The following is a 71,837-nucleotide window of genomic DNA, read 5'->3' as shown; positions in this document are numbered from 1 at the left end:
TCTTCTTTATCCATTCATCTGTTGATGGATACTTATGTTGCTTCATATCTTGCCAATTGTAAACAATGCTGCTATGCACATTGGGGTGCATGTATCTTTTTGAATTATTGTTTTCATGGTTTTTTTCCCGAATAAATACCCAGGAGTGGAATTGCTGGGTCATATGGTAGTTCTATTTTTAGTTTTCTGAGAAACCTCCATACTGTTTTTCATAGTGGCTGCACCAGTTTACACTCCCACCAACAGTGTACAAGGGTTCCGTTTCAGCACATCCTTGCCAACATTTGTTATTTGTGTTCTTTGTGATGATAGCCATTCTGACCCGTGTGAGGTGATATCTCTTTGAGGTTTTAATTTGCATTTCTCTGATGATTAATGACGTTGAGCATCCTTTCACATGCCTGTTGGCCATCTGTGTCTTCATTGGAAAAATGTCTTTTCAAGTCTTCTGCTCATTTTTTAAATGGGTTGTTTGGAGTATTTTGTTTTTGTTTTCTTTTTTTGACTGCACTGTGTGGCTTGTGGGATCTTAGTTCCCTGACCAGGGATCAAACCCATACCTTCTGCAGTGGAAGCATGGGGTCTTAACCAGGGGACGCCAGGGAGGTCTAGGTTTTTTTTTTTTTTTTTTTTTGCGGTACGTGGGCCTCTCACTGTTGTGGCCTCTCCCGTTGCGGAGCACAGGCTCCGGACGCACAGGCTCAGCGGCCATGGCTCACGGGCCCAGCCACTCCGCGGCATGTGGGATCTTCCCGGACCGGGGCATGAACCCGTGTCCCCTGCATCGGCAGGCGGACTCTCAACCACTGCGCCACCAGGGAAGCCCGGTTGTTTGGTTTTTGATGTTGAGTTGTATAAGCTGTTTATATATTTTGAATATTAACACCTCATCTGTTATATCATTTGTAAATGCTTTCTCCAATTCAGTAAGGTGTTTTTTGTTTTGTTGATGGTTTCTTTTGCTGTGCAAAAGCTTTTAAGTTTAATTATGTCCCATTTGTTTGTTTATGCTTTTATTTCCTTTGCTTTAGGAGACAGATCCAAAAAAATATTGCTACAATTTATGTCAAAGAGTATTCCATCTATGTTTTCTCCTGGGAGTTTTATGGTTTCTGGTCTTACATTTAGGTCTTTAATCCATTTTGAGTTTATATTTGTATATGGTGTTAGAGAATGTTCTAATTTTATTCTTTTACGTGTAGCTGTCCAGTTTTCCCAGCACTACTTATTGAAGAGACTGTCTTTTCCCCATTGTATATTCTCGCCTCCTGTGTCATAAAATAATTGACCGTAAGTCTGTGGGTTTATTTCTAGGCTCTCTATTCTGTTCCATTGATCTATGTGCCTTTTTGTGCCAGTACCATACTCCTTTGATTACTGTAGCTTTGTTGTATAGTCTGAAGTCAGGAAACATGATTCCTTCTGTTCTTTTTCAAGATTGTTTTGGCTATTCAAGATCTTTTGTTTTTCCATACAAATTTTAGAATTACGTGTTTTAGTCCATGAAAAATGGCATCATATTTTTTTCATTTTTTAATTAAAGTATAGGTGATTTAAAATGTGTTAATTACTGCTGTACAGCAAAGTGATTCAGTTATATGTATATATACATTCTTAATATTCTTTTCCATTATGCTTTATCATAGGATATCAAATATAGTTCTCTGTGCTATATAGTAGGACCTTGTTGTTTATCCATTCTATATATAAAAGCTTACATCTGCTAATCCCAAATTCCCAATCCATCCCTATCCCCCCACTTGGCAACTACCAGTCTGTTCTCTGTGTCATTGATTCTGTTTCATACATAGGTTCATTTGTGTCATATTTTAGATTCCACATATAAGTGAATTCATATGGTATTTGTCTTTCTCTTTCTCACTTACTTCACTTAGTTTGATAATCTCTAGTTGCATCCATGTTGCTGCAAATGGCATTATTTCATTCTTTTTTATGGCTCAGTAGTATTCCATTGCATATATGTACTACATCTTCTTTATCCATTCATCTGTCAATGGACATTTAGGTTGTTTCCCTGTCTTGGCTATTGTGAATAGTGCTGCTATGAACATAGGGATGCATGTATCTTTTTGAATTATAGTTTTGTCTGGACATATGTCCAGAAGTGGGATTGCTGGATCATATGGTAGTTCTATTTTTAGTTTTCTGAGGAACCTCCATACTGTTTTCCACAGTGGCTGCACCAACTTACATTCCCACCAACAGAGTAGGAGGGTTCCCTTTTCTCCACACCTTCTTCAGCAGTAGACTTTTGATGATGGCCATTCTGACCAGTGTGGGGAGGTAGCTCATTGTGGTTTCATTTTGCATTCTCTAATAATTAGCGATGTTGAGCATCTTTTCATGTGCCTATTGGTCATCTGTATTTCTTCTTCAGAGAAATGTCTCTTTAGGTCTTCTGCCCATTTTTCAATTGGGTTGTTTGTTTTTGTTGCTGTATGAGCTGTTTGTATGTTTTGGAAACTAAGCTCTTGTCTGTCACATCATTTGCAAATATTTTCTCCCATTCTGTAGGTTGTCTTTTCATTTTTTTTTTTTTAGCAACTTTATTTATTTATTTTTGGCTGTGTTGGGTCTTTGTTGCTGCGTGTGGGCTTTTCTCTAGTTGTGGTGAGTGGGGGCTACTCTATTGCGGTGTGTGGGCTTCTTATTGAGGTGGCTTCTCTTGTTGCAGAGCATGGGCTCTAGGCGCATGGGCTCAGTAGTTGTGGCTCGCAGGCTCTAGAGTGCAGGCTCAGTAGTTGTGGCGCGTGGGCATAGCTGCTCTGCGGCATGTGGGATCTTCCCAGACCAGGGCTCAAAACCCGTGTCCCCTGCATTGGCAGGCGGATTCTCAACCACTGCGCCACCAGGGAAGCCCTGTCTTTTCATTTTGTTTATGGTTTCCTTTGCTGTGCAAAAGCTTGTAAGTTTGATTAGGTCCCATTTGTTTATTTTTGTTTTTATTTCTATTGCCTTGGGACACTGACCTAAGAAAACATTGGTACAATCTATGTCAGAGAATGTTTTGCCTATGTTTTCTGCTAGGAGTTTTATGGTGTCATGTCTTATGTTTAAGTCTTTAAGCCATTTTGAGCTTATTTTTGTGTATAGTGAGAGGCTGTGTTTTAAATTTCTTGATTTAACGTGCGGCTGTCCAACTTTCCCAACACCACTTGCTGAAGAGACCATCCTTTTCCCATTGTATATTCTTGCCTCCTTTGTCGAAGGTTAATGTTGAAGGTTAATTAACCGTAGGTGTTTAGGTTTATTTCTGGACTCTATTCTGTTCCATTGATCCATATGTCTGGTTTTGTGCCAATACTATGCTTTTTTTGGTTACTGTAGCTTTGTAATATTGTCTGAAGTCTGGGATGGTTATGCCTTCTGCTTTGTTCTTTTGCTTCAGGATTGCTTTGGGAATTCTGGGTCCTTTATGATTCCATATGAATTTTAGGATTATTTGTTCTAGTTCTGTGAAAAATGTCATGGGTAATTTGATACGGACTGCATTTAATCTGTAGATCGCTTTGGGTAGTATGGCCATTTTAACAATATTCTTCCAATCCTAGAGCATGGAATATCTTTCTCATTTCTTTGAATGATCTTGAATTTCCTTTATTGGTGTTTTATAGTTCTCAGCATATGTCTTCCTCCTTGGTGAGGTTTATTCCTAAATAATTTATTTCTGGAGTTGCAATTTTATTTATTTATTTGTTTGTTTTTTGAGGTATGCGGGCCTCTCACTGTTGTGGCCTCTCCCGTTGCGGGGCACAGGCTCCAGACGCGCAGGCTCAGCGGCCATGCCTCACGGGCCCAGCCTCTCCATGGCATATGGGATCTTCCTGGACCGGGGCACGAACCCGTGTCCCCTGCATCGGCAGGCGGACTCTCAACCACTGCACCACCAGGGAAGCCCCTGGAGTTGCAATTTTAAAAGATATTGCTTTTTTACATTCCTTTTCTGATATTTCATTATTGGTGTAAAGAAATGCAACCGATTTCCACATGTTAATCTTGTATCCTGTTACCTTGCTGAATTCGTTTATCAGTCCTAGTAGTTTTTGTGTGGAGTCTTTAGGGTTTTGTATATATGGTATCATATCATCTACATATGACAGTTTTACCTCTTCCCTTCCAATCTGGATACCTTTTGTTTCTTTTTCCTGTATGATTGATGTAGCTACGACTTCCAATACTATGTTGAATAGAAGAGGTGACAGTGGGCATCCTTGTCTTCTTCCAGATTTTGGTGGGAAGGCTTTCAGCTTTTCACCATTTATACTGGCTGTGGATTTGTCATGAATAGCATTTTTGTTTTGTTTGGTTTTGGTACGTGGGCCTCTCGCTGCTGTGGCCTCTCCTGTTGCGGAGCACAGGCTCCGGGCGCGCAGGCTCAGCGGCCATGGCTCACGGGCCCAGCCGCTCCGCGACATGTGGGATCTTCCCGGACTGGGGCACGAACCCGTGTCCCCTGCATTGGCAGGCGGGCTGTCAACCACTGCGCCACCAGCGAAGCCCATGAATAGCTTTCACTATCTTGAGATATGTTCCTTTTATACCCACTTTGGTAAGAGTTTTTATCTTGAGTGGATGTTGGGTTTTTTTTTTTTTTTTTTTTTTTTTTTGCGGTACGCGGGCCTCTCACTGCTGTGGCCCCTCCCGTTGCGGAGCACAGGCTGCAGACGTGCAGGCTCAGCGGCCATGGCTCACGGACCCAGCCGCTCCGCGGCATGTGGGATCTTCCCAGACCAGGGCATGAACCCGTGTCCCCTGCATCAGCAGGCGGACTCTCAACCACTGCGCCACCAGGGAAGCCCCTGATGTTGGGTTTTGTCGAATGCTTTTTCTGCATCTATTGAGATGAGCATGTGTTTTTCGCCTTTTCTTTTGTTTATGTGGCGTATCATGTTGATTGATTTGCGTATGTTGAACCATCCTTGTGAACTTGGGATGAATCCCACTTGGTCATGGTATTTGATCTTTTTTATGTGTGCTTGGATTCGGTTTGCTAATATTTTGTTGAGAATTTTTGCATCTATATTCTTCAAGGATATTGACCTGTAATTTTCTGTTTTGCTGGTATCTTTGTCTGGTTTTGGTGTCCCAGGGTGATGGTGGCTTCATAGAATATCCTTGGGAGTGTTCCCTCCTCTTCAGTTTTCTTGGAAGAGTTTGAGAAGGATTGGTATAAGTTCTTCTTTGTATGTTTGCTAGGATTCACCTGTGAAGCCATCTGGTCCTGGACTTTTGTTTGTAGGGAGTTTTAAAATTACAGATTGTGTTTACTTCTAGTGATTGGTCTCTTCAAATTATCTGTTTCTTCTTGATTAAATTTTGGTGGGCTGTATGTTTCTAGAAATTTGTTCATTTCTTCTGGGTTGTTGAATTTGTTGGCATATAACTGTTCATATGGTTTTTTGTATTTATGGTTTTTTGTATGTCTTTGCTATCAGTTGTTATTTCTCTTTTTCTTATTTTGTTTATTTGGGTTCTCTATCTTTTCTTCTTGGTGAGCCTGGCCAGAGGTTTGTCAATCTTGTTTATCCTTTCAAAGAACCAGCTCTTGGTTTTATTTTTTTTTTAATCTCTTTTATTTCCTCTCTGATCTTTATTCTTTCCTTCCTTCTGCTGACTTTAGGTTTTGTTTGCTTTTGTTTTTAAAATTCTTTTAAGTGGTAGGTTAGGTTGTTTATTTTAGATTTTTCTTGTTTTTTGAGAAAGGCCTGTATGTATCACTATGAACTTCCCTCTAAGAACTGCTTTTGCTGCATCCCATAGATTTTTGTATGGTTGTATTTTCATTGTCATTTGTCTCAAGGTATTTTAAAATTTCCTCTTTGATTTCATTGTTGACCCATTGGTTGTTTAGTGCCATGTTGTTTAGTCTCCATGTAATCATTTATTTTTTCTCATTTCTTTTTCTGTGGTTAATTTCTAGTTTCATGCCATTGTGGTCAGAAGAGATGCTTGAGATAATTTCTATACTCTTAAATTTGTTGAGGCTTGTTTCGAGCCCTAGTATGTGGTCAGCCCTAGAGAATGTTCCATGTGCACTTGAAAAGAATGTGTATTCTGGTTTTCTTGGAGGTAATGTCCTGAAAATATCAATTAAGTCTAACTGTTCTATTGTATCATTTAGGATCTCTGTTGCCTTATTGATTCTCTGTCTGGAAGACCTGTCCATTGATGTGAGTGGGGTGTTAAAGTCTCCTACTATTATTGTATTCCTGTCAGTTTCTCCCATTATGTCCGTTAGTATTTGTTTTATGCATTTGGGTGCTCCTATATTAGGTGCGTATATGTTGACAAGTGTAAAATCCTCTTCTTGTATTGATCCTTTTATTACTATGTAGTGTCCTTCTTTATCTTTCTTTATAGCCTTTGCTTTAAAGTCTATTTAGCCTCATGAGTATTGTGATCCCCACCTTTTCATGATACATCTTCTTCCACCCCCTCACTTAGAATCTATGTGTGTCCTTTGCCCTAAAGTGCATCTCTTGTAGGCAGCATATTTTAGGCTTTTATGTTTTTATCCAGTCTGCCACTCTGTGTCTTTTGATTGGAGCATTTAGTCCATTGACATTTGAGGTAATTATTGATAGATATGTATTTATTGCCTTTTTTTTTTTTTTTTTTGTGGTATGCGGGCCTCCCACTGTTGTGGCCTCTCTCTTTGTGGAGCACAGGCTCCGGACGCGCAGGCTCAGTGGCCATGCCTCACGGGCCCAGCCGCTCTGTGGCATGTGGGATCTTCCTGGACCGGGGCACGAACCCGTGTCCCCTGCGTCGGCAGGCGGACTCTCAACCACTGCGCCACCAGGGAAGCCCTATTGCCATTTTTAAACCTTGTTTTCCCATTGATTTTATGTATTATCTTTGTCCCTTTCTTTTTGTTTTTCCTTTTGGGGTTTGATGACCTTTTCTTTGCTCTTATACTTACGTTCTCTTCTTTTTGGCTTTTGTGAATCTATTGTATGTTTTTGATGTGTGGTTACCCTGTTTTTCAAGTATGTTAACCTATTCCTATGTCTACTTGCCTTAGACCGGTAGTCATATAGGCTCAAACACATACTAGGAAAAAAAAAATCTACATTTTCTTACTCCCCTCCCCCACATTTTATGGTTTTGATGTCCTCTTTTACACCTTCATTCTCATCCTTTTGCTGTTCATTGTTGTTATCATCACTTTCACAGAAACTTTTTAAATCTGTGTGCTGGCTTATTTAAGTGATTTATTTTCCAACTGTGATTTTTTTCTTTCCTATAGGTTCTTACTTTTTTTCTACTTAGAGAAGACCTTTCAATATATCCTTTAGGATAGGTTTAGTATTGCTGTATTCTGTTAGATTTTGCTTGTCTGAGAAATTATTTGTCTCTCCTTCTATTCTAAATGATAATGTTGCTTGGTAGAGTATCCTAGGTGGCAGATTTTTCCCTTTTAGTATTTTGAATATATCTTGCCACTCCCTTCTGGCCTGCAGTGTTTCTGTAGAGAAATCAGCTGATAGCCTTATGGGCATTACCTTGTAATTAACTCTGTTTTTTCTTGCTGCCTTTAGAATCCTCTCTTTATCTTTAACTTTTGCCATTTTTGTTATGTCTTGGTGTAGGTCTGTTTGGGTTTATCTTGTTTGGGACCCTCTGTGCTTCCTGTACCTAGATATGTTTCCTTCTTTATGTTTGGGAAGTTTTCAGCCATAACTCTTCAAATACATTTTCAATCCCCTTTTCTCTTTCTTCTCCTTCTGGAATCCCTATTATATGTATGTTTTATATTATCCCATAGGTCTCTTATATTGCTTTCATTGTTTTTTTTTTTATTTGGCTTTCTGTCTGATATCCTGATTGGGTGATTTCCATTATCCTGTCTTCCAGGTCACTTATTTGTTTTTCTGCATTATTCATTCTGCTATCTATGCTATTCTGCTATTCTATGCCTTCAGCTCAGCTTTTGTCTCTGCAAATGAATTTTTTTTTTTTTTTCTTTTTTGGCCATGCTGTGTGGCTTGTGGGATCCCAGTTCCCACAGGGATTGAACCAGCCCTCAGCAGTGAAAGTGCCAAGCCCTAACCACTGGACTGCCAGGGAATTCCCTGCAAATGAGTTATATATTTTTTGGTTCCTCTTTATAGTTTCTAGTTCCTTTTTACAGTACTCTGCATTTCCATTGACAGTGTTTCTTAATTCCTTCAGTATTTTCATTATCTCCTTTTTGAAATCAGTGTCTACTAGTCTGGAGAGGTCTGCTTCACTGCATGTTCTTTCAGGGGAATGCTGTTGGTCTTTTACCTGGGAGTGGTTCCTCAGCTTCATTTTACTTCTAGTTCTCTTACTCTGAGTTTAGGAGAAACGATTATCTGGTGTGGTCTTGGAAGGCTACTTATATGTGGGGGTGTCCCTGTGTAACTTGTGTGGATTTTAATATATTTGGTGCCAGGGCTGTTTTTAGTATGGATGCCTGTTGCCTCTTTCCTCAGTGTGTGTTGGTTATTCTCCCCTTGATAAGGGGTGTGCAGATGTTGTGGCTGGTGCCCGGCCCTGGGGTTCTTGGCAGTGGTGGCGTCTCAGGTGCACCCCCAGAGCACATGATAGGGACAGAGGTGGTGGCTCATGACCACTCCTGGGGTCCAGGAGGGAGGCGGCAGTGGCTCCCAACCACTCCTGGAGTCTGCAAGGGGGTGGTGGTGGCTCACGAGTGCTCCTGCAGCCTGGGCAGGCAGTGTCCTGCCCTCTGTGAGAACGTGCACAGGGTAAAAGGCTACAGTCTGGGTCCCGCGCCTCCCCTCATGCACTCCCCAAACAATGGCAACTGGTCTCTAAGTTGGCCCAAACTTCCTCCGCGTACGCCCCCAGCCATGGTTGCACTGGATTCCAGCGCCCCCCCCCCCCCCCCCCCCCCCGCCAGGCCATCTTCACACGGCCAACCCCAGTCCTCTCCCCGGTTCCGATCTCTGAAGCCCAGGTTCCAGCACCCAGCCCCCGCCCGTACTGGCGGATGCCTGTCTCAGGCTGGGGAGTGCAGGGCAGTGCAAGGCGGCAGCACTGACCATCTGTGCAGTTCTCCCTGTGCTCTGGCTGCTGCAAACCAGCAGCACTCCCCTACGAGGCTCTGAAGCTCCCTTTCTGTCCCAGCAGATCTCCCCACTGGTGAGGGGGCTTCCCAGGGCGCAGGGACCTCTCCTCTTGCACAGCTCCCTCCCAGGAGCACAGGTGCTGTCGTGAGACCTTTCTCGCTTTCTATTTTTTCTGTTTCCTACCTGGTTACATGGAGATTTTCTTGCCCTTTCAGTAGCCTGAAGTATTCTGCCAGCATTCAGTAGACATTCTGTGAGAATCGTTCCACAGGTAGATGTATTTTTGACGTATTTGTGGGAGAAGGTGAGCTTCGTATCCTGCTACTCTGCCATCTTCATCCCATGCTCTGCCACTGGTATTCTGATAGGGATTGCATTGAATCTGTAGATTGCCTTGTGTAGTATGGTCGTTTTTAACAATAATAATTCTCCCAATCCATGACCATGGAATACCTTTTTTTTTTTAAGACATTCACTTTAAAAAAAATTTTGTTTATTTATTTATTTTTGGTTGCGTTGGGTCTTCGTTGCTGTGTGTGCACTTTCGCTAGTTGCAGTGAGCGGGGGCTACTCTTCGTTGCAGTGCACGGGCTTCTCATTGCGATGGCTTCTCTTGTTGCAGAGCATAGGCTCTAGGCATGCAGGCTTCAATAGTTATGGCACATGGGCTCAGTAGTTGTGGCTTATGGGCTCTAGAGCTCAGGCTCAGTAGTTGTGGCACATGGGCTTAGTTACTCTGTGGCATGTGGGATCTTCCTGGACCATGGCTCGAACCCGTGTCCCCTGCATTGGCAGGCAGATTCTTAACCACTGCGCCACCAGGGAAGCCCCAACCATGGTATATCTGTATGTTTGTATCATCTTCAGTCTTTTCAATCAGTGTCCTGTGGTTTTCCGAGTACAGGTCTTTTACCTCCTTAGGTACGTTTATTCCTAGATATTTTATTCTTTTTCATGCAGTGCTAAATGGGATTGTTTCCTTAACTTCTCTTTCTGGTAGTTTGTTGTTAGTGTATAGAAATGCAACAGATTTCTGTATTTTAATTTTGTATGCTGCAACTTTACTGAGTTCATTGATGAGCTCTAGTAGTTTTTTGGTGGCATCTTTAGGATGCTCTATGTATAGTATCATGTCAGCTGCAAGCAGTGACAGTTTTACTTCTTCTTTCCCAATTTGGATTCCTTTTATTTCTTGTCTCATTGCTGTCGCTAGAACTTCAATACTATGTTGGATAAGAGTGGCAGGAGTTGGTATCCTTGTCTTCTTCCTAACCTTAGTGTAAATGCTTTCAGATTCTCACCACTGAGTATGATGTTAGCTGTGGACTTGTCATATATGGGCTTTATTATGTTGAAGTATGTTCCCTCTCTGCCCTCTTTCTGGAGAGTTTTTATTGTAAACGATATTGAATTTTGTCAAAAGCTTTTTCTGAATCTGTTGAGATGATCATATGGTTTTTATTCTTCAATTTGTTAATATGGTATAACACATTGATTTTGCAGATACTGAAAAATCCTTGCATCCCTGGGATAAATCCCACTTGATCATGGTGTATGATTTTTTTAAAAGAGTTGTTGGATTTGGTTTGTTAATATTTTGTTGAGGATTTTTGTGTCTATGTTAATCGGTGATATTGGCCTGTAACTTTCTTTTGTGTGATATCTTTGTCTGGTTTTGCTATCAGGGTGATGCTGGCCTTGTAGAGTGAGTTCAGAAGCATTCCTTCCTTTGTAATATTTTGGAATAGTTTGAGTATAGGTGTTAACTTTTCTTTAAATGCTTGGTACAATTCACCTGTGAAGCCATCTGGTCCTGGACTTTTGTTTGTTGGGAGTTTTTTTTTTTCTTAAGTTACTGATTCAATTTCATTACTGGCAATTGGTCTGTTCATATTTTCTATTCCTGGTTCAGTCTTGGGAGATGGTACATTTCTAGGAATTTGTCCATTTTTTCTAGATTATCCATTTTATTGGCATATAGTTCTCAGTATTCCCTTATGATCCTTTGTATCTCTGTTGTGTTGGTTGTAATTTCTTTTTCATTTCTGATTGTATTGATTTGGCCTCTCTCTGTCTTTTTTGATGAGTCTGGCTAAAGGTTTATTAGTTTTGTTTATCTTTTCAAAGAGCCAGCTCTAAGTTTCATTGATCTTTTCTGTTCTTTTAGTCTCTATTTCACTTATTTCTGCACTAACCTTTATGATTTCTTTCCTTCTACTAACTTCAGATTTTGTTTGTTCTTTTTCTTCTTTTTTTTTTTTTTTTTTTTTTTTTGCGGTACGTGGTCCTCTCACTGTTGTGGCCTCTCCCGTCGCAGAGCACAGGCTCCAGACGCGCAGGCTCAGCGGCCATGGATCACGGGCCCAGCTGCTCCGCGGCATGCGGGATCTTCCCGAACCGGGGCACGAACTCGCGTCCCCTGCATCGGCAGGTGGACTCTCAACCACTGCGCCACCAGGGAAGCCCTGTTTGTTCTTTTTTTAGCTCCCTGAGGTATAAGGTTAGGTTTTTTATTTGAGATTTTTCTTGTTTCCTGAGGTAAGCTTGTATTGCTATAAACATCTCTCTTAGTACTGTTTTTGCTGTGTCCCATAGATTTTGGATCATTGTGTTTTTGTTTTCATTTGTCTCCAGGTATTTTGGATTTCCTCTTTGATTTCTTTGGCGATCCATTTGTTGTGTAGTAGCATATTGTTTAGCCTCCAAGTGTTTGTGTTTTTTGCAGTTTTTTTCTTGTAGTTGATTTCTAGTCTCATAGCATTGTGGGAAAAGATGCTTGATATGATTTCAGTCTTCTTAAATTTACTGAAGTTTGTTTTGTGGCCTCACATGTGATCTGTCCTGGAGAATGTTCCATGTGTACTTGAAAAGTATGTATTCTTCTGCTTTTGGATGGAATGCTCTATATATATCAAGTCCACCTGGTTTAATATGTCATTTAATGCCAGTGTTTTCTTATTGGTTTTCTGTCTGGATGACCTGTCCATTGATGTAAGTGGGGTGTTAAAAGTCCCCTACTCTTATTGTGCTGTTCTCAGTTTCTCCCTTTATGTCTTTTAATATTTGCTTTATGTGTTTATGTGCTCCTGTGTTGGGTGTATATATATTTACAATTGTTATATTTTCTTGGATTGATTCCTTGATCATTAGGTAATGTCCTTCTTTGTCTCTTATAACAGTCTTTATTTTAAAGTCTATTTTGTCCGATATAAGTATTGCTACCTTGGCTTTCTTTTGCTTTCCATTTGCATGGAATACCTTTTTCCATCCCCTCACTTTCATCCTGTGTGTGTCTCTAGATTTGAAGTGAGTGTCTTGTAGGCAGCATATATAGGGGTCTTTTTTTGTTTCCATTCAGCCACTCTATGTCTTGATTGGAGCATTTGTTCCATTTACATTTAAAGTAATTATTGATATTGTGTTCTTATTGCCACTTTGTTAATTGGGGATTGTATTTTAGGTCATTTTGTTCATTTCTTCTTTTGTTCTCGTGATTTGAAGACTCTTTAGTATTATGTTTGGATTCCTTTTTCTTTTTTGTGTGTGTATCTAATTTAGATTTTTGTTTTGTGGTTACTGTGAGGTTTATATATAGCAAGCTATATATATATGTGTGTGTGTGTGTGATTGTTTTAAGTTGCTGATCTCTTAACAAATGTGTTTTAACAACCCTGTGTTTGTACTCTCCTCCCCTCATGGTTAGTGTTTTGGATACCATGTTTTACATTTAATTGTTCTTAACTGCTTATGGTTGATATAAGTAATTTTACTACTTTTGTCTTTTAACCTTCCTACTAGTTTTGTGTGTGGATGATTTCCTACTTTTACTATATGTTTGTCTTGTTTTTCTCTTTAATAGATCTTTATTGGAGTATAATTGCTTCAGAATACTGTGAGTTTCTGTTTGCACAACAAAGCGAATCAGCCATATCCCCTCCCTCTTGAGCCTCCCTCCCATCCTCCCTATCCCGCCCTCTAGGTCATCACAAAGCACTGAGCCAATCTCCCTGTGCTGGGCTGCTGCTTCCCACCAGCCAACTATTTTACATTCAGTACTGTATATATCGTCAGTGCTACTCTCACTTCGCTCCAGCTTCGCCCTCCCACCCCATGTCCTCAAGTCCATTCTCTATGTCTACCTCTTTATTCCTGCCCTGCAACTAGGTTCATCAGTACCATTTTTTTTAGATTCCATATGTGTGCGTTAGCATATGGTATTTGTTTCTCTCTTTCTGACTTACTTCACTCTGTATGACAGACTCTAGGTCCATCCACCTCACTACAAATAACTCAGTTTCATTCCTTTTTATGGCTGAGTGATATTCCATTGTATACATGTGCCAGATCTTCTTTATCCATTCATCTGTCGATGGACACTTAGGTTGCTCCCATGTCCTGGCTACTGTAAATAGGGCTGCAGTGAACATTGTGTGGTACATGACTCTTTTTGAATTACGGTTTTCTCAGGGTATATGCCCAGTAGTCAGATTGCTGGGTCATATGGTAGTTCTATTTGTAGTTTTTTTAAGGAACCTCCATACTGTTCTCCATAGTGGCTGTATCAGTTTACATTCCCACCAACAGTGCAGGAGGGTTCCCTTTTCACCACACCTTTCCAGCATTTATTGTTTCTAGATTTTTCGATAATGGCCATTCTGACCGGTGTGAGGTGATAACGGCATTGTAGTTTTGATTTGCATTTCTCTAATAATTAGTGAAGTTGAGCATCTTTTCATGTATATGTTGGTCTTTACTGATGAGATTTTTTTTTTTCCTTTCATGATTTTCATGTTGCTAATTGTGTCCTTTTCATTTTTGCTCAGGGCAGTTCCTTTAACATTTCTTGTAAAGCTGGATTGGAGGTGCTGAACTCTTTTAAAAGCTTTGGCTTGTCTGTAAAGCTTTTGATCCCCCCATGAAATCTGAGTGAGAGTCTTTCTGGGTAGAGTGCTCTTGGTTGTAGGTTTTTCCGTTTCATCACTTTATATTGTGCCACACCTTCTGGTCTGCAGAGTTCCTGCTGAAAAGTCAGCTGATAGCCTTATGGGAGTTCCCTTGTACATAACATGTTGCTTTTCCGTTGCTGCTTTTAATATTCTCTCATTATCTTTAATTTTTGCTGTATTCCCCTTTGAGTTGATCCTGTCTGGGACTCTCTGTACCTCCTGGACGTGGATGTATGTTTCCTTTCCTAGGTTAGGGAAGTTTTCAATTAGTATGCCTTCAATTATGTTCTCAGCCCCTTTCTCTCTCCCTTCTCCTTCTGGGACCCCTATAATGCAAATATGGTGTGTTTGATATTTTCCCAGAGGTCTCTTAAACGGTCCTCATTTTTTTTCATGCTTTTTTCTTTTTTCTGTCCAGCATCAGTGATTTCCTCTACTGTCTTCCAGCTCGCCGATCCATTCCTCTGTATCATTTAGTCTATTGTTGGTTCTTCTAGTGTATTTTTTATTTGTTATTGTATTCTTCATGTCTGTTTGGTTGTTCTTTAGATTTTCTAACTCCTTGTTAAAAGCTTCTGACTTCTCATTCTGTGCATCCATTCTTCCGAGTTCTTTGATCATCTTTATGACCATTACCTTGAACTCACTCTCAGGTAGATTGCCTATGTCCACTTCACTTAGTTCTTTTTCTGGGGTTTTATCTTGATTCTTCATTTGGAACATGTTATTCTGCCGCCTCATTTTGCCTAAGTTGCTGGGGTTTTTTTTTATGTGTCTGGTAGGTTGGTTACATTTCCCAGCCTTGAAGAATAAGCCTTTTGTAGACAACCTATGTGTCTCAGGATAATACTTCCCTTTCATCACCAGAGCTGTATGCTCTAGGGCTTCCCCCACAAGGGCTGCGTGGATCTTTCTGTTGTGGTGGGCCGACTATGTGGACAGTCTGGTAAGCTTGGTTGGCCCTTGGTCTGTTTGGTTGCCAGTTCCTGCCTTGTGCAGAGGCTGTTGGCTGCTTGTTCGTGGGACTGGGTCATGAGGTGGCTGACTGCAGAACTCCAGGGGACTATACTAGTGCTGGGTTACTGGTGGGTTGAGTCAGGGTCCAGGAGACCCCGGGGGCTGTTGCTCACCCACTGGTGGGTGAAGTCAGGTCCTGGGGCTAGTACTGGCCTACTGGTAGGCAGAGCTGGGTCCTGGGGTCTGGTTGCAGAGCCCAAGGGTCCCAGAGCATGTGTCAGACCACTGGTGGATGGGGCCAGTTCCTGACACAATTGGCTGCAGGACCTGAGGTGTCTGGAAGCTTGTGTTGGCCTGCTAGCGGGCGGGTCCTGGGCACAACTGGTCCGAGGGCAGGGTCTGGGCAGCTAGTGAGTGGGGAGGTCTGCAGACTGCAAGACTGTGGTTTTCTTGCAACTGCTGTCTGCCCGCTGGTGGGGGGGCTAGAGCAGGCTCACTGGTGGGTGGGGCTGGTGCCCTGGGGATTCTGATGCTGGTTCCTGACCACTGCTGGGTGGAGCTGGGCCCCAGGGTCTCCGGCTGGAGGGTCCTGGTGGTCTTGGTTCTACTGCCTGTGTACCGGTGCATGGAACCGGGCCCTGGGTCCTCTGGTGGGCAGGGCTGTGTTCAGAGGCAGCTGTGGATCAAAGGGTCTTAAAGCAGCCTCTCTGTTGGTGGGTGAGGATGTGTCCATGCCCTGTTAGTTGCTTGGCCTGAGGTGTCCCAGCACTGGTGCCCCAAGTGGGGCTGGGGCCTGGGACTAATAAGCTAGAGGGAGGATTCCAAAATGGTGCTTTGCCAGTACCAGTGTCCACATGGTAGAAAGAGCTCCCCAAAATGGCTTTTGCCAGTGTCTGTGTCCCCAGGGTGAGCTGCAGTTGCCTCCTGCCTCTCCAGGAGACTCGCTAGGAATAGCAGGTAGGTTTGACCCAGCCTCCGGTCAAATTACTGCTTCTGCCCTGGGTTCCAGAGGATGTGAGATTTTATATCTGTCCTTTCAGTGTGAAGTCTCTATTTCCCCCCAGCCCTCTTGGACTCTCAGAAGTAACCCCACTGAACTTCAAAGCCAGATGTTCTGGGGGCTCATCTTCCTGGTGCAGGACCCCTGGGCTGGGAGCCTGACATGCGGCTCGGACCTCTCACTCCTTTGGGAGAACCTGTGCGGTCATAATTATTCTGCTGTTTGTGGATTGCCCAGCCAGGGATATGGGACCTGACTGTATGGCAGCTCTGCCCCTCCTACCTGCCTCTGTGTGCTTCTTTTTTTATATCTTTAGTTGTATAAGAAATTTTCTGGCATGTTCCAGTCATTTTTATCAATGGTCGTTCTGCAAATAGTTGTGATTTTGGTGTTCCATAGGAGGAGGTGAGCTCAGGGCCTTTCTAGTCTGCCATCTTGCACAGTCTCCCTTGTATAAATGTTAATTCTACATATATTTTAGACCCCACAAGATAATAATGTTTGGTTCAGTCAATATACATTTATATTTACCCACATATTAAAACTTTCTGTTGCTCTCATTTTGTTTTAGTTTGGGATCATTTTTCTTCTACCTAAAAGAATCTTCAGTACTTATTTTAGTGCAGCTATGCTGGCCACAATGTCTCTCAGTTTTTGTTTACCTGGAAATGTATTCTGCCTTTACGTAATACTTCAGTGAAGTTTTTTTTTCCGTACAGTAACATTCAGAGATTTTCTGTGTAAAAGTCGATGACTTTTGACAAATCATATGTATATATATGTGTATGTGTATGCATAATATACATACATACACATGTTATATATGCATATACCACACATACACATGTGATATGCATATATACACATATTTATGCATAGTGATACATATATTCACATGTGACATATATATGTATGTATAATATATATACACACACACATATATATATATATATATATATATATGACACTGCAAGATAAAGAACATTTCTACCACCCCAGCAATATGCAGTCAATTTCTCCTTTGCTCCTATCCCCCTACCCAGGAAACCACTGCTCTGATCTAGATCAGATTTCTAGAATCCTATGAATGGAATCATATACTACATGATTTTTTGAGTCTTCTTTCTCTCAGCATAACATCTTTGATACTCATTCATGTCATATTAGTATTTCATTCATATTTATTTTAAAAGTTATTTTAAATAATTTTTGGCTGCGTTGGGTCTTCGTTGCTGTGTGCGGGCTTTCTCTAGTTGCGGCGAGCGGGGGCTACTCTTCCTTGCGGTGCGCGGGCTTCTCATTGCGGTGGCTTCTCTTGTTGCGGAGCACGGGCTCTAGGCATGCGGTCTTCAGTAGTTGTGCCTCGCAGGCTCAGTAGTTGTGGCACACAGGCTTAGTTGCTCCGCGGCACGTGGGATCTTCCCGGACCAGGGCTCAAACCCGTGTCCCCTGCATTGGCAGGCAGATTCTTAACCACTGTGCCACCAGGGATGCCCTAAGAGTGTTTTCAAAGAAACCTTTCTCTCTTACTTTTCTTTTTGACTTTTCAGATTCCAGAAAGAAATTGGAAATTGAAGATTTAAGGAGAGAATGTTTTAAAATATTCTCACTTTCTTCAAAGAACACGTGACAAAAACTTAAAAAGGTATTATTAACCAGTAATTTAAATATACATTTAACATTATCAACTGGTATCCCTTAAGGGAACTAATTTTCTAAAGCTATGGATCCTTAAGTGGGTCATAGAATTGACGACAATAGAAAAAGCTGTATTAGAGTCAAATCAATCAGCATACTTTTAGTGCAATAGTAGCTAATCACTCATTTTCATCCCTTTAAATTCCATTTGGTAAGAATCTCTTGCCTTTGTGTTGTTTACTTTTTTAAATTTATTTATTTTTGGCTGCGTTGGGTCTTCGTTGCTGCACGCAGGCTTTTCTCTAGTTGTGGCGAGCGGGGGCTACTATCCGTTGTGGTGCGCGGGCTTCTTGTTACGGTGGTTTCTCCTGTTGTGGAGCACGGACTCTAGGCGTTCAGGCTTCAGTAGTTGTGGCACACGGGCTCAGTAGTTGCGGCATGTGGGCCCTGGAGCACGTAGGCTTTAGTAATTGTGGTGCATGGGCTCAGTAGTTGTGGCTTGCAGGCTCTAGAGCACGGGCTCAGTAGTTGTGGTGCACGGGCTTAGTTGCTCCGCGGCATGTGGGATCTTCCCGGACCAGGACTCAAACCCACGTCCCCTGCGTTGGCAGGCGGATTCTTAACCACCGCGCCACCAGGGAAGTCCCTTTCTGTTGTTTAGAATGTTAGAATGTACTGTCTTTTGCTCAATCAGTCAGGTTATGAAAGGAAGGTTTACTGTGTGGGGTCCCACTGAGAATCTGTATAAGGCTTGCATTTGGCAACTTGATAGGTAAAAGAAGAAAAAATGCAGGTGTGTCAAAGATCAGAGACTAGTATGTGACTTTGTGGAAAAAATGTGAGAACCACTAGACCTGAATGTTAACATATGTGGGCTCATGAAACATACATGTTTAGAGGTCTATGAATTTTTTTTTGAGCTCTATAAAAAACATTTAAAACTCTCCCTCCAGAGTGTGTGCGTTTTAGACAAAGGACTAAGTGGCCAGTTCAAGGCCTTTGTACTTCCAAGCGTGTGATCCATTTATATCCACAGGATGACTGGAGAATTAAGTGGCTGAGAGATCTTACTCTAAAAGAAAGAAATCAGTGCAGTTCTGGGGTAGTGCAGATAAACTCAAGGTATTTTTTTTAATACCCAAATAAAAGAGCTTGGGCCCCTGTCCCTACCGAGGCAGGAAGTTCAGCACATGCATGAGGTTCTCAGGGATTTCCAGGGAGACGTTGTCTCCTGGTCATCCATTCCTTGGAACTGTCACCTCTCCCTCTCGCCTTCCTTCTGTCCTGCTTCACTCCATAATGGCCATTACTGCTCCTTCATTCCCTAAGGTGCTTGTATGTACCCAACTTGGCTGGAGATATAAGGAGAGCTGGGGCAGGGGTGTGGGGAGAGCTACAGCACAGCCCAGCACAGGCAGTGATGACTGACACATCACTGTTCCCAGGTTCCTGGGCTCTGACTATCACAGGAGACTTCATGCCGGCTTGCTCTCTCCTCAGGCCGTTTTGTGCTCAGACCCTCTCTCCCACCAACCTCATAGCTCCTCTGCTCCCAAGTCTGGGTGCTGTCCCCTCATAGGGCATGTGGAAACTTCCAATTCCAGTCACCTAATTTGGAAAATATACCTTTGCACCCCTATCCCAATCTAGGACTGAGGCACACTAAAAAAAATAATAATAATTAAGAAGTTTTGTTAAACAATAGTGTTGTCTACCTCTGGTCATCTACCCTAGTGGTGTAACCCACAAGCAGCAGCAATTAAATTATGATTTTTACTTTACTGCGTCTCAGATCAAATATCGTAAGCACGACTCCTTCCTGTTCTAGAGAAATTCCAGGACGGGAGAAAGGGGGGGGGATCTTTCCCATGGCTTTGGTTTTGTTGGTGACTTCCTCTGTCTCTTCAGGGTTTGCACCGAGAGGCTGTGGCTGTGGATCCTGTTCGCCCTTCTGCCAGGAAGGCACACGCGGCCAAAGATGAATTTGGGAAAAGCGGTCACTTGCTCCTGTAACCATGGAAAAGCAGGGCCGCAGTGAGATGGAAATAATCCGGTCAGAGTCGCACTCCTACATCAGATTGTTGAAGGTCAACCGGGAGCATCTGGTCACTCACGTCCGCAACACTCAGTGTCTGCTGGACAACTTGTTGCAGAATGAGTACTTCTCCGCCGAAGACGTGGAGATCGTGTGTGCCTGCCCCACGCAGCCCGACAAGGTGCCGGTGACAGGGATGCCAGCCTTGGTGGCCAGACGGGGCTTCTCCCCATTGACCTGGGTGAAGAGCTTTGGGAGTGCAGTACATTGGGTGGAATTTCCTGTCGGGGCTTATCTACCGCACAGAAAGGCTTGAGTTACCAGCTCATTCCACAGTTACGTATTTCACTTCTGTGTTCCTGAAACACAGCAAACTCTTCTGACCTCTCCATTCTCCTTGCTGTGCGTATTGGTTCTCAAACAACTTGTTTTCCAGTTCACTTTAAATGAGTGAATTCTTTAAAAAGAAAACGAGCAGGAAACACTAGCAGTGCTGCCCAGTCCGTGCCCTTCGACTCTGGAGAGCTGCTCACTGCTGGGAACGGCTCTGAGAATTCCTCTGGTTGAGGAATGGCTGCATCCCAGCCTGGGTCCGTGGTAAAGAATCTTCCACACTCCACTGTGGGAAGTCTTCACAGCCCTTAGTTTCACTTTAGCTTTGTGTCATCTTCTGAAAAATAGAAGGGCAAGAGGAAAACCTCCTTCTTGGGGAGAGGAGTGACACATGGTCCTGTTGGGCTCAGAAGAGACCAGAAGGGTTTCTGGGAAAAGCACAGTAGAACACTGTTGTGGTTTTTTTTCCCTGAATTTTTAATAAGACAAAAAGCTTTTGTAAGGTACACCTTACACAGGGGTCTGCTGTCCCCTGGCTGTGTGGCCCAGCACCCATCTCATTATGCCTAACGGGTGACTTTCTCCCCCTCAGCACTCATTCCCAGAGAGCAAAAGTGTTAGCTTAAGAGGGAAAAGGAGAAAAGGAGGGAAAGGGAAATTCCAGGGGGGCGCTCGGCTCTAGCTGTGAGTCTGACCTTTCTATTTTTAGGCTCCTGGAAGCCTCTGGTTTCCTAGAGCTGTGCGGTTTGTTTCTTGCTCAGGTGGTCGGTCCATTTTACAGATCCTGGGCATTTGGCGTGTAGCATCTCATACCAGCTGGGTGGACGGTCAAGCTCGAGGCTGTAGTAAGAGCTCAGAGCCCCGCATGGGAGCCTCTCCAGGGGGCAGACACCCCTAGTGCCGGCTCACACCTTACTGCTTGTGCCGCACTAGGTCCGCAGAATTCTGGACCTGGTGCAGAGCAAGGGCGAGGAGGTGTCCGAGTTCTTCCTCTATGTGCTACAGCGACTCACAGACGCTTACGTGGACCTCAGGCCTTGGCTGTCGGAGATCAGCTTCTCCCCTTCCCAGCTCATTCAGAGCAAAGCTGTTGTCAACACCGATCCAGGTATGAGTCAGCCCCCGGGGAGACCGCAGCCACCAAGCAAGCAAGGCCCCCGGGGCTTGGAAATGCTATCTGTGTGGGTCCAGCAGGGGATAAAGGCGGGGTCCACCTTGACCCGCCCTGCCTTCCACCTCAGGCAGCAGGCTCGGCTGCTGTGTTCCTTTTAGAAAGGAGAGCTGGTCCCTGTCACCCTAGTGCAGCCAAGGGAACTGTGATTGAACTGACCACAGATAGCTGGTCTGATTTATGTAGGGAGCCATGGGAGTGTAGGAATGACCTCTGTTCTGACCTCTTTCTGACTTCCTTTTCTGACCTATCTAGACATTTTAGTGGTTGTACAAATTCAAGTTTGCATTTCTTTCCTTCTTGAAGATCTTTCCAAATTTGATTCCAGGCAAAGAATTCTTCTATCACCCCTGACTGCCAGTCCTTATTTCCAAAGCACCATGGGCCCCTTTTAGTTAAATGATTAGTTCAACAGGTATTTATGAGGTACTCAGCATGTGCCAGGGCGGGGTGTGCTGGATGCCAGAGGTACAATAGGGAGCAGACCCAGCTATGGTTCCTGCCCTCAGGGACCTCAGAGGTTAATGCAGGAGCCTGGCAGTAAACGATGACACAAATGTGTAGTTGCAAATGGTGATAAGGACAACAGCAGTTCAAGGTGCTGAGAGAGCACAACATTGGGACACAGTCTGGTCTGAGGACCAGGGAATCATCTTTCCGTGCCTGTGGTCTCTCCACTTCCAGACAGTTGTTGGTAACATACCAGCACTGAGCTTCCAAACTCTGAGTTTTAAAGAATCCAGTTTGACCTTGAAAACAGAAACAAGGGACAGTGTCCCAGAGTGTCAGGTGTGTATTTAGGGGAAGCCAGACCAAGAGACAGAGTGTCAGGGACAAGCTCTTGCTTCTGCAGTTACCAGCCGGCCACTGCTAGCTTCTTACTGTTACTGCCCCTGCCCACCTCACTTTGTTACCTTCCCCAAGATAAAAGGAAAATATTCCTGTGATGAAGAGTTCTTGCAGAAGACTTCTCCACTGGCTCCTTTACCCAGCTCCTGTAACAGCTTTGAAAGTATAATTCACTCTGCAAGAAGCTAGATGTGAAAGACGACATACTGTATGAATCCATTGATATCAATGTCCAGAAAAGGCAAATTTATAGAAACGGAGAGCAGGTCAGCAGTTTCCTAGGGCCAGGGGTGGGGCAGAGATTGTCTGCAAATGCACTTATGAGGGAGAGTGTACCCCTGGATTTTAGTGATGTTTGCGTTAACTCTGTAAATTTACTAAAAATCGTTGACAACAATACCTGCTGTAAAATAGGTGAATTTATAGTCTGTAAATTTTGCGTTACCAGAACTAAAAAATAGAACTCACTTCACAAATTTTAAGCTGACAACCAAGTGGGACTAAGTTGATGGGAAAGGATTGTAGATGAATCTGGAAATGTGCAAGTGTGTCCAATTTTTGTTAACTGAATTATCATTAAGACCCAAAAACTATTTAAAGGAATTTTGGAACACCTTTTTTTTTTTGTCTGGAGTAAGCTCATTTTGTAGCTCGTTTCTGCTGAGAGCATGGCACGTACGTCAGCATGTTACCCCATGTCAGCGTATTAACCCGTGTACTTCCCCGTGGGCAAGCCCAGGGCTCCCCCTGCGGCACGTGCTGAGCATCAGTGATCCCCAGGCCTCAGCTTTGGAACCAGGGCCTCTGTGCCCTGTGTAGTGTAAGAAGGCCAGTTTTCACTTTAGTTTGCTCACTCAGTTATGGTGAAGCACAGCCCCTTTTCAGTCCATATCAACGTCAACTGTTGTATCTTATCGCAAGAAGTTTCGGCATTAGGTTTTATGAGACTATCTGTTGTTTTAAGAACAGTGTCATAAGCACAAGAAAGGTTAGGGCAATCTCTTCCTCAACGATACAAGTTTCAGTGGGGACTGGCTTGCGCTGTTTGAGCAGGACCCTGGGGTTGGGCTGGGGCAGCAGGGCCACGTGGCCTGGCCGTCACATTTGAGGGGGCTTCGGTTTTTAGCTGGAGTTCAGGGACAACTTGCGCAGAGGAGTAGGGAGCCTGTCTCTGACACTGATCCCAGCTGAATTCTGTCCCCGCTGGCTGGCCGAATCTGAGGTCAGACAGAGGGGTGGAGGCCCAAGGGCCCGCAGATTCTGGAGCGCCGGCTCTTTGTACTTGAGGAGTGCTCGCACTTAGCCTGAGCGTCCAGGCTGCGGGTTTGTTTTCCCGTGTGCTTGCTCCTCCGCCTGAGACCTCCCTATTTGATGCACTTTCCTCCTGTGTCTCTCTCTCCCCGCCTACTTCCACCTCTCACCTGGCGCCACTCTCCCTGCAGTGAGCAGATACAGCCAGAAGCTGCGACAGCAACTGGGCCGCGACTCCAAGTTCGTCCTGTGCTACGCCCAGAAGGAGGAGCTGCTGCTGGAGGAGATGTACACGGACACTGTCGTGGAGCTGGTCGACTTCGGCAACGAGAGCCTGGGCAGCCTGGGCAGCCTGGCCTGCCTCCTGGACCCCTCCACGGGCGTCCTCAACGAGCAGGGCGAGACCATCTTCATCTTCGGCGACGCGGGCGTGGGCAAGTCCATGCTGCTGCAGCGGCTGCAGAGCCTCTGGGCCGCGGGCCAGCTGGACGCTGAGCTCAGGTTCTTCTTCCACTTCCGCTGCCGCACCTTCAGCTGCTTCAAGGAGAGCGCCTCGCTGTGCCTGCAGGACCTGCTCTTCAAGCACTACTGCTACCCGGAGCAGGACCCCGAGGAGGTGTTCGCCTTCCTGCTGCGCTTCCCGCACACGGCCCTCTTCACCTTCGACGGCCTGGACGAGCTTCACTCGGACTTCGACCTGAGCGGCGAGCCCGACACCTCCTCCCCCTGGGAGCCCGCCCACCCCCTGGTCCTGCTGGCCAACCTGCTCAGCGGGAAGCTGCTCAAGGGGGCGCACAAGCTGCTCACGGCCCGCACGGGCGTCGAGATCCCGCGGCATCTCCTCTGGAAGAAGGTGCTCCTGCGCGGCTTCTCCCCCAGCCACCTGCGCGCCTACGCTGGGAGGATGTTCCCCGAGCGTGCCGTGCGCCAGCGCCTGCTGGATCAGCTGGAAGCCAACGCCAACCTCTTCAGCCTGTGCGCTGTGCCCCTCTTCTGCTGGATCATCTTCCGGTGCTTCCAGCACTTCTACGACACCTTCGACGGCTTCCTGCAGCTGCCCGACCGCACGGTGACGCTGACCGACGTCTTCCTGCTGGTCACCGAGGTCCACCTGAACAGGACGCAGCCCACCAGCCTGGTGCAGCAGAACACGCGGAGCCAGACGGAGACCTTTCGCGCCGGCCGGGGCACCCTGCGCTCGCTGGGCCAGGTGGCTCACCGGGGCATGGAGAAGAGCTTCTTCGTCTTCAGCCAGGAGGAGGTGCAGGCGTCCGAGGTGCAGGAGGGGGACCTGCAGCTGGGTTTCCTGCGGGCCGTGCCGGAGCTGGGCCTCGGAGGGGACCAGCAGTCCTATGAGTTCTTCCACCTCACCCTCCAGGCCTTCTTTGCTGCCTTTTTTCTGGTGGTGGACGAGAAGGTGGGCACTCGGGAGCTGCTCTGCTTCTTCCGGGAGTGGGCTCCTCACGGGGCGGCAGCAGCTGCGTCCTGCTATCCCCGCTTCCTACCCATCCAGTGCCTGAGGGGCCGTGGCCTGGCCGGGGAAGACCCCTTTAAGAACAAGGATCACTTTCATTTCACCAACCTCTTCCTGTGCGGGCTGCTATCCAAAGACAAACAGAAACTCCTGCGACACCTGGTGCCTGCCGCCACCCTGCGGAGAAAGCGCAGGGCCCTGTGGGCTTACCTGTTCGCCAGCCTGCGCTCCCACCTGAAGCACCTGCCCCGAGTTCGGTCTGGGAGATTCAGCCAGGTGCAGGCCATGCCCACCTTCATCTGGATGTTGCGCTGCATCTATGAGACGCAGAGCGAGAAGGTGGGGCAGCTGGCGGCCAGGGGCATCTGCGCCAACTACCTCAAGCTGACCTTCTGCAACGTCTGCTCGGCTGACTGCAGCGCCCTCTCCTTCGTCCTGCACCACTTCCGCAAGCGCCTGGCGCTCGACCTGGACAACAACAATCTCAACGACTATGGTGTGCGGGAACTGCAGCCCTGCTTCAGCCGCCTCACCGTCATCAGGTGAGACCTCCAGGTCCCGGGAGCAGCCGGCAGGGCCACCAGGGCTCAGGGGACACCAGGACTGGCACTGTGGAGCGGGATCTCCTGGATTATCCTGGAACTCGTGGCCGGGGGTCTGGGAACATCCAGAGCTTCTCTGTCTCAGGGTGGCAGAGGGTAACGAGCAAAGCTTCGAAGTCAGGTGGACCTGGATGGGCCCCAGCTGGGTGTCCTTGAGCAGAAGTTGCCTAACCTCTTTGAGCTTCAGCGTCCTCATCTGGAAAAGAGGTTCTCATAGCCTAACAATTACAGTAATTACCAATCAGCATTTATTGAGAATGGGTGAAGTGCGTTAAAAATATTACCCGGTTTAATCCTTTTAACACACTATCAGGTAGGTACTGTTATCGTCTCCATTTTGGCAAACGAGGAAGCAGAGGCACAGAGAAGTTAAGTGGCTCAGGGTCACACAGGTGGGCCATGGTGGAGCCAGAATCGTAAAGAACCTTTTGAGATTCACGTGAGGCTCAGAGAGAGCCCGTGAAGTGTTCCTGGCACGTGAAAGCTTTATGACGGCAGAAGAAGCAGACTTTGTGCCTATTAGCGTTAGTTAACTTCCACGAAAAAAGCGGGCAGCCCTGAGCTGCCAGGGGATCTCAGTAGAGAATGCTGACTCTTGATTCGTTTCCTGTGTGATGGGTTAGAGGAAAGGAAAACCAGTCTCCTTTCTTCTATTAGCATTTTCTGTATTAAATACACCTTGTAAATCTCTAGGGGGGTTTCAGTTCTCCACTACTTGGCTCATGCATTTCTGAAGAGCAGATGAGATTTGGAAACGATTCCAGGTACCTGTTACACAAGCGCCAGAGCATACATTGTGGGGGGATGGGTGGGATGTAGGGAGCCCAAACCTGCCCCGGCCTGGGCATTGGAAAGCCTGGAATCTATTCTCTGAGCTCTCAGCCAGCGACTCTGTAGCCTCAGGCAACCTCACACTCAGTGCCTCCCTGTGACCATTTCATAAGATGGAAACTCTGCACCAGTATGGTGGTCCCCAGGTTTGCCTCCAAACCAGCAGAAGAGAAGGCAGGAAGAAATGGGCAACCCTAAGGAAGCATTCTGAGCTCCCTGAGGGCATCAGTGAGGATTAGTTTTGGCTGTTACAGAAAACTCACAATACTGGTGGCTTACATAAGTTACAGACCTTATTTGTCTCTCATGCAAAAATCTAAAGGAGGGCAGTTCCGGGCTGCTGTGAGGTCTCAATGACCATCAAGAGCCCAGGCTCTCTCCTCCTTACTGCTCTGCTGTCCTCAGTACTTGGCTACTATATCTTGGCCCAAAATGCCTACTCACGCTCCAGCCATTCAGTTGATATTCTAGTCACCAGGAAGAAGGAAGGGCAAAGGACACACCCCATTCTTTTCTTTAAAATTAATTTATTGTGGTACAGTTGATTTACAGTGTTGTGTTAATTTCTGCTCTGCAGCAAAGTGATTCAGTTATACGTACATATATATTCTTATTCTTTTCCCTTATGGTTTATCACAGGATATTGAATATAGTTCCCTGTGCTATACAGTAGGACCTTGTTGCATATCCATTCTGTATATCATAGTTTGCATCTGCTAATCCCAAACTCCCAGTCCATCCCTACCTTCCCCACCCTTGGCAGCCACAAGCCTGTTCTCTATGTCTGTGAGTCTGTTTCTGTTTCGTAGAGAAGTTCATTTCTGTCATATTTTAGATTCCACATATAAGTGATGTTATATGGTATTTGAGTTTCTTTTTCTTACTTCACTTAGTATGATAATCTCTAGGTCCATCCACGTTGCTGCAAATGGCATTATTTCATCCTTTTCCATGGCTGAGTAGTATTCCATTGTATATATGTACCACATTTTTTTTTTTTATATTGGAGTATAGTTAACAATGTTAGTTTCAGGTGTACAGCAAAGTGATTCAGTGATACATATACATGTGTCTGTTTTTTTCAAATTCTTTTTCCATTTAGGTTATTACAGCATATTGAGCAGAGTTCCTTGTGCTATACAGTAGGTCCTTGTTGGTTATCTGTTTTAAATATGGTAGTGTATATATGTCAATCCCCAACTCCCAATTCATCCCTCCCCCGCACCTTTCCCCTTTGGTAACTGTAAGTTCGTTTGTGAAGTCTGTGAATCTGTTTCTCTTTTGTAAATAAGTTCATTCGTATGTTTTTTTTAGATTCTGCATGGAAGTGATATCATATGACATTTGTCTTTCTCTTTCTGACTTCCTTCACTTCGTACGATAATCTCTAGGTTCATCCACGTTGCTGCAAATGGCATTATTTCATTTTTTATGGCTGAGTAGTATTCCATTCTGTATATGTACCACATCTTTATCTGTTCGTGTGTTGATGGACTTTTATGTTGTTTCCATGTCTTGACTATTGTGACTAGTGCTGCTGTGAACATAAGGGCACATGTATCTTTGAGTTAAAGTTTAGGACACACCCCATTCTTTTACGAAGACTTCTCCGCTATTGCTAATGAGATTTCTGCTTAGATCTCACTGGGCAGAACCTAAGCACATGTGCCCAGCTGAAAAATGAGGGATTCTCTTTCTAAGTAAGCACAGATATTGGGAGTGACTAGTTGGCTCTGCCACCCTGGGATAGTCATGCAGTGTATGTACACACTGTTCCCCAGCACCAAGGTGGGTACCATGAGTGGAGGGGTTCAGAGTGTCTGACGTGATCATTTTGATTGGCCTAAAAATCAAGCTTTTACCTCTTCAGCCTTTTACTTATCACAGAGGACAGTGTGTAATAAGTGGCCCAGTTTGGCCCACAGCTTGTGTTTATAGATGAAGTTTTATTAGAATACAGTCACATTTATTTATATGTTGGCTGCTTCACTCTGCAGAGCTGAGTGGTTGCAATACAGACCAGATGGCCTGCAGAGCTTAAAAATTTGTTATCTGACCCTTTACAGAAAAACATTGCTGAGCTCTGGTCTGTTCCTTCACCCACCCCTGACCCTCGCTCATCCCTCACGCTCCTCCATCTCTGAGCCTTACTCTGTCCCTCAGACTCACCTAAATAAAGGGGTGGAGAATTGAGAAGATCAGGGTAGTCTGTTTATAGAGAGCACTTGGTAGTAAAAAAAAATTGTTTTGCATTTTAGCCAAATCAAAATATCCTGCTAGTATAGGGCTTTCAAAGAGCAATCCCTGTACACGCTGGGCCTTGACCAGGAGATATCCGTCATCCTGAGGCCCTCTTTTCCCTCTCCCTCTTGAAGCCTGGCCTGCTGAAGCAGCATTTGCGTTAAAGAGGAGTGGGAGAGTGTGGACCTCTCACACTCTCCCTGATCTGCCTCATCCAGCTGTTTCTCCCTTGCCGTTGAACTTCCTGCACAGAACCACACCTCAGGAGCTGTGTCCCTCGATGGACCTTTTCGGGTGGCAAGTCAGGTTTCACACATGCATTTCCAGATGGAAAGGCTCTTGGCATTTTGGGTGGGACAGTTCTTGTGGGGACTGTCCTGCCTTTTGCAGGACCCCTCACATTTCTGGCTGCACTTGCAAGATGGTGGAGCGTCCACTCCCCCAGCCTTATGACCACTAAATGCAGCTCTACACATTTCCAAATCCCATGGCCCCCCGCTGTACAGCGAGAGCCACATTGACACATAGGCCACCGGCAAATGCAGGATATCGGAGGCGGCTGTCCACACGTGTCCTTCAGGTGTCCCTTGTTGCCCTTGTGTTGAATCAGGGCTGTGCTGTAGCCTTGCCAATGGACTGGTTCTCATGGGTCTCTCAGCCCCGTGAAGACCAGGGTCTGTAGGGGCCGTGTGGCTGTCTGCTATGGCCAGTTCTCTCGGGGGGACATCTGTAGCTGGGAAGACTCCAGGACCTACAGACTTGTGCATCCTTGTGGAATTCATGGTCTTTCACAGTGAGCAGCCGCTCTGATTTTTAACTTTCTTTGCTGTTTTCAGACTCAGTGTGAACCAGATCACCGACAGTGGGGTGAAGGTGCTATGTGAAGAGCTGACCAAATACAAAATTCTGACATTTTTAGGGTATGTATTTCTCAAGAACACTGCCACAGCTACATAGTAAGAACACAGAGCAGCAGGAGCTTGCCATTCCTATGGGTCACTGGGTGGTTGAGACTGATGGCCCCAGGGTACCAGGAAGGGCACTGAACTGGGAGCCAGGAGTCCTGGGTCCTGCTTTTGGCTCGGCTAGCAGCCCACTGAGCAAGCCAGGAAACCTCACTGAGCCTCAGCCTTTTCATCCCCCTTGTATAATTGGGATCCTAATAGAGTCAGATAGTTTTACAGGTGGTGACTGATTGCTGTAATGACAGAATTCCTGGGGATATGTTTTACTGACGTGAGAATACTGTTCATGTGGTAGATTTCACTATGGCGGGTCCATGATCTGTCACCCAGAGCCCTTGGGGCAAGACACGAATCAGAAATTAGTGCCCGTGCTACCTAGCAGTGACATGACCAGTGGGATCTAGGGCAGTACCCCATTTTCAGATACTTTAACATTTCTGCAGCAAAAGGTATAAACATTCAAACCAGTTGGGATAAAGACCATGAACAGCTCCACGTCGGTTGCCAAAATAGTTAGGAAGAAGTTTGGGTTTTCAGAGCCTTTGGGGTTTTGGGGTTTGACAGGAGAGACTGTGGGCCACAGCCCCGCCAGCCCCACGGCTGCCGTTGACTCTCTGAGCTGGAGCCAGCCCGTCAGCTTCCTTGAGCCTCAGTTTTCTCAGCTGTCACATGAGAACACTGAAGCCCTGAATCCCAGGTTGCCTTTTGGCTGTGGAGTTCTGCATGACTGTGGAACACTGGAAACCTGTCTCCTTACCACTTTCAACTCCTTTCTGCCTTACTGTTGAATTGGTGTCAAGTGGTAAAGTGACAAAAAGGTAGACACTGAGTTGGTTCTAATGCTTAGAAACTTTTACCCCTTAAGATGCCAATTGTGATCTTATTCTGAAAATACCCCTCAACTGCCATTTATCGAGCACTTACGTGCAAGGGCTTGGGATGATCTCATACAATCCTTATAACAACCCTGCGAGGGAGCCGTAATTCTTACCCCTGTACTACACATGGAGAAACTGAGGCACAAAGAAGCTCGGTACCTTGCCCCAGGTCATAAAGCTGGGGAACGTGCAGAGTTGGCCTTGAGCCCAGCCTGAGACCCCACAGCCCCAAACTCAGGCCTCCACGTGCCCTTCCTTTCTCCTTTTGACCTAGACTTTGTAAATCAGCAGACAGCCCCCACTCACTTTAAAAAATGGGGTCCTAAATTCTCACGGCCATGCTTTCTCTCAAAGCTTATACAACAACCAAATCACCGATGTCGGAGCCAGGTACATCGCCAGAATCCTGGATGAGTGCACAGGCCTCACGCACCTGAAGTAAGTGGGGTGGGCACAGCGAGCGGGGTCTTCAGTAGCTTCTCCTGGTCACCCTTCACTGTTCAAGCAAAGAATAAATGCCACCCTAGAGCTCCCTTCTGCTTGCCCCAGGGCCAAATCAGGTCAAATCAGGACACCTGTGTGTAGAAGGTGAGCTGTGGGTGAGGCTCGGTGTTTGGAAGGGCCCCCTACCATGGGTGGGGGGAGAGTGTGGCATTTTGATTTCATTAACTCCTAACGGGAAGAAAGGCCACAACTATCACCCTTTCTGGAGATCGTTTTCCCCCGAGGAAGTCCCACATTGTCTTCGTCCATTTTGGCTTCTGTAACAAAATACCATAAACAAGGTTGCTTATAAACACGAGATTTATTTCTGACCGTTCTGGAGGCTGGGGAACCTTAGGATCGAGGGGCCGGCAGATTAGGTGCCTGGTGAGGGCCCAATGCCTTGTTCTTAGATGGTGCCTTCTCACTGTGTCCTCACGTGGTGGTGGAAAAAGGGGAAAGGGAGCTTTCTTGGACTTCACTCCTAAGTCACTGATCCCATTTGTGAGGGCCGTGATGAGTGACTATCACTTCCCAAAGGTTCCACCTCCTAGCACCATCACTTAGGGGTTAGGATTTCAACATATGGATTCTGGTAGGGGGAGGGGGAGGCAAACCTTCAGGCCATAACATTGCAGATGAGAGCCTGCTCCCTGGCTGTGTCACAGGAATGTCCTGCCAAAGGTGTCAGAGCACCAGCCTCGGAGGAGCCTGGTGATGGTAACCTGCCCCTTGACCATTTGCAGTTGAAGTGGGAACCTTCTGGTCTGCTGATGGAAATGAGTGATGCTCAGAGGTCATTTAAAGAACCTCTGGGGGAACTTGGGTCCCTGAGTCTCTGCAGAGATTGTGACCACCTGGAGAGGAATCACGACTGGCTTTCCTCAGGGCTTTGGGCCCCTCCCTGAGAGGACGCCCAGGGAGGGCTGCTGTAGGTCCCAGGAGAAAGACCACCCCTCCTAGGAGGGGCCAGAGGGGCTCTGTGCCAAGGACGAGGGTGGCTGATGCTGGAGTCCCCTCATAGCTGTAGCTGACGTGTGCACGACTCTCTCTGCAGACTGGGAAAAAACAAAATAACAAGCGAAGGAGGAAAGTGTCTCGCCCTGGCTGTGAAGAACAGCAAATCCATCTTTGAAGTTGGGTGAGTAGAGACGGACGCACACGGGTGTGCGTATACGGCCTGCTCTGTGTACAGGAGCGCCTGCTGGTCTTTTCGTACATCCATCTAGCCAAAGGACCGCTGGTGCAAGCTGTGGGGCAGAGGCTACAGAGAGCCTCCATCACAGATGCCCTGGTGGCTGGGCCCCACTGCCTCCTGCGTGGGAAATGTCGTGGGAAGTCCCAGGTTTGACTGCCACTTTAATTGCATGGACTTTATTTAATTCATGCAAAAGGCAGTATTTATCACCACTAGCAAATGGAGGGAGCTAGCAAATGGAGTTTTAGCCCTATGTGGTAAACTTCCTCAGGCAGGTGTGCTTCATTTTAAGATTATATAGTCTCTGGAGGCTTTAAAAATTTTTTAATTTTATATTGGAGTATAGTTGATTAATAACGTTGTGTTACTTTCAGGTGTAGAGCAAAGTGATTCAGCTATACATGTATCTATTCTTTTTCAAATCCTTTTCCCATTTAGGTTATTATAGCATATTGAGCAGACGTCCTTGTGCTATACAGGAGGTCCTTATTAGTTATCTATTTAAACACAGTAGTGTGTATTTGTCAATCCCACACTCCCAATTTATCCCTTCACTGCCCCCACCTTTCTCCTTTGGTAACCGTAAGTTTGTTTTCTAAGTCTGTGAGTCTGTTTCTATTTTGTAAATAAGTTCATTTGTATCGTTTTTTTTTTAGATTCCACATGTAGATATCATATATTTGTCTTTCTCTGATTTATTTCACTCAGTATGATAATCTCCAGGTTGCTGCAAATGGCATTATTTCATCCTTTTTAATGGCTGAGTAATATTCCATTGTATATATGTACCACATCTTTTTTTATCCATTCTTCGTCTTTGGACATTTAGGTTGCTTGCATGTCTTGGCTATTGTAAATAGTGCTGCAGTGAACATTGGGGTGCATGTATCCTTTGGAATTATGGTTTTCTCTGGATATATGCCCAGGAGTGGGGTTGCTGGATCATATGGTAGCTCTATTTTTAATTTTTTAAGGAACCTCCATACTGTTCTCCATAGCGGCTGTACCAGTTTACATTCCCACCAACAGTGTAGGAGGGTTCCCTTTTCTCCACACCTTCATCATCATTTATTGTTTGTAGACATTTTGATGATGGCCATTCTGACTGGTGTGAGGTGATATCTCATTGCAGTTTTGATTTGCATTTCTCTAATAATTAGTGATGCTGGGCATCTTTTCATGTGCCTCTTGGCCATGATATGATATTGCTTTGGCTATTGTTTGTCTTCTTTGGAGAAATGTCTATTTAGGTCTTCTGCCCATTTTTTGATTGAGTTGTCTATTTTTTTGATATTGAACTGCATGAGCTGTTTGTAGATTTTGGAGATTAATCTCTTGTCAGTTGCATTGTTTGTAAGTATTTTCTCCCATTCTGTGGGTTGTCTTTTTGTTTATAGTTTCCTTTGCTGTGCAAAAGCTTTTGAGTTTAATTAGGTCCCATTTGTTTATTTTTGTTTTTATTTCCATTACTCTAGGAGATGGGTAGAAAAAAATATTAATGTCAAAGAGTGTTCTTCCTATGTTTTCCTCTAAGAGTTTTATGGCACCAGGTCTTACATTTAGGTCTTTAATCCATTTTGAGTTTATTTTTGTGATGGTGATTAAAGAATGTTCTAATTTCATTCTTTTACATGTAGCTGTCCAGTTTTCCCAGCACCATTTATTGAAGAGACTGTCTTTCCCCCATTGTATAGTCATGCCTCCTTTGTCGTAGATTAATTGAACATAGGTGCATGGGTTTATTTCTGGGCTTTCTATCCTGGTCTATTGATCTGTATTTCTGTTTTTGTACCAGTACCATACTGGTTTGATGGCTGTAGCTTCATAGTATAGTCCGAAGTCAGGGAGCATAATTCCCCCAGCTCCGTTTTTCTTAAGTTTGCTTTGGCTATTCAGGGTCTTTTGTGTTTCCATACGAATTTTAAGATTTTTTGTTCTAGTTCTGTGAAAAATGCCATTGGTAATTTGATAAGGATTGCACTGAATCTGTAGATTGCCTTGGCTACCCAAGTCATTTTGACAATATTGATCCTTCCAATCCAAGAACGTGGTATATCTTTCCTTCTGTTTGTGTCATCTTCGATTTCTTTCATCAGCGTCTTATAGTTTTCAGAGTACAGGTCTTTTGTCTTCTTAGGTAGGTTTATTCCTTGATATTTTATTCTTTTTGATGTGATGGGAAACGGGATTGTTTCTTGAATTTCTCTTTCTGATCTTTCATTGTAAGTGTACAGAAATGCAACAGGTTCTTGTGTATTAATTTTGTAACCTGCAACTTTACCAAATTCATTGATGAGCTCTAGTAGTTTTCTGGTAGTAAGTATCCTTAGGATTTTCTATGTATAGTATCATATCATCTGCAAACAGTGACAGTTTAACTTCTTCTTTTCCAATTTGGATTCCTTTTATTTATTTTTTTCTTCTCTGATTGCCATAGCTAGGACTTCCAAAACTATGTTGAATAAAAGTGGTGAGAGTGGACATCCTTGTCTTGTTCCTGATCTTAGAGGAAATGCTTTCAGCTTTTCACTGTTGACCATGATGTTACATGTAGGTTTGTCATATATGGCCTTTATTATGTTGAGGTATGTTCCCTCTATGCCCACTTTCTGGAGAGTTTTCATCATAAATTGTTGTTGAATTTTGTCAAAAGCTGTTCCTGAATCTATTGAGATGATCATATGGTTTTTATTCTTCAGTCTGTTGACATGGTGTATCACACTGATTGATTTGCAGATATTGAAAAAGCCTTGCATCCCTGGGATAAATCCCACTTGATCATGGCGTATGATCCTTTTAATGTATTGCTAGTATTTTGTTGAGGATTTTTGCATCTATGTTCATCAGTGATATTGGCGTGTACTTTTCTTTTTTGTGTGGTAATTTTGTCTGGTTTTGGTATCAGGGTGATGGTGGCCTCACAGAATGAGTTTGGGAGCTTTCCTCCCTCTGCAATTTTTGGAAGAGTTTGAGAAGGAGAGGTGTTAGCTCTTCTCTAAATGTTTGGTAGAATTCTGTGAAGCCACCAGGTCCTGTCCTTTTGTTTGTTGGGAGTTTTAAAAATCACAGTTTCAATTTCAGTGCTTGCGATTGGTCTACTCATATTTTCTATTTCTTCCTTGTTCGGTCTTGGGAGAGTGTACCTTTCTCTAAGAATTTGTCCGTTTCTTCCAGGTTGTCCATTTTATTTGCATACAGTTGCTCATAGTAGTCTCTTTTGATCCTTTGTATTTCTGTGGTGTTTGTTGTAACTTCTCCTTTTTCATTTCTAATTTTATTGAGTCCTCGCCCTTTTCTCTTGATGAGTCTGGCTTAAAGATTTATCAATTTTGTTTATCTTTTCAAAGAACCAGCTTTTAGTTTCATTGATCTTTGCTACTGTTTTGTTTCTATTTCATTTGTTTCTGTGCTGATCTTTATGATTTCTTTTCTGCTACTAATTTTAGGTTTTGTTTGTTCTTCTGTCTCTAGTGCTTTAGGTGTAAGGTTAGGTTGTTTATTTGAGATTTTTCTTGTTTCCTGAGGTAAGCTTGTATAGCTATAAACTTCCCTCTTAGAACTGCTTTTGCTGCATCCCATAGGTTTTGGATTGTTGTGCTTTTCATTTTCATTTGTCTCTAGGTATTTTTTGATTTCCTCTTTGATTTCTTCAGTGATCCACTGGTTGTTTAGTAGCATATTGTTTAGCCTCCATGTGTTTGTGATTTTTACAGTTTTTTTCTTGTAGTTGATTTCTAATCTCATAGCATTGTGGTCGGAAAAGATGCCTGATATGATTTTACTTTTTGTAAATTTACCAAGGCTCACTTTGTGGCCCAGCATGTGGTCAGTCCTAGAGAATGTTCCATTTGCACTTGAAGAATGTGTATTCTGCTGCTTTTGGATGGAATGCTGTATAAATATCAATTAAGTCCATGTAGTCTAATGTGTCATTTAAGGCCTGTGTTTCTTTACTGATTTTCTGTCTGGATGATCTGTCCATTGATAAAAGTGGTGGGGTGTTAAAGTCCTCCACCATTACTGTGTTACTGTTGATTTCTCCCTTTATGGCTGTTAGTATTTGCCTTATATATTGAGGTGCTCCTATGTTGGATGCATATATATTTACAGTTGTTATATCTTCTTCTTGGATTGATCCCATGATTATTATATAGTGTCCTTCTTTGTCTCTTGTAATAGTCTTTATTTTAAAGTCTATTTTGTCTGATATGAGTATTGCTACTCCAGCTTTCTTTTGATTTCCATTTGCATAGAATACCTTCTTCCATCCCCTCAGTTTCAGCCTGTTTGTGTCCCTAGGTCTGAAGTGGGCCTGTTGTAGACAGCATATATATGGGTCTTGTTTTTGTATCCATTCAGCCAGTCTGTGTCTTTTGGTTGGAGCATTTAATCCATTTACATTCAAGGTAATTATCCATATGTATGTTCCTATTGCCATTTTCTTAATCATTTTGGTTTTTTTTTTTTTTTTTGTGGTACGTGGGCCTCTCACTGTTGTGGCCTCTCCCGTTGCAGAAAACAGGCTCCGGATGTGCAGGCCTAGTGGCCACGGCTCACAGGCCTAGCTGCTCCATGGCATGTGGGATCTTCCTGGACCGGGGCATGGACCCATGTCCACTGCACCACCAGGGGAGCCCGAGTTTGTTTTTGTAGGTCTTTTTTCTTCCCTTCCTCTTTTGTTCTCTTCTCTTGTGGTTGGATGACCATCTTTAGAGTTGTGTTTGGGTTGCTTTTTCTTTTGTGTGTGTGTATCTATTGTAGTTTTTGGGTTTGCTGTTCCCGTGAGGTTTTTTAATTTTTGAATTTTATTTTATTTGTTTTTTTATACAGCAGGTTCTTCCCCCCCCACCTCAGCAGACATTTGATTGCCAGTTAACTTTATTTATTGGGAATATACGTATCAAGTATATAAAATGGAGTTTAACAAGCAATTACAAAGGAAATACTTTGTACAACTACCACCCAAATCAGTAACCCCCAAAACTCCAAATATGCACACCCCCTTTACAACTTCACTGTCATCTTTGTCTGTAGGCAGCATCTAGTTGGGTTTTGCCTTTTTATCTAAACTGACAGTCTCTTTTTAATTGGTATGTTTAGATTAGTCACATTTAATGTGATTACTGATTGGATTAAAATCTATTACTTTGCCACCTCTTTTCCGTTTGGTCCAAACTTTTGTTTCTTTTTCTTGCATTAATGGGGATTTTTTTTTAATGATTACATTTTGTTTCCACTATCGATTTATTACTTATACCTCTAAAATTTAGGTCTTCTGCCCATTTTTGGATTGTGTTGTTTCTTTAATATTGAGCTGTATGAGCTGTTTATATATTTTGGAGATTAATCCTTTGTCTGTTGATTCGTTTGCAAATATTTTCTCCCATTCTGAGGGTTGTCTTTTCATCTTGTTTATGGTTTCCTTTGCTGTGCAAAAGCTTTGAACTTTCATTAGATCCCATTTATTTTTGTTTTTATTCCCATTACTCTAGGAGGTGGATCAAAACAGATCTTGCTGTGATTTATGTCAAAGAGTGTTCTTCCTATGTTTTCCTCTAAGAGTTTTATAGTGTCCGGTCTTACATTTAGGTCTCGAATCCATTTTGAGTTTATTTTTGTGTGTGGTGTTAAGGTGTTCTAATTTCATTCTTTTACATGTAGCTGTCCAGTTTTCCCAGCACCACTTATTGAAGAGACTGTCTCTTCTCCATTGTATATCTTTGCCTCCTTTGTCATAGATTAGTTGACTATAGGTGCATGGGTTTATCTCTGGGCTTTCTATCTTGTTCCATTGATCTATGTTTCTGTTTTTGTGCCAGTACCATACTGTCTTGATTACTGTAGCTTTGTAGTATAGTCTGAAGTCAGGGAGCCTGATTCCTCCAGCTCCGTTTTTTTCCCTCAAGACTGCTTTGGCTATTTGGGGTCTTTTGTGTCTCCATACAAATTTTAAGATGATTTGTTCTAGTTCCGTAAAAAAATGCCATTGGTAATTTAATAGGGACTGCATTGAATCTGTAGATTGCTTTGGGTAGTATAGTCATCTTTACAATATTGATTCTTCCAATCCAAGAACATGGTATATCTCTCCATCTGTTGGTATCATGTTTAATTTCTTTCATCAGTGTCTTATAGTTTTCTGCATACAAGTCTTTTGTTTCCCTAGGTAGGTTTATTCCTAGTATACAGCAGGTTCTTATTAGTCATTAATTTTATACACATCAGTGTATACATGTCAATCCCAATCGCCCAGTTCATCACACCACCACCACCACCACCCCCGCCGCTTTCCCCAACTTGGTGTCCATACGTTTGTTCTCTACATCTGTGTCTCTATTTCTGCCTCCCATGAGGTTTTGATATGGCAGTCTATATATGTACAAGGTTGTTTTAAGTTGCTGGCTTCTTTCCCACCTAGAGGAGTTCCTTTCACATTTGTTGCAAAGCTGGTCTGGTGGTGCTGAATTCTCTTAGCTTTTACTTGTCTGTAAAGCTTTTGATTTCTCTGTCTAACCTGAATGAGATCCTTGCCAGGTAGAGTAATCTTCGTTGTAGGTTCTTCCCTTTCATCACTTTAAATATATCATGCCACTCCCTTCTGGCCTGCAGTTTCTGGTGAGAAATCAGCTGATATCCTTATGGGAGTTCCCTTGTATGTTGTCATTTTTCCCTTGTTGCTTTTAATATTTTTTCTTTAATTTCTGTCAATTTGATAACTATGTGTCTTGGTGTGTTCCTCCTTGGGTTTATCTTGTCTGGGACTCTCTGCACCTCCTGGGCTTGGGTGACTGTTTCTTTTCCCACGTTAGGGAAGTTTTCAGCTATTATCTCTTCACATATTTTCTCAGGTCCTTTCTCTCTCTCTTCTCCTTCTGGGACCCCTATAATGTGAACATTGGTGCATTTAGTGTTGTCCCAGAGATCTTTTAAGATTGTCATTTCTTTTCTTTTTTTTTTAAACTGGGCCAACCTTTTTTTTTTAAAAAAAACCCCACATTTGTTTATTTATTTATTTTTGGCTGTGTTGGGTCTTCGTTTCTGTGCAAGGGCTTTCTCTAGTTGTGGCAAGCGGGGGCCACTCTTCATTACGGCGTGCGGGCCTCTCACTATCGCGGCCTCTCTTGTTGCGGAGCACAGGCTCCAGATGCGCAGGCTCAGTAGTTGTGGCTCATGGGCCTAGTTGCTCCACAGCATGTGGGATCTTCCCAGACCAGGGCTCGAACCCATGTCCCCTGCATTAGCAGGCAGATTCTCAACCACTGCGCCACCAGGGAAGCCTGTCTTCATTTCTTTTCATTCTTTTTTCTTTATTCTGTTCTGTAGCAGTGATTTCCACCATTCTGGCTTCCAGCTCACTTATCTGTTCTTCTGCCTCACTTATCCCGCTATTGATTCCTTCTGCTGTATTTTTTATTTCAGTTATTTTATTGTCTGTCTCTTTGTTCTTTAGTTCTTCAAGGTCTTTGTTAAACATTTCTTGTATCTTCTCAATCTGTGCCTCCATTCTTTTGCCGAGATCTTGTAACATCTTTCTTATCATTACTCTAAATTCTTTCCTGGGTAGATTGCCTATCTCCACTTCACTTAGTTGTTCTTCTGAGGTTTTATCTTGTTCCTTCATCTGGGAAATATTCCTCTGCTGTCTCATTTTGTCTAACTTTCTGTGATTGTGGTTTCCTTTCCACAGTCTGCAGGGTTGTAGTTCTTGTTGCTTCTGCTGTCTGCCCCCTGATGGATGAGGCTGGTCTAAGAGGCTTGTGCAGCCTTCCTGGTGGGAGGGACTGGTTCCTGCCCACTGGTGGGTGGAGCTGGGTCTTGTCCCTCTGATGCACAGGGCTGTGTCAGGGGGTGTGTTCAGCCGGCAGTTGTGTGGTCAGGAAGACTTTAAGCAGCCTGTCTGCTGATGGGTGGGGCTGTGTTCCCACTTGGTTGGCCTGAGGTGACCCAGCACTGGAGCCAACATGCTATTGGGTGGGGCCAGGTGTTGGTGAAAATATGGCAGCCTCCAGGAGGGCTCACACCAATGACTACTCCTGAGAACTACCGCCACCAGTGTCTTTGTCCCCACAGTGAGCTACAGCTGCCCCCTGCCTTTGCAGGAGACCCTCCAACACCAGCATATAGGTCTGGCCTAGGCTCTTAGGAGAGGCCACTGCTTTTTCCCCTGGGTCCTGGTGTGCACAATACCTGTGTGTGCCCTCCAAGAGTGGAGTTTCTGTTTCCTCCAGTCCTGTGGAATTCCTGTGATCAAATCCCGCTGGCCTTCAAAGGTAGATTCTCTGGGGCTCTTCCTCCTCCCATTGCCAGACCCCCAGGCTGGGGAGCCTGACGTGAAGCTCAGAATTTTCACTCCTGTGGGAGAACTTGTGTGATAGTTTTCCAGTTTGGGGGTTGTCCACTTGGTGGGTATGGGATTTGATTTTATCACGATTGCTCCCCTCAAACTGTCTCGTTGTGGGTTCTTCTTTGTCTTTGGATGCAGGACATCTTGTTTGGTAGGTTCCAGCATTTTTTTCATCAATGGTTGTTCATCATTTAGTTGTAATTTTGGTGTTTTCATAAGAAGAGGTGAGCTCACATCCTTCTACTCTGCCACCTTGGCTCTGGAGGCTTTTTTTTTTTTTTGCGGTAAGTGGGCCTCTCACTGTTGTGGCCTCTCCCGTTGCGGAGCACAGGCTCCGGACACGCAGGCTCAGTGGCCATGGCTCACGGGCCCAGCCGCTCCGCGGCATGTGGGATCTTCCTGGACTGGGGCACGAACCCGTGTCCCCTGCATTTGCAGGCGGACCCTTAACCACTGCGCCACCAGGGAAGCCCTCTGGAAGCTTTTTTAATTCAATTTTTTATTGAAAATACACATAACAAAAGTTACCATCTTAACCTTTTAAGTGTACAGTTCAGTGGCATTAAATCCATATAGTTGTGCAACCATCACCATGATCCATCTCCAGAACTCTATCTTGCAAAACAGAAACTCATTCTCCCCTCCCCTCAGCCCTGGCAACCACCTTTCTATAGTATCCTCTGTTCCTGTGAATTTGACTACTGTAGGGAGTCATATAAGTGGAGTCATACAGTATTTGTCTTCTTTTGTGACTGGCTTATTTCACTTAGCATGATGTCCTCAAGGTTCATCCATGTTGTAGCATGTGTCAGACTTCCCTTCCTTTTTAAGGCGGTGTAATAGACCATTCTATATATATACCACAGTTGTTTATCCATTCATCTGTCAGTGGACACTTGGATTGTTTCCACCTTTTAGCTCTTGTGAATAATGCTGCTATGTACATGGGTGTACATGTATCTCTTTGAGACCCTGCTTTAAATCCTTTTGGGTGTATACCCAGAAGTGGAATTGCTGGATCACATGGTAATTCTATTTTTAATTTTTTGAGGAACCACCATATCGTTTTCTGCAGCAGCTATACCATTTTACATTCCTACTAACAGTGCACAGGGGTTCCAATTTCTCCACATCCTTACCAACAACTTGTTATTTTCTGGTGTTTTGATAGTAACCATCCATACGGGTGTGAGGTGATATTTCATTATGGTTTTGGTTCAGGAGACTACAGCTTTTCATAGAGTTATGATTTTTTCTCTGATTCTAAAAGAGACATAGATAATTTTATTTGTAAACTATGGAAAATATGAACAGTATAATGGAGATCATCTTCTCAGAAATAATTATTGTCAACACTTGAGGTCAGGTAAGCTTTCTTGCTCTCTCTCATGCAGTTTATGTTATCTCTATACTATTTTTTTTAATATGGTAGAGGTCAAACTATCTGTATAGAATTTTATTCTACCTTTTTTCCACTTAATCTCATGTCATGAGTAGTTTTCCACTTTATTCAAAGTTTGATACCATGCAGTTTTATCTAGTACACACACTTTTTACGCAAAATGCTGAAAACTCTCATTCTGGGGTTTTAGAAGCTGTACCGGCAGGGACGTCAGCAGGCCGCTTGCCTGGTGAGAGCATGTAGCTGAGGCAGCCCCAGTTCTGTGGTGAGCCTGGCAGACTTGCTTTCTGTAGACGGTGACCCTCAGCCTTTTAGGAATAGCTGACTCTTATTATAGGCTCAGCACTGTTTGGAGTGCTTTGCATATATTAACTCACTGAATCCTCACAACAACTCTGTGAGGAAATGCTCTTCTTATACCTGCTTTACAGACGAGACTAAGGCCTCAGAGACTACGCATTACCCAAGCACGCCCAGGTGGTGGGGGGCAGGGCCAGGATGGGAGCCCAACGTCTTACCATGCAGACCCTCGATTTAGCCAGATCCTCTAAGGCTTTCTACTGTGGGGGAGAGAATATGGCTTGTCATGGCACCTCCCCACCCAGACTGCAACAATCTGAACAACGTGGTTTGGTCACCTCCTCTTTACATACCAGGGAAATTGCCGATAAGTTTTCTCAGTGTGCTTTCTGATCTTTGCTTCATGCAAGACCGACTATGTCTTCAAGAATGTCCGGCACCCCTGCACAGGGTCAAATGGATATTGGGTCTGGCACCGCCACAGGCCTTCCTTTCAAGTTGCCACCAACCTGTATATCCTGCAGGTGACATTTCAGGGATAGTTGTGAGCTTAGGCTCTGACTAACAGCTCTCCAAAAGCTCAGGGGTGAGACTTGGTTCCTAGTTGTGCAGCTGTCTGATTTGATTTCTGTTCACAAGCTTTCTACTGCTTTTTTCCTCCCGAGCAGCTCACTAAGGGGCTGGTGGAGGGGTTCATCTCCAGACCACAGCTCCAGGGATGGAGCAGAAACATCTGTGTGTTGAGTATACACGCCATGGCCACGAGCAGAAAATAAGGGATGAGCATGAGGTAACTTTCACTGTCTTCCCTCTGCCCTCAGGATGTGGGGCAATCAAATCGGTGATGAAGGAGCAAGGGCCTTCGCAGAGGCTCTGAGGAACCACCCGAGCTTGACTAACTTGAGGTAACTGCTGCCTTCTGAGAACTGCCGTCTTCAGGGCCAACCTGGTCACTCCGTGTTCCTCTTGTTTTACCAGAGGAGGAGCCAGGGGAAAGAGGGTGGCTGGCATTCCTAACAGGGAAGGTATTTGTGTGTGTGGTCTTTATCGACATAGAAGAGGTGTACAGTTAAGTATATTATGCTTAAGTTTTCAGCTCTGTGATGTGACATGTGTGCACACTAGTCAGATCGAGACTAGACATTGCCAGCCCCTGTGTAGTCTTCCTGTGCCCCTTGGGGGTTGGGGAGGAATTCTTCAGTCCAGACAAAACTGAAAGACACTGGGCCGCAGATTCCTGCCCCCTCCTCATTTCTCAGGATGGTGCTGGGACAAGAGGGGACCCTTCACCTCTGTAAACAGACTTGGTCCTCCCTGGCCCTCCTTTAGGCCTCTGGCCAAATCTCTGAGACTCGGGGGTCTCCTGGTTGCCTGTGTCCTTCCTGTCACTGACAAAGGGTTAAATACGGTGGGCGCAGTAGCAGAGTTCCTTCCATACAAGAACAGAGGAAACTTCTCCAGGCCTCACCGACAGGCGCCTGTAAGGTGTCAGCCTCCAAAGCAGAGCTCGCCAGGCGTCCTCAGCCCGTGTGACCAGGTCTTGCCATGTTCCGTTTCCTGTCTGGCCTCTCCTCGAGCAGTCTTGTGATTGGCCTCGTCCTGGGCGCTGGAGCGGCAAAGGCTGAGTGGCTGCTGGTGAGGCCGGCACTTACGCTTCCTGCTTCAAATCAGCCCAGGCAGGAACCACGTCCAGGTGGAGTCTTGCCAGCTGTTTTAGTTGCTGAAACCAAAGCCAAATGTAGACGTGTTTTTAATAACCTACCCCAAATGTTTTTCCTTCCTAGTCTTGCATTCAATGGCATTTCTACAGAAGGAGGAAAGAGCCTCGCGTGGGCCCTGCAGCAGAATGCGTCTCTGAGAATATTCTGGTAATGACCAGAGTCACTTTGAACGGTTGGGTCTCAGGGATTTTTCCAAAGACTGTGCACAGCCTGGAATCTTAACTGAAAGAGTGCCTCTCCGTTGTAAAGGCTCTAGGCCTTTCCTCAAAGGAAGGTTTATAATTTCATTTCCTCCTAGAGAAGAAAATAGCCATTCCCAGAAGCACAAACAAGTACAGAATAGGTGGAATGGGTCCCAGGAACATGAGTTTGAGACCTTAGCCTTCTTTGCCCACCCTACGCCTCAGGAAAACCAGAAGGCTAGTTATTCTGTCAGGATATCCTTGGAACACCCTCAGATATGCCTTGAGGAGTCCAACTTTCATTCATTCACTTGTCTCAGAACTTTCTCCCTTCGTCCTCTTAAACTGCCTACCCCCCGTGCAGCCTCCTCTGTCCCCAGGTAGTCACATCAGGACTTGGCCTTCATGCTCCAGCTCACCTGTCACGGGAAGCCCACAGCCCTCGCTCCCTCTCTGCACTCCAGGGCCACTAGTTAACTGTGTGTTACCTTCTGAAAGTGATGTTTTCTTTCTTTTGGTTGTTCCTTTTTTCGGTCATTTACCGTATTTTTATTTATTTACTTGCCTGTATCATAAATTGCTTCCGGGAAAGGAAGTTATATTACAAGTCTCTGTATCCTCCTAATGAGATATTGGCTAAATTAGTTAATGAAAATGTCGTCATTATGAGAATTCAGATACTAGACCTGCTGGCCAGTAAGTGCATTTTCCTTTTCCCCTCAAAAAAATCTTTTAAAAGATTTTGAAAAGTAATACATGCTTTTTTGAAAACAATATAATACACTGAAGTTGGGAAAGTAGGAAGTGAAAGAACCTCCTCCCTCATGCTTTCTAAATATAATATTTTATTTCTAGCATTTGAATGTATATTCAAATAAATATCGCTTTTCTTATGAAACTGAATAGTATTTAGCAAGTGACTTAAAAAAATATCTCAACTATGTATTGTACATATTTGACACGTCCTTCCTTTTATGTCAGGGTTTTTCAATCTCAACACTGTTGGCATTTGGGTCCAAATAATTCTTTTTTGTTGAGAGGCTGTCCTGTGCATTGTAAGATGTTTAGCAGAATCCCTGGCCTCTACCCATTAGATACCAGTAGTAACCCCTAATTGTGACAGTCGAAATTGTCTCCAGACATTGGCAAGTGTCCCCTGGAGAAGCCACCCCAGTTGAGAACCACAGGTCTAGGGGGATAATAACAATGTCAATCCCCAAAATCTCTTGAGTACTCACTGTACATCACACATTGTTCTCAGCCTTTTCCATGTATTAACTCATTCTCACAACTGTGGTATGAGGGCTGTACCATTACTGTTCACATTTGCTGGTGAGAAAACTCAGGCCCAGAGAAGTTCAACCACGTGCTGTGGTCGCCCTGCTAGTAAGCCATTGCCAGCCGGCATGTCTGGCTCAGAGCATCTTGAGCCCCATGCTCTTCTGCCTCTTTCTTTATCCTACCTCATTCTCTCTAATGGTTGCACACTGTCCCTTGAATGTACACTCACAATGTATTTTGCTGGCTGCCTCTACTGATACTGAAATTTGTTCACACCTTACATTATGACCGAAAAGACTGCAACCAATACTGCGTGCAACCAATACTGCGTGTACAGAACCTGTGTGTAATGTCTTTGCACACCACAGGGTGGATTTCTAGACGTTGAATTGTTGGCCCAAAGTGAAACACATTTAAAGTGTGGATAGACACTACCAAATTGCCCTTCAAGGAATGATTTTTTATATGTTCTTTATATTCATTTCTCCTTCCTTACTTATTCTTTCATCCACTGGCACAACAGGGTTTAATTCTCTTTACAACCAGGAACTTCTAGCCCTCTGTACTTTATCCAGACCACTTCCTGCTTTTACGAACAACTGAGAGACTTCCTGAACTTTCAGTCACAGAACTCAGGTCCTTCATAAGTGGCCTCGGAGCAAAGTGATGAACACATTTTAATGCGCAGTCGGCAGGCTTTTCTAGGTCTTCATCTGACTGTGTTTAGTAACACACTGTCCATGGTGTTCAAGGGATCTTAACGGCTGAGATCCGAGAAGCAGGCACTGGCCCGTCGCTTTCTCTGGGCCCATCTTCTGAGAGATCTGAGGGCTCAGCAAGGATGGGGAGGGAGTATGGGCTACCCCCGCAGCAGCAGGGCTAAGAAGTAGGAGCTTGGGTGAAGGGTTTGCACTAGAAATGAATCTCCGTTTATTGTCTGTGGGGCTCAGAGGCTGGCTTGGAGCCTGGCTGTTTGCTGGGTTCTCAGCAAGTGATGAGCTGCATAAGCTGCAGACGCCGGGGCTGGGATCTCGCTTCTGTGAACTCAGTGGAGAGTGGGTGCCAGGTAGTGCTGTCCTGAGTTGACACTTCCTTTCTTTTCCAGGCTCACCAAAAATGAACTTGATGATGAAGTGGCAGAGAGCTTGGCAGAGATGTTGAAAGTCAACCAGACGTTGAAACATTTATGGTAATTCAGATTTAAACACTGTGCTTTTTAAAATATTTTTTGAGATTCACATATCATAAAGTCACACTTCCTAAGTGTACAGTTCAGTGGTTTTTAGCATATTTATAAGGTTGTGCAACCATCACCACTATCTAGTTCTAGAACATTTTACAAAACCACCCACCTCCCCTACCTGCCAGAAACCCGTACGCGTTAAGTAATCACTCCCCATCCTTCTCCTCCCTTAGTCCCTGGCACCTGCTAATCTACTTCCAGTCTCTATGGATTTGCCTATTCTGGGCATTTCATAGAAATGCAGTCATACAATATGACCTTTTGTTTCTATGTTCTTTCACTAGCAAAAGTTTTCAAGGTTCACCTACATTGTAGCATATATCAGTACTCCATTGCTTTTTATGGCTGAATGATATTCCATTGTATGGACAGTCCGTGTTTTGTTTGTCCGTTCTTCAGTTGGTGGACATTTGGGTTGTTTTTACTTTATGACTATTATGAATAATGCTACTGTGAACATTCGCGCACGTGTTTGTATGTGAACATGTTTTCATTTCTCTTGGGTATATACTTAGGAATAGAATTGCTGGGTCATATGGTCACTCTGTGTTAAATGCCAAACTGTTTTTCAAAGTGGTTGTGCTATTTACATTTCCACCAGTCATGTATGAAGGTCCCCATTTCTCCATGTCCTCACCAACACTTGCTATTGTCTGTCTTTTCTGGGTAATGCCATCCTAGTGGGTGTGAAGTGGGATCTCATCATGGTTTTTTTTTTTTTTTTTTTTTTTTCCGTACGCTGGCCTCTCACTGTTGTGGCCTCTCCTGTTGCGGAGCACAGGCTCCGGATGCACAGGCTCAGCGGCCATGGCTTATGGGCCCAGCTGCTCTGCAGCACGTAGGATCTTCCCGGACCGGGGCACGAACTCGTGTCCCCTGCATTGGCAGGTGGACTCTCAGCCACTGCGCCACCAGGGAAGCCCTCATCATGGTTTTGATTTGCATTTCCCTGACTGCTAACAGTGTTGGGTGTCTTTTCATGTGCATATTGGCCATTTGTGTACCTTCTTTAGAGAACTGTCTCCACATCCTTTGTCCATTTGTAAATTGGGTTGTATGCCTTTTAATTGCTGAGTTGTTAGAGTTCTTTATATATTCTGGGTGCTAGACATTTACTAGATATGCGATTTGCAAATATTTCCTCTCTTTCTGTGAGGTTTTTCACTTTCTTGAGAGTGACCTTTGAAGCACCAAAGTATTTAATTTTGATAAAGTCCAATTTATCTATTTTTTGTTTAGTTGCCTGTGCTTTAGGTATCTTAGTAAGAAATCATTGGCTAATCCAAGGTCCCAAAGATTTCCTTTAAGTGTTATAGTTTTGCTCTTACATTTAGGTCTTTGATCCATTTGGAGTTCATTTCTGTGTATGGTATGAGGTGTTAGGGGTCCAGCTTCATATTATTGCATGTAGATATCCAGTTGTTCCAGCACCATGTGTTGAAAAGTCTCTTTCCATTTTGAATGGCCCTGATGCTTTTGTCAAAAATCAGTTGACCATAAATGTGTGAGTTTATTTCTGGACCTTCTATTCTAGTTCATTGAGCCATATGTTTATCATCATGCCAGGACCACACTGTCCTGATTATTGTAATAAGTTTTGAAACCAGGAAATATGGGTCTTCCAACTTTGTTCTTCTTTCTCAATATTGTTTTGACTATGTTTTGACTATTCTGGGTCTCTAGCATTTCCATGTGAATTTTAGATCACCATGTCAATTTCTGTAAAAACAAAAAACCCAACAAAAACCCAGAGTGTGCTACTTTTACACCTGGTTTTTTTTGGTTTTATTCCTTTTCTTTCTGACCTGTAGACGTTCTTTTATGCCCTTCCCTAGGTGTCAGGCCAGCCCCTCCACGAGAACAGAGCTAGAACAGGGCTAGAGAGTCTTAGCTCTTGATGCCAGTACAGACTACACTGGCTGCAGTGAAGGTAGCCAGTGGGCATATGTACCTGGCACTGCCAGGCTTTTTACTTCTCCTCCTACCCAGCCTCTTGCCAGGTCTAGGCTCCAGGCAGCTCACCCTCCCCCCAGCAAGGTGTAGGTGGTGCCAGTGTTTGCAACTGTGGAAGGGGGTGATTAGGAAACAGCAGAATTTAACTGAATGCAGAACTCAGTGCCCACTTCCAGGTTCTATTTTTGCTCCTTTTGCAAAAATGTCCAAGTCACACTGTGGTTGTGCTTACCAGAAAGTCTCACCTCTGCCACTTGGCCCAGGGGCCCCAGTCTTTGAGGGATGTGGCGGGGAGCACTGGGTCCTGGCTGCAGCACAGCCACCGAGTCCTGTGTGCTTGGGCAGGAATGGTGACAAGAGCTCCCTTCCCCTGGGCACCATGGTAGAAATGATGAGAACTACTTCATACACATCCTCCTATTGAAATCTCACACACCCAGGGTAGCGGGGTTCTCTTATAGTTATTCCCATTTTATAGATCAGGCAGCTGAGGAATAGAAAGCTTAAGTTTATTTCTTCAAGGATCTGCAGCTGAGAAGTGGGGAGTGGGTGTATGTATATGAGGAGAGCTTTTAACCACCATGCTATACTGCCTCCTTAAGGGACTGGCTTAATTTCTATAATCTCATTAGTCACAGTAATATAGGTCATTATCTTCCTGGTACACAGCTACCTTCTTGGATCAGTGCCCAGAATTTCTAAAGGTCAAGTTCAGTAGTAGCCCTATGCTACAAATAGCTGGGGGGTGAGGAATGAACCTGTGATGAAGCACAGACGTATCACTGACTTGTGCTGCTCTTTCCTGGGTGGGTTAGACGCATGGCTTCCCAGGGGAGCAATTTGGGAATTGCCCAGGCTTCCCAGCTATATCTGAAATCTTTGTTTCATTAGAATCAATGCCACCCAACATAATGGGGTATACTCTTAGAAGCCCCATTATTGATGCTTTTCCACTGGGGACCCATGAGTAGCAGCAGAACTGTTCTTCCTCCCTCCCTCTCAGATGTTGGAGAGGACATGGTACCATCTTGGAAGCCTTTGTTTCCCCCAAAGAAGAGAAGGGCCAGCTCTTTAAAAAATCTTTAAAAACTGCCTTGCCTTTCTCCAGCCACCTGGAAGGAGACATCAGACTGCCTGTTCCCCAGATGTGTTCCTTAGAATTTGTTGTTCAGACTGGTAGTCTCCAAACATTTTTGATTGGGCACCCCTGCAGTGAAAAATGTCAAGCACACATGCATACATATATGTTCATGTATTAAATTACCTACATATGAATATACAGATATAATGCTCACTATAAAAATACACAGAAAAGTTAAACATTTTAAAAAATTTTACTTAAGTATAGTTGATTTACAGTGTTGTATTTAATTTCTGCTGTACAGGAAAGTAACTCAGTTATACATATACATATTCTTTTCCATTATGGTTTATCACAGGATTTTGAATACAGTCCCCTCTGCTATACAGTAGGACCTTGTTGTTTATCCTATATATAATAATTTGCATCTGCTAATCCCAAACCTTCCCTCCCCCTTGGCAACCACAAGCCTGTTCTATTTGTGAGTCTGTTTTTGTTTCATAGATATGTTCATTTGTGTCGTATTTCAGATTTCACATATAAGTGATGTCATATGGTATTTGTCTATCTCTTAATGACTTAATTTGCTTAGTATGATAATGTCTGGGTCCATCCATGTTGCTGCAAATGGCCTGATTTCATTCTTTTTTATGGCTAATAATCCATTGTGTATATATATATATATACCATATCTTCTTTATCCATTCATCTGTCGATGGACATTTAGGTTGCTTCCATGACCTGGCTATTGTAAATAGTGCTGCTGTGAATATTGGGGTGCACGTATCCTTTTGAATGATGGTTTTCTCTGGATATATGCCCAGGAGTGGGATTGCTGGATCATATGGTAGCTCTATTTTTAGTTTTTTAAGGAACCTCCATACTGTTCTCCATAGTGGCTGTACCAATTTACATTCCCACCGACAGGGTAGGAGGGTTTCCTTTTCTCCACACCCTCTCCAGCTTTTATTGTCTGTAGACATTTTGATGATGGCCATTCTGACTGGTGTGAGGTGATACCTCATTGTTGTTTTAATTTACATTTCTCTAATTATTAGCGATGATGAGCATCTTTTCATGAGCCTCTTGGCCATCTGTATGTCGTCTTTGGAGAAATGTCTATTTAGGTCTTCTGCCCATCAGAAAAATTAAACATTTTAAAGCATGTTCTTTATTTTCATGGATCTGATCGACACAATCTCAGCAAGATCGAAAAGTTAAGGGGACTCAGTTCTTCCCCTGACCCTGTCTCTTATCCCATCATATCCTTCCAACCCCCTAATGAAGTGGGCAGATTTAACCCAGTATTACTTGATACAAAAGATATATTCTTCTTTCAGGCTTATCCAGAACCAGATTACAGCCAAGGGGATTGCCCAGTTGGCAGATGCATTACAGAAGAACACTGGCATAATGGAGATTTGGTAAGACCGATCTACCACTTGTTATGATAACAACAACGATTATTTACTCAGCACCATTTACTATCTGCCATGTACAATGCAGGGCACTGTCCATTTATTTCCCATCTTTCCAACAATCTGTAATGTAGGTAGTATTGTCTCCATTTCACAGATGTAGAAACTGAGGCCCAGACCAAGGTCACACCTAAGAGGAGAAGCTGAAATTCAGCCCAGACTATGACTCCATAGTCAGGGCTCTCCTCCCCAGCCCCGCTGTCCTGCCTACTGTCCTGGGTTGCACGGGGGCAGACAGACTGGGAAAGGGATTCCCACTGAAAGTTAATCACTCTGGGACTCATGAGCCTGAGAGATGGCCATGCTGGCCCAGAGTTTAAAGCATGTTCTTTTCCTTCTCTGGGCTTCCAGGCTGTATTTGAGCTGATTGTACTCTTTTTCGACTTCCTGTTTCTGTTATGCTAGCAGAAGGAAGGCATGTGCTCTGCTTTGCTGCAATGTTGAGCCCCATTTCCTTTCTTGTGCCTCCTACGGGACACACAGCCCCGAGGTAGGACTGGGCCTGTAGCATATTCGGGGGTGGGGGAGTGTGTGTGTCCCATCAGTGACAATGGTTACACCACTGGGTTAACTGCTAGGGAAACGGCAATTAACTGGACAGAAAGGTCCCTGACTGCCTCAGAGTACTGATGTAACCGAGCTGAGAACAGAGGGCTCCGTGTCTCTGAATCCAGACCCCCAAGTGCTCTGGAATTTGCTATCTACCCCAGGCCTGGCCTGAGACAGCCCAGCAGTGTGTGAGGCTCAGACCTGCATGGGAACCATGACACAAAGCCAGGGCCCCGTGAGGACAGAGACCACAGGAGTTCATGCTACCACTGTGGGCCCTGAGATCCACGGAGCAGCCTTGCCGTGAGCCAAACCCTCAGCTCAGGGGGTAGTTGCTCATTAACTACAGTTCTTTCTTCATGACTGGGGAGAAGAATTCCACAGCCAAAAACAGTAGATCAAGGTACAGCTACCTCCCTGACCTTTTTAAATTTCGCTTTAGAATTTGTTAGTGGATCATAAAATTGGTTTGGTGGGTTGCAACCAGCATTATTTAAAAAATGAAACAGAGCCAGAATGCTCTGTGCCTAGTATGAAATATTCTTTCATAATCTCATTTCAGATGTGGGTGTGTACGTATACACAGATACTGGTTCACAATGTAAAATGTTCTTATTTGAGGTCACAGTCAGAAAAACATTTGAAAACACTGTCCTAGAGTAGAAAGCCCAGCTCCAAGCAGACCGATGGAGAGGCTGTGGCATGTGCGCCTTCAAGGCCGAAGCCTGCTCCTCAGCCCTCAAAGGCACTGGAGAGCCAGTGGGATTTTAGTTCACGTTAATCTCCAACCACCCTCAGCCTGTGATCCTTTCCTAGAACCACCCCGTTTCCTACTGACTCTGTTGTTTGTTTGAGGACAGCAGGCAGAGGAGGGGAGCAGAGAGGAGGGGAGGCCAGGCTGCAGGACAGTCTGTGGACTACAGCTGGCTTCCACCCTTCTCAGGGGCTGGTTAGGACAGTTGTAAGGATATGCAGCTGCTTTAAGTCCATCAAGCTTGAAATGTGCCTTTGTCACCTACCAACAGACAACCGTTGTTCCTACACAAGGAACTATTTGTGTAGGACCAGGTGTCGATCTTCAAGGCATGCTCTGCAGAGCCTGAAAGCGGCATTGGTGTCAGGGAGGACTCAGAAAGAGGACAAGGAGGAGGGCTCGGGTGCTGGCCCAGGAGTATCTTTACTTCAGCCCCTGGTGTCTGACTCCCTGGGACTGGGCTCTGTGAGGGTGCTGGCTGTGTTGGCCCTGTCCAGGGGTTGAGCCAGCAGGAGTGGAGATGAGGGAGCAGCTCTCCCTGGGGCCACACTGGCACAGATGACCTTGGACCATCACTTTGGACTCATTATCTGTACTGACATTTATTTCTGCCTTGTCCCTGTCCAAAAAGAACTTGAGGTCTGAAGTCCCTCAGTCTTCAAAGAAAGACAGAAGTTAGCAGTGTTCAATGACCTGGTATTGTAAATTATAGCATTTACTGCACTCCATTGTAATAGCTTCCTGTGAGGCTGTCTCGTCTAGACTGTAGCTCCTTGAGGGTAGGGCCTGTGTCATGGTCACTGCTGAGTCCCCAGGGAAAGCACCGCATCTTCATTTGTTGAACAACAAAGTGCTTGTGTGCCAGGCATGATGCTGGTACCAAGAGTCCAGTGGTGAACAAAATGGACCTGCCCTCATGGGTGTACCCTCTAGTGAGGAAGACACAGTTAAGAAACAAATCATTCAAGTAACTATTTAATTACAATCATGATGAGTGCTAGAAAGGGGAAAGCTAAGAAGGGAACCTAATACAGATGAGGTTTCAGGCAAGGTCTCCCTGAGGAAGTGGCATTTAAACTGAGCCATGAAGGATGAATAGGAGTTCATCAGCTGAAAGTGTTCCAGGTGGGGAAATAGCACGTGCAAAGGCTCTGAGGCATGAAAAAACATGGTGCCCTTGAAGAACAGCAAGAAGCAGATGGGCCTGTGGTTCAGACAGTGTGGAAGAGGGAGCAACAGGAGGCAGAGGAGACTAGACCATAAAATATCTGTGGGTCATATTAAGTATGTTGGTCTTTATCCTAAAAGCAATGGAAAGTCATTGAACAGTTTGAAGCAAAGAGGGATGTGATCAGATGTGCATTGTAAAAAGACCACTCTGGCTCCTCTAGGAAAGTGGATTGGAGGAGGCCAGAGGCCATGTAAAGGGATGGTCAGTAGGACACTGCAGTGAGCCAGAGAAGAGATGATGGGCGCTTAGGTCAGGATGGTGGTGCCGAACATATGGAGAGGTTCCAGGGAGCCCATTCTAGGGATATTTAGGGAATAAAACAGAACTCTGTGAGAGAAGATGAGGACGAAGGTTGACCCCCAGGTTACTAACTTGCACAACGGGATGTAGAGTTGTACCATACATGGAGCTACGGAACCCTGGAGAGATGTACCCACTTTGAGGTACCTGGGAGGTGTCCAGATGAAGGTGTCAAGTAGGTAAGCAGCCCCACAGTGGAGCGGTCTGGCCCAGCTCAATGACATATGAATGAGGCCAGGGATAGATGAGGTTCTTCTGGGGAAGAGGGCCAGGCCCCAAGCCTGGAGGAAATCCATTATTTGGAGGTCACAGGGAGGAGGATATAAAAAAGGAGACAGAGATGGAGTGGCCAGATGTAGGAAAGAAACCAGAGAGCATAATATCAAACCAAGGGAAGGTGGTGTTTCAAGGAGGAGGGAGAGGGCAGGACAGCCAAATGCCTGTGAGGGTCAGGAAAGACAAGGGCTAAAAACTGTCATTTAAGTTCAGGTTTATAGAGGCTATTGGTTACCTTAGTGATACCCAGTCCATAGAGTGATGGTAGCTGGAAAGGATTAATATGTGAATATCAAACAAGTCATCAAGATGGCAGGGTAAGAGGATGTGGAGCTTACCTCCCCCACAAACACATCAAAAATACATCTACATGTGGAACAAGTCTTGTGGAAAACTAACTGGAAACTGGCAGGAAAACTCCTGTACAACCAAGGCTGCAAGAAAGATTCCCATGTAATCACAGAGGATGGGAAAAAAAGCATCAGGACAGAGCCCATGGGAGGGGACCAAGAGGAAAAGGAAGACCCAGACAGGTGGATACTTGCCCTGGGGAGTGAGCGGGTTGAGCCACAGACTGGGTGTCCCACACAGAGGAGACAAGCCCCATTGGCTACTTGGAGAACTGCTAGGACAGACAGAAAGGCTGGAGAAACCTAGACTCCAGTTGTGAGGAGTGCATGGGTGCTTGCTTACCACCAGAGAGGGCAAAGCGAGGTCTGCCCTAGCATGGTGGTGTCACCACACTCTCCAGTCCCAGCTGAGCAAACACCCCAGCCCCACTCATTCCACACCACAGCTTGGCACTAGATCTAGGGCAGCCAGGTCCTGGGAGAAGACTTGATCTAGAGATGCAGAGGTGGCCCAGGAACTTGGGGGGTGGTCCAGGTAGGGCAGCAGCAGCCACTGTTAGCACTTACTAAAACAGCACTACAGAAGCAGCCCAGACGTCTGATGGCAGCATAGCTGCTTCAACTCCCACAGCCATAATGCCATGACCGCTAGTGCTAGCTGAGCAAATGCTCCAGCCCCACCCACTCCACACCACAACCTTGCACTAGACCTGGGATGACCACAATGGGGAAAAGACATGACCTTGGGCTGCATCTGAGCAGAGCTGCAGCTGCCTACACAGGTGGTGCCATTGGACCTCTGTAAGTGCAGGGAGAAGGAAAAACATACACTTAAAGGGAACAGAGCCAGCTTGAGCCCAACCCTCAGGGCATTCACTCCAGCAACTTAGGAGCAGCTCCCTGCCCTGTGTGATGGCCACTGAGCAGAGAGGAAGTCCTGCATCACACCCTGTGCAGGCTCTAGCTCTTTCAATTCTAGCCACACCCCCATCAAGCTGATAGGGGCCAGCACATCCTGAAGAAGACATGACTGGCATCCACATCAAAACCCGTCCTCACACCAAAAACACTGGGCACACAGTCTACATGGGGACACTCCCACATGAAAACAAACACCCCTTCAAGACCACAGTAGGTAACTGTTTCACCTAAATTCACTGAGACAGAGAAAGTAAAATGAGGAACTATTCCCAATTGAAAGAGCAAGAGAACCACCCCCCCCCCACCGAAAAAGTAATGAAACAGAGGTAACAATGAGTTCAAAAAGTTGGTAATAAAAATGCTAACTGAATGAAGAAAGAGTTGATCTAAGCACAGATCATTTTAACAAAAACTATAAAAAGACCCAAAGCACCCTAAACGCAATGAATAGCAGACTAAATGACACAGAACACATAAATGATCTGGAATATTAAAAAATGGAAACTGTCGAATCAGTACAGCAGACAGGAAAAAAATGAAAGCAACATATGTATGAGATCTATGGGATAATATAAAATGTGCCAACATCTGCGTTATAGGGTTTCCAGAACGAGAAGAGAGAAGAGACTCAAAAATGTATTTGAAGAAATTATGGCTGAAAACTTCCCAAACCTAAAGAAGGAAATAAATATCTAGGTACAGGAAGCACAGAGGGTCCCAAACAAGAGGAACCCAAACCACACCCACACCAAGACATATCATAAATGGCAAAAGTTAGAATTCTAAAGGCAGCAAGTGTAAAACAGCATCATACACAAGAGACCCCCCCCCGCCCCCCCGGCATAAGGCTATCATGTGATTTCTCTGCAGAAACCTTGTAGGCTAGAAGGAGTGGCATGATATTCAAAGTCCTGAAGGGAAAAACCTACAACCTAGGATACTCAACCCAGCAAGATTATCAAGGAGAGAAGATTATATAAGGAGAAAAGAATTTCTCAGACAAGCAAAAACCTGAAAGAAGTCAGTGATACTAAACATACTCTGAAAGAAATGTTGAAGAGTCTTCTCTAAATGGAAAAGAAGAATCTATAGGAAAGGGAAAATAACAACAGGAAAGACAAATATATATATTGAAGATCATTTAACCAGTATGTGGATTAAAAAAAAGATGGAATTCAATAATGACATTTTGTAATGTCAAACTGTGAACATAAATTTGTACTGTACAGTCCTCGTGTGTACACTATGCAGTATATTATATACTTGTTAATAAAACCATCATAATAAAATTGTAAAAGTGACTATAACTACAATAAACAGTAAAGGGATAAGCAGGGAGATATAAAATATGATATCAGAGCAAAGATCAATAAAACTAAAAGCTGGTTCTTTGAGAAGATAAACAAAATTAATAAACCATTAGCCAGACTCATCAAGAAAAAAAGGGAGAAGACTCAAATCAATAGAATTAGAAATGAAAAAGGAGAAATAACAACTGACACTGCAGAAATACAAAAGATCATGAGAGATTACTACAAGCAACTCTATGCCCATAAAATGGACAACCTGGAAGAAATGGACAAATTCTTAGAAATGCACAACCTGCCAAGACTGAATCAGGAAGAAATAGAAAAGATGAACAGACCAATCACAAGCACTGATATTGAAACTGTGATTAAAAATCTTCCAACAAACAAAAGCCCAGGACCAGATGGCTTCACAGGCGAATTCTCTCAAACATTTAGAGAAGAGCTAACACCTATCCTTCTCAAACTCTTCCAAAATATAGCAGAGGGAGGAACACTCCCAAACTCATTCTACAAGGCCACCATCACCCTGATACCAAAACCAGACAAGGATGTCACAAAGAAACTACAGGCCAATATCACTGATGAACACAGATGCAAAAATCCTCAACAAAATAGCAGCACACAGAATCCAACAGCACATTAAACGGATCATACACCATGATCAAGTGGGGTTTATTCCAGGAACGCAAGGATTCTTCAATATATGCAAATCAATCAATGTGATATACCATATTAACAAATTGAAGGAGAAAAACCATATGATGATCTCAATAGATGCCGAGAAAGCTTTTGACAAAATTCAACACCCATTTATGATAAAAACCCTGCAGAAAGTGGGCATAGAGGGAAGCTTCCTCAACATAATAAAGGCCATATATGACAAACCCACAGCCAACATCATCCTCAATGGTGAAAAACTGAAACCATTTCCACTAAGATCAGGAACAAGACAAGGTTGCCCACTCTCACCACTCTCATTCAACATAGTTTTGGAAGTTTTAGCCACAGCAAACAGAGAAGAAAAGGAAATAAAAGGAATCCAAATCAGAAAAGACGAAGTAAAGCTGTCACTGTTTGCAGATGACATGATACTATACATAGAGAATCCTAAAGAGGCTACCAGAAAACTACTAGAGCTAATCAATGAATTTGGTAAAGTAGCAGGATACAAAATTAATGCACAGAAATCTCTGGCATTCCTATACACTAATGATGAAAACTCTGAAGGTGAAATCAAGAAATCACTCCCATTTACCACTGCAAGAAAAAGAATAAAATATCTAGGAATAAATCTGCCTAAGGAGACAAAAGACCTGTATGCAGAAAATTATAAGACACTGATGAAAGAAATTAAAGATGATACAAATAGATGGAGAGATATACCATGTTCTTGGATTGGAAGAATCAACATTGTGAAAATGACTCTACTACCCAAAGAAATCTACAGATTCAATGCAATCCCTATCAAACTACCACTGGCATCTTTTCACGGAAGTAGAACAAAAAATTTCACTATTTGTGTGGAAACACAAAAGACCCCGGATAGCCAAAGCAATCTTGAGAACGAAAAATGGAGCTGGAGGAATCAGGCTCCCTGACTTCAGACTATACTACAAAGCTACAGTAATCAAGACAGTATGGTACTGGCACAAAAACAGAAAGATAGATCAATGGAACAGGATAGAAAGCCCAGAGATACACCCACGCACATATGGTCACCTTATCTTTGATAGAGGCAGGAATGTACACTGGAGAAAGGACAGCCTCTTCAATAAGTGGTGCTGGGACAACTGGACAGGTACATGTAAAAGTATGAGATTAGATCACTCCCTAACACCATACACAAAAATAAGCTCAAAATGGATTAAAGACCTAAATGTAAGGTCAGAAACTATCAAACTCTTAGAGGAAAATATAGGCAGGACACTCTATGACATAAATCACAGCAAGATCCTTTTTGACCCACCTCCTAGAGAAATGGAAACAAAAATAAACAAATGGGACCTAATGAAACTTCAAAGCTTTTGCACAGCAAAGGAAACCATAAACAAGACCAAAAGACAACCCTCAGAAAGGGAGAAAATATTTGCAAATGAAGCAACTGGCAAAGAATTAATCTCCAAAGTTTATAAGCAGCTCATGCAGCTTAATAACAAAAAACAAACAACCCAATCCAAAAATGGGCAGAAGACCTAAACAGACATTTCTCCAAAGAAGATACACAGACTGCCAACAAACACATGAAAGAATGCTCAACATCACTAATCATTAGGAAAATGCAAATCAAAACTACCATGAGATATCATCTCACACCAGTCAGAATGGCCACCATCAAAAAATCTAGAAACAATAAATGCTGGAGAGTGTGTGGAGAAAAGGGAACCCTCTTGCACTGTTGGTGGGAATGTAATTTGATACAGCCACTGTGGAGAACAGAATGGAGGTTCCTTAAAAAACTACAAATAGAACTACCATATGACCCAGCAATCCCACTACTGGGCATATACCCTGAGAAAACCATAATTCAAAAAGAGTCATGTACCACAATGTTCATTGCAGCTCTATTTAAAATAGCCCGGAGATGGAAACAACCTAAGTGTCCATCATCGGATGAATGGATAAAGAAGATGTGGCACATATATACAATGGAATATTACTCAGCCATAAAAAGAAACGAAATTGAGCTATTTGTAATGAGGTGGATAGACCTAGAGTCTGTCATACAGAGTGAAGTAAGTCAGAAAGAGAAAGACAAATACTGTATGCTAACACATATATATGAAATTTAAGAAAAAAAAATGTCATGAAGAACCTAGGGGTAAGACAGGAATAAAGGCACAGACCTACTGGAGAATGGACTTGAGGATATGGGGAGGGGGAAGGGTGAGCTGTGACAAAGCGAGAGAGAGGCATGGACATATATACACTACCCAACGTAAGGTAGATAGCTAGTGGGAAGCAGCCGCATAGCACAGGGAGATCAGCTCTGTGCTTTGTGACCGCCTGGAGGGGTGGGAGGCAGGGAGACGCAAGAGGGAAGAAATATGGGAACATGTGTATATATATAACTGATTCATTTTGTTGTAAAGCAGAAACTAACACCATTGTAAAGCAATTATACTCCAATAAAGGTGTTAAAAAAATAAGACATCAGGAGTAAAAAATGTAGATCTTTTAGAATGTGTCTGAACTTAAAAAGCAAGTATATATAATTATGGGTCAACATATATGAACTCCATGGTAATCACAAATCAAAAGCCTACAACAGATACACAAAAACCAAAAAGAAAGGAACTCAAGTATACTGTAAAGAAATGCATCAAACCACAATGGGAGAGACAAAAAGAAGAAGAAATGGACAAAGAAGAACTACAAAAACAACTGGAAAACAAGGAATAAAATGACAATAAGTACATACCGATCAGTAATTACCTTAAATGTCAGTGGACTAAATGCTCCCATCAAAAGATAAGAGGTGGCTTACTGGATAAAAAAGCAAGACCCTTCAATATGCTGCCTACAAGAGACTCACTTCAGGGCAAAAGTCACATTCAGAGTGAAAGTGAGGGGATGAAAAAAACTTCATTCACATGGAAACGACAAGATAGCAGGGGGAGCAATACTCATATTAGACAAAATAGACTAAAACAAAGACAAAGAAGGGCATTATATAACGATAAAGGAATCAATACAAGAAGAGGATATTACACTCATTAACATATACACCCAATACAGGAGCACCTAAATACATAAAGCAAATACTAAAAGACATAAAGGGAGAAATTGACAATAATACAATAATAGTGGGGTACTTTAACACCCTACTTACAACAATGGACAGATCATGCAGATAGAAAATCAGTAAGGCAGTACAGGTCCTAAATGACACAGCAGACCAGTTGGACTTATTGATATCTATAGGACACTACAGCCAAAAAAAGCAGAATACACATTCTTTTAAAGTGTCTATGGAACATTCTCTAGGATAGATCACATACTAGGTCACAAAACAAGCCTCAGCAAACTTAAGAGGATAGTAATTATATCAAGCATTTTTCCTGACCACAATAGTATGAAACTAGAAATCAACTACAGAAAGAAAAATGAGAGAACAACAAACATGTGGAGACTAAACAATATGCTACTAAAAAACCAATGGGTCAATGATGAACTCAAAGAGGAAATCAGAAAATACCTCAAGACCAATTGAAAATGAAAACACATTTTTCCAAAATCTCTGGGATGCAGCAAAAGCAGTTCTAAGAGGAAAGTTCATAGTGATAGACCTTCCTCAGAGAATAAGAAAAATCTCAAACAACCTAACATACCACCTAAGGGAATTAGAAAAAGAATAAAGCCCAAAGTCAGCAGAATGAAGGAAATAATAAAGATTGGAGAGGAAATAAAAGAGATTAAAAGAAAAAGTAGAAAAGATCAATGAAACCAAGAGCTGGTTTTTTGAAAAGAGAAACAAAATTGATAAGCCTTTAGCCAGGCTCACCAAGAAGAAAAGAGAGTGGACCCAAATAAACAAAATAAGAAATGAAAGGAGAAATAACAACTGATACCACAGAGATACAGAAAATCCTAAGAGAATAATATGAACATTTATATGCTAACAAATTGGACAATGTAGAAGAAATGGACAAATTTCTAGAAACATATAGCCTACCAAGACTGAGTCAAGGAGAAACAGGCAATTTTAACAGACTGATCACTAGAAGTGAAGTGAAATTGAATCTTCACACCAAACCAAACCAAACAAACAAAACTCTCAGCAAACGAAAGTCCAGGACCAGACAGCTTCACAAAGGAATTCTAGCAAACATATAAAGAACTTATACCTATCCTTCTTAAACTATTTCAAGAAATTGACAGAGGGAACACTCCCAAATTCATTCTAGGAGGTCACTATTACCCTGATATCAAAACCAGACAACACTACAAAAAAGAAAACTACAGGCCAATATTTTTTATATAAATGCAAAAATCCTCAACAAAATATTAGCAAACGAAATCCAACAATACATAAAAAGGATCATACACCATGATAAACTGAATTTATTCCAGGACGCAAGGATGGGTCAACATATGCAAATCAATCAGTGATACACCGCATTAACGAAAGGAAAGACAAAAGAAACCACATGATCATCTCAACAGACACAGGAAAAGCACTTGACGAGATTCAACATTCATTCATGATAAAAACTCTCATCAAAGTGGGTGGGTATAGAGGGAACATATTTCAACATCATAAAGGTCATTTGTGACAAACCCACAGCCAGTATAATACTCAATGGTGAAAAGCTGAAAGCCTTTCTGCTAAATTCAGGAACAAGACAAAGATGTCCACTCTCACCACTTTGATTTAAAATAGCATTGGAAGTCCTAGCCACATCAGACAAAAAAAAAAAAATAAAAGGTATCCAAATTGAACGGGAAGAGGTAAAATTGTCACTATTTGCAGATGACATGATATTATATAGAAAACCCTAAAGTCTCCCCGCAGAAACAACTACTAAATGAATTCAACAAGGTGGAAGTATACAAGATTAATATATAGAAATAGATTGTGTTTCTGTAACACTGATGATGAAATATTAGAAAGAGAAGTTTTAGAAATCCCATTTAAAATCATGTCAGAAAAATAAAATACCTAGGAATAAACTTAACCAAGGAGGTGAAAGACCTATACTCTATAGAACACTGATGATGGAAATTGAAGGTGATTCAAACAAATGGAAAGATATCCCATGCTCTTGGATTGGAAGACTAAATATTAAAATGGCCATACTGCCCAAAGCAATCTACGGATTTAATACCATCCCTGTAAAAATACCCATGATATTTTTCACAGAACTAAAACAAATAATCCTAAAATTTATATGGAACCACAATAGACCCTGAATTGCCAAAGCAATCCTGAGGAAAAAGAACAAATTTGGAGGTCTGACCCTCCTGGACTTCAGACTATACTACAAAGCCACAGTAATCAAAACAGCATGGTATCAGCACAAAAACAAACAGATCGGTGGAACAGAATACAGAGCCCAGAAATAAACCCATGCACCTATGGTAAATTAATCTACAACAAAGGAGGTAAGAATATACAGTACAATGGAGAAAAGACAGTGTCTTCAACAAGTGATGCTGATAAAACTGGTCAGCTACATGTAAAACAATGAGAACATTCCCTCCCATCACATACAAAAATAAACTCAAAATGGCTTAGAGACCTAAATGTAAGACTGGAAACCATAAAGTTCCTAGGAGAGAACATAGGGGGAACACTCTTTAACATCAATCATAGCAATATTTTTTCTTGGGTCAGTCTCCTAAGGCAAAAGGAATAAAAGCAAAAATAAACAAATGGGACCTAATTAAACTTAAAAGCTTTTGCACCATAAAGGAAACCATCGAAAAAATGAAAAGACAACCTACATAATGAGAGAAAATATTTGCAAATGATGCAAATCAACAAGGGGTTAATGTCCAGAATATACAAACGGCTCATACAATTTAACATAAAAGAAAAAGCCCAATTAAAAAATGGGTAGATGATCTGAATAGATATTTTACCAGAGAAGACTTACAGATGGCCAACAGGCACATGAAAAGGTGCTCAACATCGCTAATTATTAGAAAATGCAAATCAAAACCACAATGAGGTTATCACTTCACGCCTGTTAGAATAACTATCATCAAAAAGTCTACAAATAATGCTGGAAAGGATGTAGAAAAAAGGGAACCCTTGTACACTGTTGGTGGGAATGTAAATTGGTGCAACCACTATGGAAAACAGTATGGAGGTTCCTTAAAAAACTAACAATAGAACTACCATATGATCTAGCAATTCCACTCCTGGGTATATATCCACAAAAAACTACAACACCAATTTGGAAAGATACATGCACCTTGGTGTTCAAAGCAGCACTATTTACAATAGCCAAGACAGGGAAGCAACCCAAGTGCCCATCAACAGATGATTGGATTAATATGTGATACACACACACACACACACTGGAATATTACTCAGCCATAAAAAAGAATGAAATATTACAATTTACAGCAACGTGGATGGATCTAGAGAAAATTATGCTAACTGAAATAAGTCAGAGGAAGAAAAATACTATATATCAGTTACATGTGGAATCTAAAAATAATACAAATGCTTGTGTATGCAAAACAGAAACAGACTCACAGATATAGAAAATAAACCTGTAGTTACCAAAGGGGAGAGGGACAAATCAGGGGTATGGGATTAACAGATACAAATTACTATATATAAAATAGACAAACAAGAATATCCTGTATAGCACAGGGAATTATATCCATTATCTTGTAATAACCTATAACAGAATATTATCTGCAGAAATACTGAATCACCATGCCATACACCTGAACTTAACACAATACTATAAATCAACTATACTTCAATTTTAAAAAAAAAAAAGGAAAAACAAGTGTTCGACCGATTCTGTTCCTTAATTTCAGGGTTGTGTGAAGCACAAGAGTGTGTTAGGAACACATAATGGGAAGGAGCATACAGTAGTCTCTCTCACTTACTTGTGTTCTTTTTCTCCAACAGCTTAAATGGAAACTTGATAAAGCCAGAGGAGGCCAAAGTCTTTGAAGACGAGAAGCGGATTGTCTGTTTCTGAGGGGATGTCTTCCTGTGGGTGGGTCTTGGCCATGGGGGTGACTCTGTGCAGTTGCCTGTCTTGGATGTCTGAAACATCCAGCGTCTGCCGAGGTGGAGCTTCCAGGATTCCTGCCTTCGTGGTGCAAAACGAGCTCTGTGCGGGCACTCTGATTGGCAGAGTCCCTGAGTAGCTGTTACAATTCTGCAGGAAAAGTATGAGCTGTTTTAGTGACTGTAAACATACTCTGAAGAGATGTTAATGCATGATTATTTTAATCTGAAATTAGAGGAATGAGACTTTGAGCTCATAGAAACGCCTGCCCAAAAACCAGGGAGAGTGAGTCGGTCACTGCCGCATTCAATCAAGAGTTGGGGACATGGTGCAAAGTTGATGCCATGTTTCTTGGGGAAAAGGTGCTCAACGAACAAGTGTTTTACCTGCAATGTTCTCTTCCTCCTCAGTACTTCCCCATGTGTTGATATTATTCCCACTTCAGAGCTGTGGATACTGGGGGGGGCGGGTACAGTGTGGGGATCTGACTCATCCAAGGTTCTGTAGGGACTTGGTGCCAAAGGAAGGACCCGCCATGGGCTTACGTCTTAGTCCTGGAGTCTCACCGTCTGCTGACAAAGATCGCAGGATGCCCTCCTCTTAGCCAGTCTGAGGGACAGGACAATGCCTTCGTAATGCTGAGGCTCCACTCAAGGCTTTCGTGGGTCGGGGCTGACCTTTGGAAGACTGATGCTTTGGGCAGAGGTTCTCTGTCCCAGGAAGAAGAATCAGCGCCGTCCTTCAAAAGGAATAAGGCCTGGCTTGCCCATGTCGCTCCGGCATCCAAACAGGAGTTTCTCTCTCTCTCTCTCTCCTGCCCTTTTGAGGAAGGAAAGTCTCTTCCTGCCCTCGAGCAGTTGTGTGAGTGACTGAGTTGGAGGCAAGGCAAGCCGCTGAGAACTCAGCAAGCACGTCAGACCCCTGCCACCGTGGCGGGCACCTGGTGGATGCTAAATGGGGGAAAGGAGAAGGTTTCACCAGAGAACTTGTTCTTTTGGCAATTCATTTGTTAGTACAATACTGAAGACACTCATTTTTTCTAACTGCCTGAGCCTGGGATTTTAAAAAGGGACTCGGCCTGGCAAGCACACTGTGACCCCTTCAGAGGCACTTACTGCATGGGGTGGGGCCCTGGGGTGACGTGCTATGAGGAGAGCCTGACGAGGGAAGGCAAGAGGCATCCTCAGTGTGATCCTTCGCAGGCCTCTCTACCCGCCAAGGGACCGAAAAAAGCAGAGGAAGCATCTGAGGCCTCTCCAGTTGACCACTCGATCCACACAGGTGGCTTCTCAGAGGGAATAACTTGAGTCCCCAGTGGCTGGGGCCAGGGTACGCTGGCATGGCCGAACCTCACATCCCTCAGCACCGTGCCATGATGGGCCCTGGCAGGCCGGGTTTGACGTCTGCTATCTTCCTCGGCTGTTCACTGCCGAGGGGAGGACAGAGGTGGGCCTGGACCCGCTGTGGCAAGAGGCACCGAGCTGACAGGGGCCAAGCATGAGAGGGGCAGGGGTGAGGGGGCCCTCCAGCAGTACCTTGGAGTTCTCAGAAGTCCAGCCTGACTTTATACAGCAGCCCCAGTTAGGAAGGGTACAATTCAGGAAGTTGGTCCTGAAAGTTAGGGGGAAAATCCTGTGACAGTCACCCAGCACATGGGGGCCATTCCCCTAAGGCACGGCTTTGGCGGCTCCTACCCACTCTGCCCACACCCCCAGATTTGGGTATTTGCCTAATAGCCCCTGAGGCAGCAACTCTCTACTAGAGATTCTGGGCAGCAGATATGCCCAGAAAGCACAAAGGAATGAGCACTGGTCAAGGGTGCTTCAGACTTCAGGCTTGCCGAGTGAGAGAACCACACTTCTCAGCTGACAGATTCATACTTTATTAAGCTGCTAAAACTAAACTTTTGAGAGTCTAAAATGTATCCAGAAACTACCAAATATTACTGCTTTTAGAGACTATCAAAATTAAAACTGCTGCCTCTAAGGGAAATTGAATTTGTGTGTTATTGGCTTAAATTCTAACTTGGAAATACTTTAGTCTTTTAGATGGTGAATGATAGATTTTCTATTTTTCTTATAAAAGTATAAAATCAGGCTCCTAATTCACTAAAGTTCTCCATTACCCACAGGTGAGCTTCTGTGCAGAGAAGTGGAGACTCTTCCTAATTAAGAAAAAGATAACAGAAGATTTGGGGAAATAAAGGAATTCCACAAACTTAAGATATGACTCTTTCTTTCCACAGGAACTGAGTTGATTTAGGGAGAGAAACTATAGCTCCTGTATTTCAGAACTACATTTGTGGCTTGTCCTTGCTGATTTGGAACTTATTAAAATAAGCCATGTCAAATCACTGTGGGGCTTTGGGCCACATCTTAAGACTGTCAGAATCTTAATTTCCTCCTTGAAAAATAGGAATCCCAGAGTACTGACTCCCAGGGTTGTTGTGAGGATTAAATGAGCTGAAGCATGGAAAGCAGTTAGCACAATGCCCAGTGCAGGGTCAGTGCTCAATATACAATATCATTAAGCCAACGTTTCTCATTTCTGCTCACAATGGCACCCCCAGGTGTCCTCTTTACACTCTTAGGCTTAGGGAACTTCCCAACAAGGTCAAATATGGGACTGGAAGTTCTTAAAGTCAAGTCTAAAAACATTCAACATCAAGCTTCCTGCAATATCCTGGCTCCGTCAGTGAAAAGCATAGCTGTTAGTTGTCATCATTCTTACCGAAGAGCCCTACCATTTAAGTGTCACTCACTGAACAGAGGGAGGCACATCCAGGTCTTCACTGCACAGTAAGAGCAGAGCGGGAGCCGGCACCACTGCACAAAGCCAGGCCCTCCAGCCTTTGCCAGGTGTCCCTTTCAGCTGCCCAACTGGGAAGGAGCATTTGGCTCACTGGTGTTTTCATCCACTTCCAGGTGTTACACACATCTATTTCCAGTAACTAATTGCTCACTTACAGGAAAAAAAAAAAATCCTTGCTCTGGAGCTGAAAGGCAGAACCATGACCATTATCCCAGTTCCATAGAGAGGAATTTTAATGAAAGTGGAATTAGCTGGTAAGGAGGACAAAGCTCATGTTACCACACAGATGGGCTGGCAGCAGAGCTGCAGGGCCCAGGGGCCATCCCAGCGTGATTCTCACTTAAAACTGAATTAACTGCACCCAAGACCAGCTTAAAACCTTTGGAAGCACTAAGTACTGAAAAGATTACAGGCCCCTGATGATCTGTAATGAAAAAAAAAAAAAAAAAAGATTTTAAACAATAGTAAATTATAAAATAAGTTCAAGGATGTTAAATAAGTTTCTGATTTTCCCCAAGACTACTCAGGTACTTTTTTGGGCAAATAACAAATATCGAAATAACTTGAATTTTTTTCCTTGACTTTTTCTCTCTGTCACATTTGTGTTACAAAAGCAGTATCACAATGTTAAAGGAAAAGATTCAAATAACGCTTATAATAACACAATGCTAACACAGCTACTGATTTTTGCACGCTATTTTTCCATATTTTGCCTACTCGGAGACTTTTTTGTTGTGGTAAAATACACATAATATACAATTTACCATCTTAATCATTTTTAAGTGTACATTTCAGTGGTATAAACACATCCATATGTTGTGTAACCATCACCAACGCCGATCTCCAGAATTACTCTTGTAAAACCAAAATTCTATACTCATTAAACAATAATTCCCCATTTCCCCATCCCCCAAGCCCCTGGCAACCACCCTTCTACTTTCTTTCTCTGATTCTGACTATCCTAGGTCCCTCATATAAGTGAAGCCATACAGTGTTTGTCTTCTTATGACTGGCTTATTTCACTTAGCATGATGTCCTCAAAGTCCATCCATGTCAGAATTTCTTTTTTAAGGTTGACTATTTTGACATCTTTTTACATAGTTATAATCACAGCGTACACCTGCAATTCCTTTCAATCATTTTCCCACATTGTTAGCCTTTATAATTATCATTTGTATTCTACTGGTTTGATAATTTGCTCAATTACGTTCCAAGTGTTAGATAGACATTCAGGTTTCCAGACTGGCTGTGGTGGTCGTGGTGATTCTTACACACATTTCTATGGAAGTAGAAAGTTCTTTAGGATTATTTCTTTGGAGCGGGATTAGCAAGTCAAAGATTCTTGCTATGAATTTTTTTTTTTTTTCAGTCTACATGAACCCGTCAAGTATAGGAGTCTAATAAATGGTTTGGAAGCAGGTGGAAGTTACAGAACAATGTAATGTCTTCTTTGAATACGAATGAGACTCCCTGCCCTGGACCGTTCACCCTAGATGGTACCCAGGCACTGCCCCCACACATAGATGTGTTACAGCCACAGGCAGGCACTGGTAGTAACGACAGCTGCAGGGAATAATGAGTAACCCATAAATCAGCATGTTTTCAAGTGGCACTGTGAAGATAGTCACTTATAACTGGGTAGGTGTATCTTCAAAATCAGTCTTCCTTGATTTTAAGCATTTGTATGTGTGTGTGTGTCTTTGCCTAAACAAACCCAGTCTGACTGAACCCATTAGCACTGTGTCAAATGGAAACTGGTTCTTCCCAACAACCCTGTCCAGTAGGGATTATTTCCCGAGTGAGGAAACTGAGAACTAGTGAGTATGGATATGTATCTTGTTTTACTAGTGAGGATGCCTATAAAAATGGGGGTGGTGGTGGTGAAGCAACACCCTTTAGGAAAGGGATTTTGGCAAATGCAGAAGGTTGGACCTGGTAATATCTAAGATTTTGAGCTCACTTAGTTCACCCCTCTTACTCTGCCAGCGCAGACACTGGCGTCAGAGAGCAAAAGCGACTTGCCCAAGGCCACACGCTGTATTATCACTACGGCAAGAACCCGAACACAGGCCTTCTGCTGGCTTTATTTTCCCTCTGTTCTGATAGTTTGTGACCTTCAGTTCATTCTCCAACTGACCTTTTTTCTGCCAAGCCTCTTAAACCTGATCCCAATTCACTAGAGCAAGTTAAACAAAATGAACTCTCCCCCCAGGGACACAGGTGGGGTCTCTCTAGTGTCCCTTTGGGAAGTCTGGTCTCTTCTATATTAATGGTGCTAAAATTTACAGGACTCCGGAATCACGTTTACAAGCCTCACTGACTGAGAGTCACAAGGCTAGGAACACCCTGGAGAATGTCAGGTGACACAAGAGTCTGACTTTTCAGAGCCCACACATCTTCTACCCCCCAACCATGGGACTGGACTAAAGGAAGAAGGTGCATTCCGGAGAGCTCGAGAAGGTCGTATTGGGATTATTTTCATCACAAGAGGGCAGCATGTATCCAGCAGTTAGTCCATTATGTAAGTGGCCTAAAGGATTCAACTGTGCAGGGGGCCTGATGACTGACCCAATGTTCTACTTACATAAAAATCCAAAGTACATGGTGTTAAGAGCAACTTCATTGTAAGCCCACTCATCTGTGACTTCAAAGACAGTGTTAAGTTAGGGAGAGTTGGCCCCAAGGTATATAAACAGCAGAGTTATAGCAAGCTCTGTGGGTACTGAAGATCTGGGTTCGAATTCCAGTGCTACCAGAAGTTGTGTGACCTTGGACAAGTGACTTAGCTTTTCTGTGCCTGAGCTTACCATCTGTAATAATAGTGCTCCCTTTGCAGGGTTGTTTGGTTATGAGAAGTAATTAATATATGTAAAGCACTTAAAACAGTGCCTGACATGTAGTAGAGCTCCAGAAGTAGCAACGTTGGATGTCTAATCAGACCTTTCCCTTCTAGCATGACCTTAATGAGCATCAGGGATAGGGCAAAAGAGGAGGCTGTGCTAGGCCATCCTTCCCACACTTAGGAGCCCCTCTGAAACAACATTGCCATTTTCGAACTGATAGCAAAGTCTAGACTTATATGCTGCTGAGAGACCAGAAGCCATTTCCAAGGCCAAATACCTGTGGGGTAAGAACTAACCATTCCCTATACCTGATATCGTCTTCATTTTTATTTTGTTAAGGACCTGCATGTCCAGGTCCTATTCAGAAGCAGGGATTAGGAAAGCTAAAAGTCTACTTGCATTTTAATCTGATTTCACAGATGTTAAGAGTGTACAATCCAGCTTTCCACACTAAAATTGTATGGCTGAAGGTCATTTCTTTCTTTGATGTCAGCATGTGGTCCTGTGTCTAGCATTCTTTTCATTCAACATTGCTACTGATCCCCCTGCCTGCAGCAGAAATGAATAATGGGAGTCTTGAGAGGTAGCAGGAAAGAAGAGTAGGGAGGGAGGTAGCTAAGAACAGAACACAGCAAAACAAATCGGGAGGGTGGAAGGTGGGTGGTTTAACTACTGGAATCCGAACTCACACCCAATTCATACTGTCCTATTGCTGTGTCCAGGAACTGGCTCCGTGTGTCTGGGGCCATCAGCCTGGCCTCCTGGGCACTGAATCTGTATGGGGCCAGAAGCACATCACCTACTGAGCAGCTCTGGGGGATGGCCCAGCTGCCCACCGCTGCTTTTAGATCTCCCAGTGGATACTCACTAGACAACATGTGAGATCTTTTTCCTTCTGCTGAGTCAACACACATTTCCAGTTCGTCTTCCCAGGGGGACCCACTGGTGATCAACAAAATCCTTCCATTTGAATCAACAGGTCCAGTGTTTCTCAACTTTTTTTTTGTTACCACCCTGTAAGGAGACTTTTAAGACATATTTACCTAAAGCCCTTTGCCACCATGAAATTCTAATACCACAAATATACTGTATTTCTGTTTAGGTACCCTGGCCATGCAGGCCGTTTTTTGTCCCCCAAGAACCAATTTTTACCCCCTTGGGGTGATACCCCTCCTGTTGAGAGTCAAACCTAGATAATTCTTGTCAACTCCAAGAACGCCCTCTGTCACCCTAAAGGCTGTTTGCCTTTCTACACAATTATTCAGTTTCTAATTCTAGAAATCTTAATAGTTGTACATTTAATATTCTCATGCATTCTGCATTTCACTCTTTTTATCTGTCCTGAAAACAATTTTATCCTATGTAAAACTTTGCTTAGGTTACTTTAAAAAATGCTGTTTGTAAAAGGGGAACAGTCCATCCTTACAGGGACAGTTAAAGTCTGAAGCACTCTGGCACCAGCAGCTTCAGAGATGAATTTCTATGGTGTGTCCACAGCGACCGCCAGCAGGCTTCGGGCAGATCTTGAGGCTGACCAAGCGTGCCTTTGCTGTTATCCCACTTCTCTCTCTCTCTCACTTCCTGGTTCCCCCACCTGCACACCCTCTCTAAGAAACCCAGGAATATCCAGAATTCCCCCTTTGAAAGAGAACCCAGGCCTCTGCCCACCGCAGGCTGCCGACCTCCCACATCAGCCCTCCCCACGCACCTCCGCTACACTCAGCTAAATAGTAGAACGTTACGCCAACTCAACTAATTCAGAATAAAATGGAATTAATAGGATTACCTCTGTCAGATGGTTTACATTTCAGAAGAGAAGCTGGCTGATCAAAATACTCTCCAATTAGACACATAAACCCAGAGAAACCTCAGATCAAATTA

At 43.7% G+C, this 71,837-nt stretch overlaps 1 protein-coding gene across 2 annotated transcripts; it reads left to right on the top strand.

Moving 5' to 3' along the window:
- Positions 1-19,533: 19,533 nt before the first annotated feature.
- NOD1 (nucleotide binding oligomerization domain containing 1) lies at positions 19,534-64,336 on the top strand. Of its 2 annotated transcripts, XM_065883536.1 has the most exons (11): positions 19,534-19,834; positions 20,920-21,094; positions 23,449-25,273; positions 29,242-29,325; positions 30,603-30,686; positions 31,789-31,872; positions 42,797-42,880; positions 43,760-43,843; positions 46,265-46,348; positions 50,777-50,860; positions 64,197-64,336. In XM_065883536.1, the coding sequence occupies exons 1-11, from the start codon at positions 19,634-19,636 to the stop codon at positions 64,267-64,269; spliced, it is 2,862 nt and encodes a 953-aa protein (XP_065739608.1). In that variant the 5' UTR covers positions 19,534-19,633; the 3' UTR covers positions 64,270-64,336. The 2 variants fall into 2 exon arrangements, with proteins under 2 accessions (XP_065739608.1, XP_065739609.1); XM_065883537.1 differs by lacking the exon at positions 42,797-42,880 and having other exon boundaries at positions 19,634-19,834; positions 64,197-64,269.
- The last annotated feature ends 7,501 nt before the right edge of the window (positions 64,337-71,837 follow it).

This window comes from Phocoena phocoena, chromosome 9, assembly GCF_963924675.1.
Source record: "Phocoena phocoena chromosome 9, mPhoPho1.1, whole genome shotgun sequence".
NCBI lineage: Eukaryota > Metazoa > Chordata > Mammalia > Artiodactyla > Phocoenidae > Phocoena > Phocoena phocoena.
Note: the sequence above shows the minus strand (reverse complement) of the source record. Positions and strands in the feature narration are given on the sequence as shown.

Bases quoted from the DNA above. Each gene is read 5' to 3' on its own strand.
- NOD1 (XM_065883536.1), top strand. From the start codon at position 19,634: ATGGAAAAGCAGGGCCGCAGTGAGATGGAAATAATCCGGTCAGAGTCG. The intron at 29,326-30,602 runs GTATGTATTTCT...TTTCTCTCAAAG, and splicing joins AAAATTCTGACATTTTTAGG to CTTATACAACAACCAAATCA. The intron at 50,861-64,196 runs GTAAGACCGATC...TTTCTCCAACAG, and splicing joins ACTGGCATAATGGAGATTTG to CTTAAATGGAAACTTGATAA.